Raw genomic sequence first — 72089 nt, forward strand, 5'->3', positions numbered from 1 at the left:
GGATGTTATCCGTTGAAGCTTTAGAGACATCCGTTGAAGCTTTGTTTCTCATCCGTTGAAGGTCTTTAAGTTATCCGTTGACACCATTTCATTTATACAAAATTACAAGGTATGAAATACTTACAATTGGCCTTCCTATCTGCATATCCTCTAGTTAGTCAACATGACTTATAATTTCCCTCAACATTTAAGAATTTATATCTCAAATTCAGAGACTGAAATGTGCTACAACACTAGACTTATTTCTAAGTAAAGCTACACCATCAACGGATAGCCAAAATGGTCTTATCCGTTGAGGCTACAAACACTAGATTTCTACTTAAGTGTTTTGTTAAATATATCATCAAACTAATGCACATATATTCCTAACAATCTCCCCCTATTTATGTCTATAAGAATTGTAGACATAAATTCAAGGTTAACTTGATGATAACAAAACACTTAACAAATATATGAACTGAAACTAAGTAGAAATTCAAAAGTGCTGCAAAAGTGTATGTACTAGAAGGTAATTGAAGATTTACAGTATTTCCAAGGATGCTCCTCTAGCCTGAGCAAATCATCTTTTTCTTCTTTGATCCCTGGTTTTCTTTCCTAGCCCTTTGTCATTTTCCTCAATTTGGAGTTGGAGTTGTCTGAAGAATTCAGCTTCATCTTCATCACTGATATCCAACTTAGATTGCATTTCTTTGAGAGTTTCATTGCTGGCAATCTTGAGTTGGTCTTCAAGTCTGAAAAATCTTCTGACTCCTTTATCATCTCTGAATTCTATCAACCAATGAGGTGATTTGTGAATTGTAGTTCCCCTTTCTTGAATGAGTAAGGTTCTGGGCAAGGCATTGGGCTCCCTCCAAGTTTTCCTTATGTTGGCAATCTTGTTGAGAATTTCAGTCTTGACAGTCCTGGTAAAGCCAGAATCCTTTTGTATGGCTGAAAAGACTCTGATCAAGGTAGAGTAGCCTTCATTCAGAATCCTGTAGAGAGGCCATGTTCTTTCCCCAGCTCCTTTGTATCTGAACACCAATCTCTCTGGTAGCTGTCTGTAAGCAGCAATTCCCCTTACATCCTCCAGCTCATCCAGATAGAGTTCAATGTCTGAAATTTCTTTATGTCACAGATGTGAACATAATTATCTTTAGAAATGGGTGGCTTAGGGTTAGGTTTATGTTTTTGAGTGAATTTCTTAGAGTTTAGGGGAGGTGTAGATTTGGATTTTCTTTTCTGTTTCTTTGGTAGTGGAAGAGTGGTTAAAAAGGTAGGCAAATTGATGGTGTCCCAATCAATAGGTTCCTCTTTTGGGATGATTGGTTCACCATGGATGTTTATAGTGGGATCAGCAACAAAGGGTTTAGGTATGGAAGGTAGAGATTTAGTTTCTTCAGTGTTGCCTTCACTCCTTCTATGTGCCTTGGCCTTTCTTCTGTTTCCCTTCTGCCATTCCTCTTTTTTCCTCCATACTTTCACCAAATATACTCCCAAAAACCTCATCTAAGTTTGCAATCTTGTCTTCACCCCTGACTTCAATTCCTTTCTCATTTTCAACTAGACTTGACTTTAGCTTTTGTTCAAGCTTTGCTTGTGCTCTTTTGTCAGCCTTGAGTTTTTTAGCTTCTTTCTTTAACCTTTTGGTTTCTTCCCTCTTGGCTATTGAGAATTTAGGATGTCCTTGCATCACACATATGCTCTTTCCCTCTCTAAAGATAATAGCCATGTTTCTCCTTACTGCCTCATCCATGGTCTCCTTGTGTTTTATGATGCTAGTACCCAAAACTTTGTCTTCATCAGGCTTTGGAAGAGGAAAGTCCACTTCTTTCATCTAAGCAAAGTCTAGAGGGTTCTTTGTGGAGTCCTTGCTGGATCTAGTGTTGGGCTTGAGAACCATAGGTTTTAGATTCTTGAAAGAAGTCTCTCCAACCTTATTTCTCCTTTCTGGCTTGTGCTCCATATTGATTGGTTCAACCTTTGTGCTATATTTCACAGATATTGATTTATCTTGTGTAGAGCCAAACAACTGTTGCATCCTTTCATCAATTCTCCTCCTTTGCTCTTTCACTTGAATTTCAGCTGCTGCTAGCTGGATTAAATCAATTCCATCAGGCTTTCCTTTGATTTGAATGATTGGAGAAGTAGTGATGGCAGGAACTAGCACTTTAGATATTTGGATATTTGTAGATGGCTCTCCTTCCCCTTCCCTTTTACTCTCCCCCTTTTTGTTATCATCAAGGAGATGGGTCAAGCCCTGTGCTTTTGCCAGCTGCATAAGTAGATTTGTTTGAGATTGTTGGTTGTGAAGAATGGTGACCACAGAATCTTCAATAACTTGAACTCTGTCTTCCAATTTGGCCAGCCTCTTTTCAGTATGTGATTCCTTTTTCAATCTCAACAAAATGTCCTGCATTGTACCATAGGGCATGACTGAATCCAATTTTTCAGAATTGTAGGATTTCAAGTCAGCAATATCCTTTCTGAGTTCATCCACACTCAGATTCTGTCTTACTTGCTGCAACTTCATGAGATGCAGTGAGTCCAAGTGAGCTGTAAGGATAGCCTTTGTACCAGCATGAGAAGTTTTTTGAATGGCCTGTTTGATAGTACTGATTTGTTTGACTAAGGAGACATTGAATTGCCCTGTTGTAGACTCCTTTGTGAAGGCCCATTCAGGTAGATTTGGAATAGAACTAGGGCATTCATCTCCCCCTAAGTTCATGCTTCCATCAGAAGAAACAAAGTCATCATCATCAGAATTTACTCCAAATTCTTCAAATGACTCACCAGCTGTTGAAGGCATCTTGTTAATAGCAGCTTTGTCCCTTTGAAGAGATGCTGTTGTATGTACTAGATGTAGTGTCTTTTCTGCCTCCACATTGCCCTGTGCAGCCAATAATTGATAGGCTGAAACAGGATGAGTAAAAGTGTCAGCATCCAAGGAAATGTTATCAATAACAGCTTTGTAATATTGCTGAAATTGTCTTTCCTTTTCAGCATCATTCACAATCATTGACTCACTAGCAATGGCTGGATCCATCCTTATTTCTGCTGTACCTGCCTTTCTCTCATTTTCTCTATGTTCTTGCATCAGAGGCTCCCCCTGGCTCACACAACTCACTCCCTCACCTTCACCTACTAAGGTGGTACTCCTCTCACTTACTTTTGCCATGCTGGAAAAAATAGCATGCATGTTTGAGCTCTCAATCTCTCCTTTTGCCTGGGAGCAACCCAGCCTCTCACTCAAATTGTCACTCCCTTCCCTCAGTCCTAGAAGTGATTGTACAGTAATCAAGTCTTCTACACTTGGAATTGTTTCAGTTGTGTGTGTAGAGACTATCAACGGATGAGGAATAGCCGTTGAAGGTGAAACTGATGGTATCAACGGATAACTGCTGTTAAGCTTATCCGTTGAAGAACAACCACTTATCAACGGATGAGTGATATCCGTTGAAGAAGGAAAAGAAGTAGAAATTGAAAGTGATATAACTGTTGAATCTGTGTAGATTGATATGAGTTTTGGTGACACAGATCCTTCAATTACATCTGAAAGAATTTGCGGGTGATCCAATAAATCATCTAAAAGATGATGATCACCTATATTTGAGTGGGGCTCCTCCCTGAGTTGTAAAGAGGGAGAATCAGGAATTGATGGGAATAACATATCCACATCTAGAGATGGTGAAGAAGTGTGTGGTGATTGATGTGTGTTAATTGTGAGAGAATGGGGCTGTGACTCCACATTTGTTGGAGCCACATCAAACTGAGTTTGAGAAGGCATAGATACAGATGGATGTATCTGTGCAGTGTGTGCACCCTGTGTAGAAGATTGGGTTCTTGCTTTCTTTCTTCTAATAAAGGCTTTTGTTGGTGAGTGTTTGGCTTTAGTGTCCCTCCCTCGTTTGTTCTGTGTTCCTGGTTGGGAACTATTTTCAATAGTTACATCCTTTTGGGAGGATGCAACTAGGGATATGCTAGTAACCCTTTCAACCACCACAGCTTTTTGAGAAACTGTGGCTTGGCTAGCTTGGGAAGCACTTATCTCTCCTTCCTTATCCTGGGGGTTTTTTTGATGTTCACCCCTCCCCTCACCACTCACACCCTGTTCACTCCCTTCAAGGTTAATGGTAGATGTTACAACTGTTGTCTTTTGAGAAACAACAGAGGTAGTTTTCTTTGTCTTTGATTTTGAAAGTTTAGTTTTGGTGACCTTGGTAGGAATCTGTTGGGGCATTGTCACAGATTCCATGGCCACACTAGAAGATAGAGAAATAGAGGGGTTGGAAGAAGTAGGAGTTGTAGAAGCAATTACCTCACTTACCTGAGGTGCATTCATGATTGGTAAATATACCAATGGCACACTGCTGTTGAGATCCATTCTCAATAAATCTGCAAGAACTCTTTTCTCTTGTGCCCAGCACTTGAGTTTATTATTCTCATTGGTTATGACCAAACCTTCAGCAACATGGTTAGCCAATAACATAAAGAATCTAGCATAATAGATGTTATTAGATCTATTAGCTTTGTTACCTAATCTAGTACCCAATTCTAGCATAACATAGTTGCTAAAATTAAAATACCTATCAGAAATAAGCATATAGAGCATATTAACAAGAGATGAAGTTATGGCATCAAAATTGCTAATTTTCCCAGAGAAAACCTTGATAAAGGCATCCCCAAGAAAACTCCATTCTTTCCTAAGGCCTTTTCTTTTAATACTCCCTAAACTAGCAGAATTAAGAGAATAACCTATGGAATCTAACATGCTGGATACATCATTATCAGTGTGTGGTGTCATGGCATTGTTCTCAGGTAATTTAAAACATGCTAGTAAATCATCACAGTTAACACAGTGATTTTTACCTTTGAGAGTGAAGGAGATAGTCATATCTATTGAGTTGAACTCAGCAGTTGTCCAAATCTCCTCAACTACTTCACAATAAATCGTTGGGGCTTCCAGCATTGCATAGCTAAGTTTACAGTTTTTGATGAAGTCCATCATTTTGTGATACCAAAGCTATGAAATTGTTCTTCTCATAGATGAATCCGGATTGAGACATAATCTTTACTACTGGTGCCATTGTTGTGAGTAGAATTTGCAGAGAATAACTTGAAGGTTTTGCAGAGAGAAAATGGTAAAAGCTTTGAAATTTCAAGAAAGCGTAAAGAAAAAAAATGATAAATCAGAAGGGCTTATATACTTTCTCAAATTAAAAAAAACATAAATAAGAGATTAAACAATAAATATATGTAAGTGAATTTCAGCCGTTTAAGAATAAACTGTAAATATTCTAAAAACTACCTTTAAAACAAATACATACAGCTGTATGTATGAGTATCAACGGTTAAGACAATAGAATCAACGGCTGTGAAACACCTGAATCGACTGATGTGATATTTCAACGGATAAGGTAAACTGTCATCCGTTGAAGAGCACTTCAGTTTTATCCGTTGACGGATAAAAATTCCAGAAATATATATGACTTTCAACGGATAATGAACATCCGTTGACAGAACAATTTTGACTTTCAATGGATAGGGAATATCCATTGATGGAATAATCTGTGTTAAAAATCAAATTTGTTCTTGCAGCTAATACATTTCAGGCTTCAATTCAAATTGCAATAAGGACATGAATTTTAAGAGTAATTAAGCATACCTAGCTCACTTACCAATCTTGTGAATGTTGATTCATCAAGTGGCTTGGTAAATATGTCTGCAATTTGTTGTTCACTTGGAACAAAATGAAGTTCCACTGTACCTTTCATCACATGTTCCCTAATGAAGTGGTACTTGATATCAATGTGCTTGGTTCTTGAGTGCTGCACTGGATTTTCAGTAATGGCAATGGCACTTGTGTTGTCACAAAATATTGGAATTTTGTCAACAGTCATACCATAGTCAAATAACTGGTTCCTCATCCATAGTATTTGTGCACAGCAACTACCAGCTGCAATGTACTCAGCTTCAGCTGTTGATGTGGAAACAGAATTCTGCTTCTTGCTGAACCATGATACAAGCTTGTTCCCTAGAAATTGACAGGTGCCTGTTGTGCTTTTCCTATCTATTTTGCAACCTGCATAATCTGCATCTGAGTAGCCAATTAGATCAAAACCAGACTCTCTAGGGTACCAAATTCCTAGATTTGGAGTCCCCTTGAGATATCTGAAAATTCTTTTAATGGCCACTAAGTGAGATTCTTTAGGGTCAGCTTGAAATCTAGCACAGAGACATGTAGAAAACATTATATCAGGTCTACTAGCAGTTAAATATAAAAGTGAGCCAACCATGCCTCTATAACTTGTAATATCCACAGACTTTTCAGCCTTGTTTAATTCAAGCTTAGTGGCAGTGGCCATGGGAGTTTTTGCAGGTGAACAATCCATTAAGTCAAACTTCTTTAAAAGATCATAAATATATTTAGTTTGACTAATGAAAATTCCACTACTAACTTGTTTTACTTGTAACCCAAGAAAGTAAGTTAGCTCTCCCATCATGCTCATTTCATATTTACTTTGCATTAATTTAGCAAACTTTTTACAAAGCTTATCATCTGTAGATCCAAATATAATATCATCTACATAAATTTGTACAAGTATCTTAGAGCCATTAACATTTCTAAAGAAGAGAGTTTTGTCAACAGTACCTCTTGTGAAATGATTATCTAGAAGGAACTTTGACAAAGTCTCATACCAGGCTCTAGGTGCTTGCTTTAGTCCATAGAGTGCTTTCAACAGATAATACACATGGTCTGGAAAATTTTGATCTTCAAAACCTGGAGGTTGGCTTACATAAACTTCTTCCTCCAATTCCCCATTTAGAAATGCACTCTTGACATCCATCTGATAGACTTTGAAATTGGCATTAGCTGCATAGGCTAGAAAGATTCTGATGGCTTCAAGTCTTGCAACTGGAGCAAATGTTTCATCAAAATCTATTCCCTCTTGTTGAGAATAGCCTTTAGCAACCAATCTGGCTTTATTCCTTATGACAATGCCATTTTCATCCATCTTGTTTCTGAATACCCATTTTGTGTCAATGGAACTCTTGTTCTTTGGCTTGGGTACCAGCTTCCAAACTTTGTTTCTCTCAAATTGGTTCAGCTCTTCCTGCATAGCTAATATCCAATCTGGATCCATTAAGGCTTCTTCCACTTTCTTAGGTTCCTCCTGAGATAGAAAACTACTATACAGACATTCATTTTGAGTAGCTTTTCTTGTTTGCACTTTAGATGATGCATCACCAATGATCAGTTCAAAGGGATGATTCTTGGTCCATTTCCTTTGAGGTGGAAGATGTGCTCTAGATGAGGTGGCCTCAGTATTGTAGTGATGTGAGACAGAGTGTTGATCAGTTGAAACTCCCCCTGAGTTGTTGGTCCTTTGCAGGAAACTTGGAGTTCTATCAACTGATGATGTAAATCGATTATCCGTTGATGAACTATGATCAACGGATGCTTCATTATGTACTTTAACGGATGATGCACTATGTCTTTCAACGGATACTGCATTGCCTCTTTCAACGGATGCAGAATTCTGTGCATTATCCAAGGGCATATCTTGAATCCCTTTTGAAGTGTCATCTCCATCAATCTCCTCTTCACTATCATCACAATATATCTCAATGTTGTCAAATTTGAGTCTTTCATGGTGTCCCTCATCTGTTAATCCATCAATCTTTTTATCATCAAACACAACATGCACAGATTCCATAACAATGTTGGTTCTTAGATTGTAGACCCTATAAGATTTTCCAGCTGAGTAACCAACAAATATCCCTTCATCAGCCTTTGCATCAAACTTCCCTTTATGGTCAGATTGATTTCTCAGTATAAAGCATTTACATCCAAAGACATGAAGAAAGTTTAGAGTTGGTTTTCTTCTCTTGAACAACTGATAAGGAGTCATGCCTTTAGCTTGATTGATCAAAGAAATATTCTGAGTGTAGCAGGCACAATTAACAGCTTCAGCCCAGAAATATGTTGGTAACTTTGATTCTTCAAGCATTGTTCTAGCAGCCTCAATTAAAGATCTGTTCTTTCTTTCAACTACCCCATTTTGCTGAGGTGTTCTTGGAGCTGAGAACTCATGCATGATTCCATTTTCTTCACAGAACAGCCTCATTGTCAAATTCTTGAACTCAGTTCCATTGTCACTCCTGATATTCCTAACCTTCAAGTCAGGATGATTATTGACTTGCCTGATGTGATTGATAATGATTTCATTTGCTTCATCCTTTGATCCAAGAAAATAGACCCATGAAAACTTTGAGAAATCATCTACAATCACCAAGCAATATCTTTTTCTTGCAATTGACAATACATTGACTGGTCCAAACAAATCCATATGTAGCAGCTGTAATGGTTCATCAATTGTTGTTTCAAGCTTCTTTTTGAATGATGCTTTCCCTTATTTGCCTTTCTGACAAGCATCACACAAACCATCCCTTGAGAATTCAACAAGAGGAATTCCTCTAACTAAGTCCTTTTTGACTAGATCATTCATTGTCTTGAAATTCAAATGAGATAGCTTCTTGTGCCATAGCCAACTTTCAGCTGAACTTGCTTTGCTGAAGAGAAAAGTAATAGATTCTGCATCTGTAGAGTTGAAGTCAGCTAAGTACACATTTCCTTTTCTAACTCCAGTTAGAACCACTTTGTTGTCTTTCTTACTGGTGATAACACATGCTTCTGAATTGAAGGAAATTGTATTCCCTCTATCACATAGTTGACTGATGCTCAGTAAGTTGTGCTTGAGACCATCAACTAATGCAACTTCATCAATTATGACATTCCTTGTTGAAATCAAGCCATATCCCATAGTAAATCCTTTGCTGTCATCTCCAAAGGTTATGCTAGGGCCAGCTCTCTCCTTAAACTCTGTGAGCAGGGAGAAATCTCCTGTCATGTGTCTTGAACAACCACTGTCCAAGTACCATAGATTTCTTCTTTTTCCCTGCACACCATAAAATCAATCAAGTTGATTTTGGTACCCAAGTTTCCTTGGGTCCATTCTTGTTAGCCTTTCTCCTAGACTTCATTCCTCCTGCATCTTTAGACTTAGGTAACTTTGAGTCAACCTTGATCTTAGATGTAGTTGGTTGAGGTGTAGGGTTAGTCACAGAATCATTTAGCACATTTGGAATTTGATAAGGCATGGATTGTGCAAGCATGTTATTCCATATTGGCATATTGTATGGCATTTGAGGCATACTAAATGCAGCAAGATAAGGATTGTTAAAATATGGCATGTTTGCAAAATGTGCATAAGGATTCTGTTGAGACATAACAGGCATAGCATGCAGAGGTGATGCAGATATATTAGGCATGGAAGAGGGCACATGTATGGGAGTTTTCTTAATAGATTTGCAATTAGCAGATAGATGATTAACACTACTACAATGCACACAGCTTTTTCTAGGAGCATACTTATCAGGTGTGTAATTGTTATGTTTGTTAACCCCTACCTTCCCATTTCTATTAGATTTCCTTTTAGTTTCCTTTTTATCCTCAACCACTTTGAGCCTATTCTTTAACTGTTCTAAGGTCATGTGTCCTATATTCACCTTAATGAAATCTTTGGATGTACTTGCTTCTTCTTTGACAAAGTTCTTGGAAGTTGAACCAAACTTTTTATTGAGTTTCTTTAGATTTTCACTTTTAGAAACATCTGCCTGTTTTAATTGAGGAACCTTCAACGGATGCTCCTTTTCTTCCTTCAACGGATAATTTTCATCATCCGTTGATTCCACATCCGTTGACAGCCCATCAATTAATTCCATTTTCTTTTTGTTTTTATCCCAGGCAGTCTCACAAAATGATTCAATTCCTTGGACCTTGACAATTTGAGCACTAACATCCCTAGATGTCTTCCAGGCTTTAATCACCTCTTGCTCTCTCTCTAATTGATTAGAAAGTATTTCTACTTTCTTAACAGATTCAGCTAGTTCATTTTCAACAGATATACAATGTAGCTTAGTTTTCTCTAGGTCAATCAACTTATCTTCTAACACAGCATTTCTATTACTTAAAAACAAATTGTTCTCTTTAATCCTACTATTTTCTTTAGCAAGAGATTTAAGAGACACACGCAAATGATACAGTTCAGTAGACATGTCATTAAAAGCATCATTGCACTCTTCTTTAGTAAGCTGTGTTAAATCAGTAGTGATTACCTGGTTGCTTGATGAACTAACTTCATTTTCCTCAGAATCAACCATGAGAGCCAAGTTGACATATTCCACATCTTCATCCTCTTCTTCTCCATCAGCTGCCCAGTCTTTTTCTTGAGTAATGAAAGCCCTCTCCTTTTGCTTGAGCAGATCAAAATATTTCTTTTTGTAATCTACTTGGTCAAATTTCTTCTTTTCAGAAGTTGGCTTTCTGCACTCACTTGCAAAGTGTCCACTTATACCACAATTGAAACACTTGAACTTGGATTTGTCCACCATGTTCTTATGAGGTTTAGTGGCTCTAGTGTTTTTCCTAAATTTCATCTTTGCAAATCTTCTGGACAGAAATGCAAGATGCTCATCAATACCATCAGAGTCATCTTGGCTGGAGTTGTCTTCATTCTCAACAACTTGCTCCTTATCCTTGCTTGATTCTGATTTGCTTGTGCCATCTTTGGAGTTTAATGTTGATCTCACAGTTTCTTGTCTGCATTCTTTCTCATTTTCAGCTACCAAGGCAACTGAACCTCCTTTCTTTCTTCCCTTCTCCAATACATCATCCTGTTCCAGCTCTAGTTCATAAGTCTTCAAGATTCCATATAATCTTTCAAGAGTGAAGTCCTTATAATCTTGAGAGTTTCTCAAGGAGACAGTCATGGGTTTCCATTCCTTTGGCAAGGATCTTAAAAATTTAAGATTTGAATCCTTCACCTGGTACACTCTACCATACAGCTTCAGTCCATTCAACAGCTTTTGGAATCTATTGAATGTGTCATTTAAAGATTCATTTTCTTCAAAATGAAAATACTCATACTGTTGAATGAGAAGCTGCATTTTGTTTTCTTTTACTTGTTCTGTACCTTCACACAGTAGCTGAACTGTGTCCCAAACCTCTTTGGCAGTTGTGCAATTTATCACATTATCAAACATATCCTTGTCAAGACCATTAAACAAAATGTTCATAGCCTTCTTATCCTTGTGGACTTCTTCTGTGTCTTCCATTGTCCATTCTGCTCTAGGTTTTGGAATGGATTGACCAACAGCAATTGTGGCCGTAGCAACTGTGGCTACTTTGTGGGGAATGTGAGGACCATTCTCAATGCAGTTTACATAACCTTCATCTTGGTAGAGTAGATGAAGGTGCATTTTCACCTTCCAATGGTGATAACTGTCTTTGTGAAGAACTGAGATTTTTACTCCAATATCCTTCTTACTCATCTTTGTTAGTTTCCAAGATCTTTAAACTCTTTGTGTGTCAAGAGCTTGCTCTGATACCAATTGTTATTCCTAATGAACTAACAATGAGATTTACAGAAGGGGGGTTGAATGTAAATCTCAAAACTTTTTCAAGTTTTGAGCAGTTTCAAAGGCTATGTGTTTAAGATAAACAAGTGTATGAATTGCTTTAAGCTAATACTGACAGATATATATTCAAACACTAATGTAAAGAACACAACAGACCTTAAAAACTTTTCTGGTGGATTGTTGTTCCACCAGAGATGGTATTTCAGAAAATCTGTGATTCAAGAAGTTGATCACAGCTGCGTCCTAGTACAAACTAGATAATTTTTCTCTCAAGATTTTTCTAAACAGCTCTGGAAAAATTCTCTTCTAATTACTAGCTGCTACTTGGTTTATATAACACCAAGTGTACAAGTGAAGACAAAGATAAAAAGTACAATAATAAAATAAGTTCTCCACTTGTTTCTTCTCCATTTTACTCCAGTGCATTGTTGACTATTGCCTCTTTATACTAGAGTCAAACGGCTGCTTTTTCTGATGTTCCTGAAATAGGCTACCACATCTCAGTTGTCTCTGTCAACCCATGTGCCTCTATTTGTAGGTACAACTACCACTTGTCAACTGCTATTTAACAGAACATCCGTTGAAGCCTTCATCCGTTGATGGCTTTATCCGTTGATGTGTTAGCAGTTGAAGCTCTATCCGTTGATGCACTCATCCGTTGAAGGATGTTATCCGTTGAAGCTTTAGAGACATCCGTTGAAGCTTTGTTTCTCATCCATTGAAGGTCTTTAAGTTATCCGTTGACACCATTTCATTTATACAAAATTACAAGGCATGAAATACTTACAATTGGCCTTCCTATCTGCATATCCTCTAGTTAGTCAACATGACTTATAATTTCCCTCAACATTTAAGAATTTATATCTCAAATTCAGAGACTGAAATGTGCTACAACACTAGACTTATTTCTAAGTAAAGCTACACCATCAACGGATAGCCAAAATGGTCTTATCCGTTGAGGCTACAAACACTAGATTTCTACTTAAGTGTTTTGTTAAATATATCATCAAACTAATGCACATATATTCCTAACATGATGGTTCCAACAGGTTATTGTTTACTTTTAGTTCATTCTTTTCATCATTGTTGATCTTGTAATTTGGGTTATTTGATTGATTGAATTTTATAGTTAACGATTATTGGGATATTACAATTGTAGTAATTGTTTTATCTGCTAGAGATTTGGTTTTAGTTTTGAATATGCAATCGGAATTGAAATTGGTTTTAGATCTGCTTTCAGATTTGATTTTGAACGGGAATTGGTTATTTTGAGTTTGTATTTAATTTCAGGTTTGGTTTCTTGATTGAATTTGGATACAGTTTAAATTTGGTGTTGAATTTGGATTCGACTTTGTTTTTGATTTGATTTGAGTTTAGTTTCAACAATATCTCGACATGTATGTTTCATCATCAACAGGTCTTTTATCAACTGGTACTTCAAGTTTATTTTCTTCTCTGTAGATTCTAGATTAGGGTGCATCTCATCACATGTCTTCTTATTGGTCATCTTTTATTTCGTTTTCTGATGATTCATCTTTATCCATCATGACTGTTGATGGCACTCTTATGCCGTTACGAGGTGTTGGTTCTTTAGTTATCCCAACGGTGTCTCTCCTTGATATTTATTATATTTCGGATCTCAAGTTAAATCTTCTTTCGGTTAGTCAATTATGTGAATCTAGTTATTTGGTTTCTTTTTCTTCTACTACTTGTTGTGTTATGGATCTGAGATCTTAATAGATAATTGGGAAATGTTGTACGCAGAGAGGACATTATATTTTGGATGAACTCAATACATCTGCTGTGGGAACTCTTATGTTGATTTATCCTCTTTTCGTTTGAGTGATTTATCTTCTAACTTCTACATATGGCATGCTCGTTTAGGTCATGTTTCTCAATATCGTTTATAATTTTAATTTCAACTGGAGGTTTGGGATAACTAAAAGTTCATGATATTTATAACTGTAGCGGTTACAAATTAGCGAAATTTGATACTTTACCTTTTCGTAAAAGTGCTATGTATTCTCTTGCTCCGTTTGATATTATGCATTTGGATGTGTGGGGACCTGCTCCTATGCCCACAAAAGGAGGGTCTAGATATTATATTTCGTTTATTGATGATTTCACTAGTTGTATGTGGATTTATCTTATGAAGCGTATGTCTGATTTTTTTTGATATTTTTAAAGATTTTAGAGCTCATATAAAAACTCAACATAAAGTTATCATTAAATGGTTTCGTTGTGATTTGGGAGGTTAATATAAATCTAACGCTTTTGTCGCTTGCTTTTGATGGGACTATACGTCAAAGCTCTTATACTGACACTCCTCAACAGAACAGTGTTGCTGAAAGAAAAACATCGTCATCTTATTGAAACAACTCGCTCATTTTTGTTGTCCTGATGTTCCAAGTGTATTTTGGGGTGAAGCACTTCTTACTGCTGTTTATGTGATTAACCGAATTCTAACTGCTCAAAATTCTAGTTTGTCACCTTTTGAAAAATTATATGATGAAGTGCCTGATTATGCTTCGTTGCGTGCCTTTGGTTCTACCTGCTTTTTTTTAAATCTCAGGTTGAGTGTAGTAAATTATCTGCTAAGTCTGCTTTATGTGTATTTTTGGGCTACGATATTACCCAGAAATGATATCGTTATTTTAACCCAGTCAGTGGAAAATTGTATGTTTCTCGACATATTTCCTTTTTCGTGCATATTCCGTTCCTGCTAGTTCGTATCATATGACACGGGAAAAACTTATTCTAATTAAACCTTTTGACACGTACATTGAGGATGCTTCAACCACAAATTCTAATACTTCAGTTTCGGAGGCATCTATATCTCAAACTCCCACATCTCCACCGACTTCTACATCTACATCTCAAACTCCGACATCTCCACCTGCTTCTAAAACCAATCAATCATCACCAGAGATTTTAGATTCTCCTCCCACTCAATCGTTTACCGAAAGTTCGACTCCTCCGCCAGTTCGACAGTCTACCCGCATACGTAAGTCCACCCAACTGCCTTATTTTGTTTATTCATCTTATTCCCCATCCGTTGCTTCATTCGTTACTTTTATTCACCAATTATCTGAGCCTGCATCATATAGAGAGGCTGTTCATGATCCTCTATAGCAGAATGTTATGGTCGAGGAACAAACTGCTTTACATCAAATTCATACATGGGATTTAATCACATTGTCACTAGAAAAATATGCAATTGGTTGTTATTGGGTAGATAAAATTAAGATAAAATCTGATGGATTTGTTGAGCATTATAAGGCTCGACTTGTTGTTAAAGGTTACTCTCAAGAGTATGGCTTGGACTATGAAGAGACTTTTGCGCCTGTTGCAAAGATGACGACTGTTCGTACTTTGATTGCAGTGGCTTCTGTTCGCAAATGGAAAATATTTCAGATGGATGTTAATATAGCATTCTTGTATGGTGATCTTCACGAGGAAGTTTACATGACACCTCCTCCCGGTCTTCTGCATCGACCAGGTTATGTCGACAGACTTCGTAAATCTATTTATGGTCTTCGTCAATCATCTCGTTGTTGGTTTGAGATGTTTTCTACTGTACTTTATTCATTTGGTTTTTGTCCTAATAATCATGATTTAGCTCTTTTTGTACGATTTACGAGTGCTGGTCATATCTTATTGTCTTTTTATGTTGATGATATGATTATTACTGGTGATGATTGTGATGGTATTGAGTTATTGAAACGTGTGTTGGCTCGTTATTTTGCTATGAAAGATTTGGGTTGGCTCCGTTACTTTGTGGGAATTGAAGTTGCTAGCTCATCAAATGGGTATCTTTTGTGTCAATCTACGTACATTGCTGATTTGCTTGACCGTGCACGTCTTACTGATAAAAAGACTGTGGAAACTCTTTTACATATATTAGTTTGTATTTGTTGGTGAAAATCGTGGATTGTATGATTAGTTTGTATTTCTGTATATGATTACTAGGCTTGTCAATGGATCAGAGGTCCGATCCGATTCGGTCCAACCCGAGCCTTAATAGGTGGACATTGATGGTATAAAAATGAAACTGATACGATAATAATCTGATCTGATAAGGATCCGACCCATTAAGAAGTGGATATGGATTTTCACTCATGAGATTCAATAAAGACCCGATCCGAATTACTAAACTTATTTATTTATAAATTATATATATATATATATCAATAAAATTTAACTATAATGAATCAACATTATATTCATCAATATTCTCATTTTTTAAGTTATTTTATTGTATTTTCACACAGACTATCATTTCATCATATTAAAATTTCATGTACACACCACATATCATCATATTTTAATGAGTGGATAACGTGTGTCTGAAATTATTTTCATATATAATGTTTTATTCGCAATTCACAAATTTTTCTATTTTAATTTTTGAAACTGACATATATAATTAATTTTCATATATTTCTCAAACTACATTATTTTATTTATTTATTTATTTATTTCATAATTATTTTAAGCTGAGTTGTTTTCACATATTTTTAAATTTTTTATTTTCACAGCATATCTAACTATAAAAATAGCTTTTTGTGCTTAATTTTTTTTATTATTGAACCGTGTTAAATTAATATTATTCATCTCAAAAAATTAAAATAAATTCGGAGGCCCGATCCGATAATCCGAGATCCTAATGGATTTAGATATGGATTATGTTATTACAAATCCGAAAGCGATTTGATCCGAATTCGATCCAATAAATTTAAATGGATATGAATTTAGTCAAATACGATCCAAATATGATTCATTGACTAGCCTAGTGATTACACAATAGTTTAATCTGTTTGTGAAGATTAGTCTCGTTATCTATTATCTAAACCCCCAAACTATTCCTTAATTATTTTTCAAACTAGGATACCAAAATTTAATTCAACTTTGATTATAGTTTGTTGCTTATTACATTGTCAAATGGGAGACTCTGTCGTTTAAATTGTCTCAATTGATTATTTGTTTAATTAAGTCTATTTCGATAAAAATTTTCAAATTTTTTAATTGGGTTACTTAGATTGGCCCATTGAGCTATTTTCTTCTATCAAATCTAATTGGGCTCTGAAATTAAAATTGGACCACTGAAATTTCATGCACTAATTAATTGCACCTTCTTTTTTTATAGTATCAATTGATCAAGGAAATGTCAGAGCTGAAAATTAATATATTTGATTTAGAAAAATGTGGTAAATATATATGTATGGATAATATTTTAAGGTTTATATTAACATTATATTTATTTTGTTTTATAGAATGCTATTGGATCATTGTTGTGGCAGGAATAGTAGGTTGTGCCTACTATTCTGATTATCAAGGAGAGAAACATAAGGTTTCACCTCAAGATTTACTTAATAGAGCTTGGTACTATGTCTTTAATTTGTTGAAATCCTAAAATAGGGACGACACATGATATTTTAGGTGTGGCTTTAACAAGACTTTCAGATTGATTCGTGATTGTGTAATTGGCTATTTGGAGGAGTGTTATTTTTTGTCCACAGAGAAGTGAATTTAAATAATTTATTCAAAACTTATACTTAAATATCGTTTTGATGTCTTGAAGTATTTAAAACCATATTAGTGAATAAAAAGAGTATTATAGGGGTCACTAAAATGACTGGTCAATATGTAAATCATAGAGAGTATAATAATTAAGTGTCTTTTTCATTCAAACCTCTATATATATAATAGCTAATTGTCTTTTTTCTTCAAACCTTAACATGTCTAATATCTTACATTCTTGTACGGCAATTTCAGGTAAACTCTGAATGTCGAGATTAAAGATTATATTGATAAATATGCGTTGATTATATTTTATTTGATAATTGAAAGTTTAAAATATTTAAATGTTACCGTTGCATTTACATATAATTATAATATTTATTTATTGTACATGTCCTCTTTTATCTGTACAAATAATTTTCTTAAAATTAAAATCGCATTATTATGAGCATTAAGTGAATATTTTCAGTGTGAGCTAGCTAGGCTTTTTAAGGTTGTAAGATATGTTAGAGTTGGTGTTAGGTCCAGAGTACAGATATAGAGGGGGTGAATGTATGTTTATCATTTTTAATCGATGAATACAGCGGAAAATAAATAGAAAAATCGAACACAAAATATTCGAGATTAAGTTCTTATATTAAGAATAATAACCATGAGGATTTTCTTACAACACAGTATACAAGATATCATATGCTACATATCACTCTAAAAAGATAAAGTTTTAACAATGATATTCAATATAACTTTAAAAACAAGATCTAATGAGTGCTATATGGAATGTTAGTCATTAATGGTGTGAAGAGATTTGGGCAACACTTCCCCTTGTAAAATCTTAATAAAAGCAAACTATTTTCTCACAAAAAGAATTTTGCAGAGTTTCGTTACTGTTTTTAGGAGAATGCTTCTTGTTTTTTCAAGATCTGATGGATATATAGACTGATGTGACTTGATTGGGAAGATATGGACAAGTGATACATTGTAGTCCATACAATTTAAATTGTAGTAGATGGAAGGTTGTCCTTAAGTCCTAGAAATCGACTATGCAAGTCTAGAAATCGACCATACAATCTTTAAGGGTCTATAAATCAACAATGCAATGTTGAACTTGCTAGAAATCGACAAATAACTTTGGAGATTCTAGAAATCGACCACATGGGGCCACCCAGTTGCTACTAACTGAAACCTTCTTTATTTGCATGTAAAAATCGACAATGTAAATGGAAAGAAGCTAGAAATCGGCAATGTTTTATTTAGAGCTCTTAGTAATCAACCAAGGAGAGAGAAATCAAGTCTACTCATCCCCCATGTGCATGATAGAGACACAATGCTTCTTAGTAATCTTGGAGGTTATAAATCGACAATACAGTCAAATAAGGTTAGAAATTGACCCATGTACTTGCTTTTAAGCTTACAAATCGATAATTCAAGTCTAGGAGCTTGTACTTGAAGTACTTTCAAGCCTTTAATTTATTATTGTATGCTTTAAGTTATAGTCCCTCTGTAACTTTGATTCTTCAATCTTCTGTCTTCTAATTTTCCAATCTTCGGGTTTTCATTATTAAATACTTTGACATTAATCTTGATTATGAATACCGCTTAAAAATCTTTCTAAGAATAATACTTAGTTTCCTTTCACGGATCATTGACGCCTAGTGTAATTGGTCAGGTTCACAAACGACTAGTTCTGCTCTCAGGTCTTCGTATTATGAACTATATAATCAACCGTTAAGTCTTCTATAATATCCATTCAGCTTCACTTAGAATCCTTTAAGTCTTCACATTAACCGTAATAATTATTTCGAATGAATTCAACCTTATTTCTCCGTTGCCTGAACATATTAAAGATACTGAGATATTCATCAACTGGTAATATATGTATGTATATATATATATATATATATAGTTTTTAAGGGTTGAATTCAACACTAATGTTTAATGGAAATTTAATATTATACTTAAACAATGGGTCCAGGTTCAACATTGTCAAATAAAATAACAGTGCACTTTGGCTGCTTCAATTTCTGGTCAACATAGTGACCAAGAAGGATACAAGGTTTTGATAATTGAAATCTTTAACATGACATCTTTTGATTTATTTATTCTAGTGGAGTACTAAGCGTGGATTTTATGTTTATTATTATTTGAATGATATATGAGGCTAGTGATCAAATACAAACCAATATTCAAATATAAATTATAAACTAGTGACCAATTGGTGATTGATATAGGTATAATTAGTGATTATAAAATAATCCACTTATATATTTATGACGGTGGCACCACTCATTTACTGATCAGTATTATGTAATTTAGTGATTCTCAGTAATTTAGTGATTATTTTTGTATAATTCCGTGATCGCCACTAAATTATTAATATAAAATTTATTTTTATATTTGGTGATTTTCAGTTTGTAAATTAGTGATTTACAAAGGTTTGTAGTTTGTAGTTTGTATATATATATAGGGTGTTACTCTACTAAATATCAACTTAATCTAAAAATTAGAAACTAACCCAAACCACAAATATTTAACCAAGCCCATCAACACCCTCCCCTTTTTCCTATTATTAAGATGCCCAACACCCTCCTCCCTCCTCTTTCATAACAAACTTATGCCATTTTTATAATCAGAATCGACATGATACATACAAATTATACACACAAAAACAAATCACCGACTACCTCTATACGCAAAATCACTAAGATTTTATCACAAATCGACGCTTTACATAAATTTTACCAACACTTCTTAGATTAAACTAAAAATACTATTTTATATTACACAAATTACTGACATACTAGATTCACGCATAATTATATATTTTGATTCCGTATGTTATATATTTGTTTTTGGTTTGATGTAGGGTTTGTCGGTTAACAAAAATTATGAGTGGATAATTTGGTTTTAGTAAAAACTTAAAACTTCTAAACTTAGGCTACTTATATTTTATTTTGTGTTATTTTAAAGCGTTTTAACCTTGTATATATTTTAGGCAATAAGAAGGGCTCAACAAGACGGTGCCAATGGTGGCATGGACTTGGAGGGAGACGGTGCAAACGATTGTCTCCTTGTTAGGACGGTACTAACTGGTCGATATTACGCTTAACCCGAAAACAATTATGAGAGTATAACGACTAATTCGATCGTATAATACACCGACTGAATTATCGACCGATTGTGGTAATAAACGGTCGGTGTTGTCCTTCTTTATTAAAGTGTCGTATGTTATAACGACCGATTTTTTGGTTGTAATAATCAAAAAATGACTAAAGGGCGGTCGTAATAGACGGTCAAAGTTGTTCTTCGTTATTAACGTGTCCCGCGGATACGTGGCACTGACTTGTTAGGAGGTGACCCGCGAAACGTCGGATGGGCCCCGACACTTGTCATGCCAATGTGGCAGTATTCATAGTCAAACAATGTAAAATTCGACCAAAAAAGTAAAGATAAATTACCTAAAATACTATTTTAGGTTTTTTTTTGCAATTTTACGATCTTTTTAAAAAAATTGCAAAAATACGGCTTGCAACCAAAATCAACCAAATATGCAACTTAACTGAAAAAGTACTGATTTTTTTTATTTCAATTGAGGTTGCATCTAGTTGTTGGGGGTTGCAAAACCGTATTTTTGCAAAAAATAATTATAAAATCATATTTTTGCAAATTAAAATTAAAAAAAAATCGTATTTTTGAAAAAAAACAGAAAAAAAGTAATTTTGAAAAAACCTCAAAAGTAAACACCAATCGGTGTTAATCCAGTGGTGTCGGTCGTTATTCGCTAAAAACGATCGATATTGGCCTTATAATGACTGATTTGGCTGTCGATAAAATCCCTGTTTTTTGTAGTGATCAGTGCAAATTTTAGACAAGGTAATAAACAATAATGCTAAATTTTATCCGATAATTTCTTCAATTTATTTAGTTATTATTTAGTTCAATTTAAATAAGCATATCAATCAATTCTCTCAAAAAAGAAACTCCCTCGTTTCTAATTATTTTTCCCTAACCAGTTGTACAGTTTTGACTTTTGTCAATCAAATTGATCAAAATTAGACTAAAATTTATAAATATTATATATAATTACAATAATTTAAAATTGTATCTTATTTAATTTCCAGCTTTTTAAAATAATAAACAGATAAATTTCAATTTTTGATCTAAAAATTGGCCACCGACTGATTAGTAACTGAGGGAGTATATATGATCGATTAATCAGGGCCCGGGGGAGTATAAGATATTCAGGACAAATACTCGTGATAACTTCTTATGTTTTAAGCTAGAGCTTAGGGTTTTTTACATTTTTTGTTAGTGAACCAAAAAGGCAGGGTACTTTGGTTTGGTTTGTGGGCAACTGAGCGAGAATGGCCAGCAAGGGTACTTTGGTTTGGTTTTGGTTTGGGTTTTAGAAGAGGATGATGAGGCTGATATTAAGAATCTGAACGAGAAAGATTATTTTGACGTTGATAATGCAGTTTCAGAAAACAAGGCGGATGTTAAGAAATCTGATGATGAGGAGACGACGATACCTTCTAGAGAACAATGATTGGAATGGTTTATGAGTTGCTTTAAGGATAGAGAAGAGGTAGAAAAGTTGTATGAACCACTGTACGACCCCGATGATGGAACTCATTCCTTGTCCTTTCGAGATGCTGCAAGTTTTGAACTTGACATGTATGAGTCCGGGGTTAGTACACCTTATAATTATATATTGTTATAATTTGTGTAATTGCTAGTTTTGTTTTTTGTTTGTTGTTCTTCTCGTTGTACACTGCAGATTAATAGATATGATGATATTTTAATCAAGTTTCAATTGTTATTTGATTTGTTACAATAGTTTGTAATGTTTTGGTTGATTTGGGGGGTTTTAAAGAAACTTAGAGGTGTGTTTAATTAAATTTTATTTTCTACAAATTTAACTTTCACCGTATATATATATGCAAATATTATCTGATTGATAGTTTCGCAAAAAATGTAGGGATTTGATGTTCAGGACTATTCAGAAGTGAATGATGCTGGTATGATACGTACTTATTACGACCCATCGGTAGGTATAACAGACGGTGAAGATTACATGAATGAAATGATGGATTGTGCGCAGCAAGCACTTGCCAAGTTTAACAAGGATCAGGTTTTTTTAATTACAGTTTAAAACATTTTTAATGGCAACAATCACATTATATACCATTTTAGCTTATGATTTTGAAACCATTTTTACCAGGATACAAACTTTGTTGTGGAGCATGTGATCAGGGCAAACCTCGAGCCTGTTCAAGGCATTAAGGAAGACTTTGAAACTGTAGTCGATATCCATTTCCCTCTTACAAATAGAACAGTTAAGCTGGTTCGGTTCAGGCAGCCTCCTCGGCTATTTTATCTTGAAAATGAAACTAAAGTACGTGTTTGTCTCTTTTCTTCACATTTTTTCTTTTTCCTGGAAATTTGTCTTTTAATGTTGGCATATGAGTTGATTATCCGTTACAAATTGTGCGAGGTTGGTGTTTTACTGTGTTTGATTAGATTTCATTGTCCATGCTATCTACCTTAGTTCTGCGTTTTTCAAATGTCAACCAGTTCATGAGGATAATATTGCAATTATGGCACTGAAGATCGACACTATAGTATTTTTCATTGCATCGCCTTTTTAGTTTTTTTTGGTTCTTGGAGCACAGTTTTTAATTTTCTTTGGACTATATATATGCAGGATATGACAGAGTCAGCCATGGTTTCTCCCTGCTGTGTAAGTTGTGGTTAATGACAGTTAACTCTTGAGTAGTATGCGCGACCTTGGGTGTAGGAATTCTCTAGTATCTAGCTATGTAATAATAGGCTGCTGGAGCTAATTGTGGAACCTATTTATTATTGCTTATAAACTCTGATGTACCTTATCGACTCGTGGAGCTATTAGTAGCCAGTTCTCCGGATTCTAAACGTTCATGTACTTAACTGACTTTTGGAACTATTAGTATGGTTGTTTGATGTATAACCTATATGCTTTATTCATGTTTAATGTCTGGCATCGGGCACCATGCATTCATATTAGGTTCTATTAGGAGTACTGTCTTGCATCAGTTAATCGTACTGGCCGTTTGGGCGTGAAGCTCCAATCAGTCTGCATCTTCTGAATCTAATTATAGTTGTGGCTTAAACTAAATGACGGATCAGTTTGTCATTAATTAAAATAAGTGTTCAGAAACACCAGCAGGACCAAGCAGTGAGCACTGTAATCACTCTTAGACTCTCAATTTGGAGTAGAGATGATCTTCCCAAGCCACCCTTATTTTTACACCGAAGGTGCCGCAAGGACAAAACCCCCTCCGGTGTTGTTTTGCAGATACCCAACGGCAGCTACACCCCGCTCTTAGAAGGAAGGTCCAGGCACGGCGTCGGAAGGAGCCGCCACGGGAATTAACGATGGGAATCTATAAAAATTTCTACCAAGAACTAATGCACCTTTAAAATAAAATAAGGAAGTTATATTAGACTACTCCTTCTGTTTTTTTTATTTGTCGCTTTGACTTTTGCACGTATTTCAATGTGGTTTGACCGGCTAGTTAGAAATATAATTTTAAAAATTTTCTTTTTGTGAATTAAAATATAAGTTGTCTACTTTTATCTACAAAAAGAAAATTTTATAAATGATAATTTTAACTAGTCGGTCAAAGTACATTAAAATGTGTGCAAAAGTCAAAGCGACAAATAAAAAAACAAGAGGGAGTATAAAATAGGACATATTATGTGAAATTTCAACCTATATTTCCGCAACTGTTAATTCACTAAAAACTATTATGGATGCATTAACACATGTACATTATAAGCAGAAGTTATTGGTAAGCTTTAATTCATTAGCCTTGGAAATAACAGCATGTATAAATCTATGTACTGAAATACAAAGTCTCCAATCTGCTGTCGTTAATATGACGACACATCGAACATTATATATAATTGGATATATATAATATATATATATATATATGTATACATACACATATGTGTGTATAGCTATATATATACATACATATATATTAAGCATTTTTATTCTCATTAGAGGAAAATTAATAAAGAATGGATTTGAAAAAAATATAGAATATTACAATGTAGATGTTATTCTTCATTATAACTAACCCAAATTGGAACCGTAATTTTTTATTACAATAGGGAGGTTATTACTGCATAGAGTATTATTATATGAGGTGTATATATACTATTATAATCGTAACATGTTATATTTTGTTATCCTTTTTTTGTTAGTTTGATTATTTTTGTTTACGATGTTCGGATCGTCTTAATCAAGTGATTATAATTGTTATATCTACATATAAAAAATATACACTATTCAAGTTTATAGGTTCGAATCCCGTGGCAAACAAAATTTATATTATTATATTACACTGTTTAAATTCCCAAATTTTAAACCCCGCCAACAATAAATAATTATATTATTATTTATACGCTATCCAAATTTCAGTTTCGAATACCACCAACAACAAATATTAATATTATTATTTACAAATATACTAATAAGATTAATGGTTCAAATCTTATCAATTATATACTATTTAACTTAATATTAAATGAAAAATTTATAAATTTTAATAATATAAAAATATTAATATAGAGGAATTGCAAAGGTAGGATAATTTGGGGTAGGTAGGCCCGGTGTGTTTGCCGTGACACATGCTAGAAAAATTCTTTATTAATATTTAACGGATTTTTTAATGTGTGTCAAATGCACGCAATAAATAATAACTCTCATGAATTTGGTGTATTTTGATTGATCCTCTAATTTCTAAAATGCACTAAACTCATAAAATTTAGTGTTTATTGTTGCATTAGAAAGAAGTATATTTAATTGAGAGAAAAGAAATTAGGGTTAATTGTTTTAGGGCGCAAAACAATCGAGATGGCGAGCAGCAGCAGACAGCAGAAAGGGGATAAGCAGACCAAAGAGATACTTTCTAGAGAAGAACGATTGCAGTTGTTTATGAATAATTTTGCGCATAGGGCATATCTCGAAGAGGAAGAAGATGACGATCATGTCTCGCCTGATGGATCTCGTACCATGACCTTTCGAGACATCGCCAGTCTTCAACTTGACTTGTATGAGACCGATGTTAGTACATTCTCATCCCCCCCCTCTCTCTCTCTTTTATGTTTTGAATTTTGAAGAAGAATCGTGTTACAACAATACAGGGAGAGAGAGACGGAGAGAGAGAGGGAGAGAGAGAGACGGAGAGAGGGAGAGAGAGAGAGAGACGGAGAGAGGGACGTAAGAGAGAGAGACGGAGAGAGGGACGTAAGAGAGGAGAGAGATGGGAGAGAGATCAGAAACCCTAAAATGCGATCGCGAAATATCTTTGGATTAAAGTGGACGCTATGTTTCTCTCTCTAGAATACAGAAGATGAAGATTTTATTTTTATGCAATTGTCTGAATTTTGATTCTTGAGTTATTGTTACTATAGTTATATAATTACTTAAAAGGATAAATCTATTTTTTTGTAAATACTGTAGGGATTTGATGTTCAAGACTATTCTAAAGTGACTGATGCTAGTATGATCCTTCCTTTGTACGACCCGGCAGCAAATATCACTGAATGTGGTGATCATTTACCTGACATTGTCGAGTGCGCGGAAAAAGCCATTCTTGAGTATAATGGCGCTCAGGTTTGTTTTTTCAGTCTAGTGCATATTGTTTTTTAGATATTCGTCCTTATAGCTTTTGTTTTGGAAATTTTTTAATTTGACAGGGTAAAAACTTCGGCAACGTGAATGTGATCAAGACAAATGTGGAGCCTGTTTGTCCATATAGGTACTATATCACGTTTGAGGCCCATGATGCAACTGAAGGCATTACTGAAACCTTTGAAGCTAAAGTTGATATCCATATTCCTATTACCGATAGAACTATTCGTTTTGTTCGGATCAGGCAACCTCCTCGATTCTATTGCCCTGAAAACTGAAATTGATGGTAGCGTCTCTCTCTTTTCTCTCTCTTTTCTCTTGGTGCTGTTTATTGTATCTCTGTCTTTCATGTTAGCATGCAGTCAACATTCATCTCTATATTAACCTATTTTTGTGCATTTAGCTTTTGTTTAAAGGAGATTTAGAGAATGCATCCGTGGGAGCATACAATCAGAGCATTTACCCCTTTTCAATGTTATCAATTGTAAAAAAGCAAGCTGTGGTTAGGTTCAGGATTTCCCCTATTGAAAGTTGTGAATTGTTAAAAAATCGGGCATTTAGGTTTAGGATTCTCTCAGTGAAAATACACAAAATACGAGGTTGTGATCTAGGTTCAGGTTTCATTTGTCAATATCTATGTGATTTATCTGTAAGAAATTGTCATAATTATTAGTTTTACTATATTTTCTATATATTAGTTAATATTGGCTTAGACACTAATCCGTTACCAAAACAAAAACCCTATTTTTGGGAGAGATAATGGCCCACTATTTTAAAATTCTTTTATTTTAAAGATAATGTCCCGCTATTTTTGGGAGAGATAATGGAATCCAAAAGGCTATTTGAAAGAATTAAATAATCTTAAGATAGTGTGCATTATTTCTCTTAAAAATAGGTTAGTGTTTTGGTAGTGAATTAGTGTGTAAGCCGAGATTTACCGCCTAACTGTGCAATTATGGCAATGAAGATTGACACTACAGAGTTTGTCATTGCATCGCCTTTTTAATTTACTGTTTCTTGTAGCAAAATTTTTAATTTTGTTTGGACTATCTGTATGCAGAATATGACAGAGTCAACCACTGTTTCTCCCCGCTGGGTAAGTAGTGGTTGATGACAGTTAACTCTTAAGGAGTAGTTTGTGCGACCTCGGGTGTAGGAATTCTCTATTATCTAGCTATGTAATAATAGGCTGCTGGAGCTAATTGTGGAACCTCTTTATTATTGCTTATAAACTATGATGTACTTGATCGACTCGTGGAGCTATTAGTAGCCAGTTCTCCGGATTCTAAACTTTCATGTACTTAACTGTCTTTTGGAGCTATTAGTATGGTTGTTTTATGTAGAACCAATATGTTTTATTCATGTTTAATGTCTGGCATCGGGCACCATGCATTCATATTAGGTTCTGTTAGGAGTACTGTCTTGCATCAGTTAATCGTACTGGCCGTTTGGGTGTGAAGCTCCAATCAGTATGCATCTTCTGAATCTAATTATAGTTGTGGCTTAAACTAAATGACGGGTCAGTTTGTCATTAATTAAAATGAGTGCTCAGAAACACCTGCTGGACCAAGTAGTGTAAGCACTGTAATCACTCTTAGACTCTCAATTTGGATTATAGATCATCGATTTTTTCATCATTTTTAGTCCAGTATGGTAACTTTAGTCTTAAAAGATGTCGTAAATAGCCTTGTGTACTGAAATACTCAAGTAAAACTTTCCCTTCCGAATATCAACCAAAAAACCCCTTAATCCAGAACTACATTTTACCCAGGGTGGTCTCAGTTGATGATAGTCACATAAAATGATTTTAGAGTAGAGAAAAATCGTCTCAGGCTACTACATTTTCGTGAAGTCTTGGATTTCTCTCATTTCACACAACATTATAAATGAAGCAAATGCCTCTCGATCAGCTGTTGACAGGATTAAAAAAATGTCATCAACCCTTTAGTCTACTTGCACAAATGTTCCATCCTCTGAGTATATTATGTTTCTGTTGCTTTGCTTTTACTGTTATGGTGGCCGTGGGTATGAATTATGGAAGATGATTGGTGTTGAAAGGAAGAAAGTTACTATATGCGACATTTTAGCATTTGATTTGTAGTATTACCCTAATGCAGAAGAGTTAAATCAAGGTTGGTAATCTGATTACCAGATTCTTAAGATTCTGCTTCAGTTACCTTTGAACTTCATCTGACTCGAGATTTTTATGATTCTGTTTCGACTACTCCTGAACCGCGTCTTTCTTGTTAACGAGTAGTTGATTTTAAAGAGAAGGTAGACAATTTTCATGAAGTAGTTGCAGACTCTCTCAAATGAAGATAGCATCTGAATACCTGCTTCCAGATGAAATAAAGGAAGTCATATGAATCATGTGATGAATGTGCAAGGGAAACCATGCTTCGTCATAAGTAGAGAAAGAAAATGCGTATTCATCCATACTTAGAATGTAAGAAGAATGTGTTAGATTATAAAGCAGAGGTTGTTTTATTAACAGAAATAACAGCAACTGTAAATCTATGAGCTGAAATGCAAAGTCTGTAATCTGCAGTCAGTAGTTATTGCCTTGAATCCTTCATGAAGCTGTCACCACGCGGTTTAGGATTAAGGATACATGTAATTTAAGTTCCAAAAGTGGTTACTAAATTGTTTCTGAAGCCTTATGACAGAACATTAAACAACTTGTTGGCGTTTTTCAAAATATTTGTCACGCCAAGTCTCAATTACTCTTTATTTTTTACAAAAAATTACATGGACATACCTTGCCTGCATGGTATGCTTTCAGCATGCAAAAATAAGTTTCACATACAGCAGAAAGATCCTCTGTTTGCATTCTGTGGCAGTCCACAGCACTCCAGTCTCCATAATATCGCCAAGTTTCAGATGAAGATGACTACCTCCACTATAATCGCGCAATTGTCTCGGGTAAATACGAATATGCAATTAAGAAAGCGACCTGCCCTTCTAGATGAACGAGCTTAAGCAGGTTTTCCGTTAAATACAAATATGCAATTTGGAAAGAATACGTGAACTCCTGAAGTACTTAGTGATCAGTAATTACAATGTCAAGAGAATAATAGGAAACAGTTAAGATTTTGGTGATACATCCTTTAGGTTAAGTCTTTTATTGCACATCTATGGCTATGTGTTACAAGTTTATGCTCGGAAATGGTACCTGATATATTAAGGAAAAAGGCTTTCTCGCATTTCATTCCTTCATAGAGATTCCATTGCTGGCTTAAATACTTCTGAGACCATGTCCCTATGAGCTTAAACCATCGGAACTGTACGAATTACCAGTTCAGGGTTAAATATTTGCATAGTTACTGAAGTTGGTTATTAAGCCCTAAATTGTATATGATTACTCTTATATGAAGGTAAAGCATATAACACTAAAGCACATGATGGCACTGTTTGTAAATGAATGGCAGAAACCAAGTATCTACTACTCTTCACATTACATAAATGTTCATGTCCATACCTTACCTGCATGGTATATGATGCTTCAATATGCAAAAACAAATTAATTTTATATACATTAAAAGGAAGAAGCAGCCTTATAGTCTTCATCATGATATCACCCTGAGTGAAGTAGGAGCCGAACTGATGACAATGGTGTGGAGGGGGGAGGATTAGGCAACTCTGCAACGCTGATTTTAATATAAAAAATGATTAGCTCCTCCATAATTTCCATACCTTGGTTAAATAAGAGTGCAACTGGAAATCATAAGCTTTCACAAGCACAACAATCAACTGAACAGCTTCGAGATAGTAGACATCCTAACAACATCATCAGAAAAACTTATGTTTTTGACAACAATTGGTAACAACCTCTGGCTAAACTTAGAAATAGATAAATGTGGGAACACACCGGAACTTGGAAGGCGACCGCCCTTCTATATGAAATAGCTTAAGCAGGTGTCCTTGAAATGCTTTAAAGCTAAACATTAACCGGGAACATATACTCATTTTATTTTTGTTTTAACTTCTATTAAGTATGCACTACGGTCAAACCTCGATTAAGTAATATTCGATAAATTAATAATCTGTTTAGTAAATCATGATTATGCATATTCATTATTAGTTATTGACATCTTGAGAAAATAACTATTATTTTAGTTTATTTGCGAACCCTGAAATATGATATGTTAACATACTAATACGATTAATTTAAAGTAAATTGAAGAGAAATAAAATTTATAAAGAGTAAAAGTTAATTTTTGTCGGTTGAGATTTTATTACATAAAATTTTAAAAATAGTTGTATAATTTTCTAGTGAGTCCCAAAATTTAAGACCTAAAATGGTTTCCTTATTAGTATAGATAGTTGATAACCCGTGCTAAATACGGGTCCGAGATTAAAAATATCGAATTAATATTTGTAAAAAATTATTCATAATTCTTGTGAAACACGAATTAAAATTAATATATTAATATCAATATTAAATTGTTACCTGCAAAAAATAGTTATGTGGTTAGAAGAAATCGAATCAGTTATGAAATTTTTCACTATAATTCTAGTTTTGCATTATTTTACTTGATATAAAAATCTAACATATTAGTTTTATTTTGTGAAACGAATTGTATCTCTATCTTATGAATCAAATATCTGTTTTTTAGATAATTTAATATTAATTAATGTAATTTGATAACTATCTTATAATTAGCCTTTTCAATATAGTTTATTTAATAGTACTTAATTATCGATAAAAATTAATTTACAAATTAAAAATAAATAGATGTTATTAAACTTAATTTAATATTACTTAATATAATCTAAATATAGCCCATAAATTTGTTACTATTAAAATATATTTTTAATTTAAAATAAATAATCGTTGTGATGGACAGTAATAAATATAATCGTTAAATCAATAATTTTCAGTTTAAAAGTTAATAAATGTTACTAAAGTCATTTGCTAATACTTAATTAGTTTTAAAATTATCGAGAATAAGTGTTAATAGTTTACTTTGTAGTTAGTAGTTTTTCAAAATAAAAGTAAATATATGTTATTTTACTTAATTTAACATAACTTAATAATTTTTTAATATAGTTTATAAATAAATAAAGTTTATAGAAAATATAAAGCAATTTGTGTCAGTAGTTTACTTAGTAATCTATAGTTTTTTTTAAAAAACTAAAAATAAATATAAGTTATTTTACTTAATTTAACGTAACTTAATAAATTTTTAATATAATTTACAAATCATTTAAAAAATATTTTTATTTTATAAAATAAATAGACAATTGGATGAACACTAACTACAAAGAAAATAAAATTTACAAAAAGCAAAAGTTTATTTGTGTTAAAAACAAAGTTTATTGAGAATAGAAGTCAACATGGTAGATCAATGACGTAGGCGCAATGAATCCCAATATGGTAGATCAAAGAAGCTAGTGATATGTGTCCAATTGTGTGAATCACCAAATCCATCTGCCCTTTCTTTGCTATGTGGTTTCCCTGGTAGTGGGAATTTGATACCAGCACACATGTTACGGATAACTCGACCTTTCGTCGATTTCTTCGGTGTTTATCTAGGAACCCCATATGTAACCCATAAAAATTGGACTTCCTGTTGTGCGGTAGTTGCTTAGCTTTAACTTCACCTATACAAACATGGCAAGCCATCTTTCCGTGGGTTGACCATCTGCTAACCATACCCAACCCGGGAAAGTCACTGATAGTCCATAACAAGGCTGCCCGCATCATAAAATTGGTCTTTGTAGAAGCATCATATGTCTACACACCAACCTGCCATAAACTAATCAGCTCATCAATCAAAGGCCTAAGATAGACATTCAGATTCCTCCCAAGATCATTCGGCCCAGGTACTAGTAATGTCATGAACATGTATGGATCCTTCATGGACATGGTATGTGGAAGGTTGTACACAAGTAGTACAACAGGCTAAACTGAGTATACAGTAGAAGTAGTATTACTGTATGGCGGGAATCCATCAGTTGCAAGACCAAGCCTTACATTACGAATATCCGCTGTAAAATCTGGATAATTCTTGTCAAATTCTTTCCATTCTTCTCCATCTGCAGGGTGACTAAGAACCCCTTCAGCCACAATTTTGTTGTTGTGATACTTCATATGTTGGGCTGTGTGAGTAGACATGTACAAACGCTGTAGACGAGGAGTGATCTTAAAATATCTTAAGATCTTCCTCGGAATGGTATCACTCCCGCCATTAGTTGCATCTTTGTATCGGCTTAACTCACAGTACTTATAATTTTCCAAATCTTTATCATCACCATAGAACAACATGCAATCTTTCTCACATGCATGTATTTTTTCGTATCCCATGCTTAGCTTCTTGACCATCTTTTTAACTCCATAATAATTAAAAGGAAGTTTATGCCCTTCCGGAAACACATCTCCAAGTAAGAGGAGTAGCTCATCAAAGGCCTTATCACTACATTTATTATGATTCTTCCAATGTAGTTATCTTGTTATAAACTTCAATTGCGTATACTTGGTATTGCCCGTATATATTGGTTCTCCGACATTATTCACATTGTATAAGAATTTAGATGCTTGCTCGTTTGGCTCCTCGTGCATACTATTGACACCTCCAAATTCTTCTCTTCTAAATGCATCCCTTAACATCTCATATTCATCAAATACATCTTCACGATCATTCATTTCTTCATGCCTTGAGCCACCTTCTTTTTCATGATAATGCCATATGCTATAAGTCTCAAGAAAACCGACGGCATATAAGTGAAACTCAACATCGGGAATGAGTTGAAAGAGTTGATTGTTACATGTATTACATGGACATCTAATCAAAAGTTCTGGATTATCCGGTTCCTTGCTATTTTATTTTTCAAATGCCAAGAAAACTTTGACCCCTTTGTTAAATTCTTCCGTAAAACCATAACCACCAGGAATAATTCGTTTAGTGATCCAACTAGAATCGTAAGACATCTATAAATGAAAAAATGCTAAGTCAATAACATATAATCACACATACATATACACACACATATATAAATATATATGTTGAACATGCAACTAAATATAATAATAAATTATATATTTAAATGCATATATACAGTTAAAGAGGAGATTAAAATTGAATACTTACATTGAAGATTGTTGAAATAGTTGTTGTTATGTCATCATGTATTTTGAATAATATAAAGATATGTTTTTGTTAGGAAAAAAAGAGTGAAAAGAATGAAATTCCAAAAGAGACAATAGCATTTTGCACACTGCACAGATTACTTTACGACGGAATCAATTTTTCGTCGTAAGTTTGCTTAAAATATTATACTTTTGAACGGCTAACAAATGTTTGTAGGTGGCATTTATTGCGGTTAGTTGGACAATTTACGACTGAAATTCCGTCGTAAGTTTTAATTTAATGATAATTTACGACGAAAATTCTGTCGTAAGTTATAATTAAATGACAATTTACGACGGAAAGGTCGACGTAAGTTATAATTAAATGACGTCATCGTTCACAGTAGCTTTTATTTTTCTTTTTGTAATAAAATTTAACGATAATATAATGATAAGATATTGAACTTACGAAGGAAATAAAAAATGTCGTCGTAAAGAAAACACGACGTCGTACTTCTACGCGGCTGGTTGTAGTTTTTTATTCCTTTGGTAATAGTTTTAATAATAAAATAATTAACTTACGACATAATATGTGTTAGTCCCTTAACAATTATACCAAGAATTACAGAATGGGGGTTGAATGAAATTCTTGAACCTTTTTCTTGAAATAAAAATGTTCAACTCAATTATAGATATATTTGTTTTGATTAGCACAATGCGGAATGTAAACTTAATTGAATCAAAACATAAGTAATTATAAACAAGAGTCTTTAAAAACTTTCTGGTGGATTTAAACAATTCCACCAGAGATATATATAATATATCGAGAGGACTCTGTGTGCAGAAATGCTCACAGCTGCTTACAAATGGAACTACTGAGAATACAGGAAATGCTAAAGATTCTGCTTACAAAGATTTCTCTGTTTTTTGTGTTTTTCAGCTATCTCAGTTATTTTTCTATTTGCTACTATCTTGGTTTATATAATACCAAGATTACAAAGTCAAAAAGACTGAACAAATATAAAATCTAACAGTCTTAAACTTTGCTGCTTTTCGTCCTCTATTACCCAGTTAATGGGCTTCCATAGTGTGTTTGTATACATCTCGACGGCTGTGTGTCAGCTTTCACTGTTCAACTACTGTTTGAATTCTTCATATGATCATCCGTCGACTTTCAGAACATCCGTTGATGATTTAATCAATCATCCGTCGACTGCTATATTAAACATCCGTTGATAGTCATTTGATCATCCGTCGATGGCTTTGTTCAACATCCGTCGGTAGCTATTTTGGCACTTGACTCTATATCACTTATGCAGAATTACAAGACATCAATTATGTACATTTAATCAACCTATTCTGCATATCTAGTTAAAGTGAACATGACTTATATGCTACTACAGATTCTATACAAAAGTGCATACATAACTGTGCTATAAACTTATTATTACATAAGCTACTCACTCGATGGATAATAAGTTAATCATCCGTCGGGACTATAATGAGTTATCCGTCGGGACTATAATTCTTATCCGTCGAGTGCTACATAATTTCACCAAGTAAAATCTACTTAGATGTTTTGTTTATGAAATCATCAAGTACACGACATATGCACAACAATCTCCCCCAATTTATGTCTACTGAAATTGTAGCCATACATTAAGAGATACTTGATGATAATAAAACATCATGAACATATATCTTTAAAGATAAGTAGATAAACTAAAAGTGCTTCAATTAATTAAAATGTGCAAGGTTTGGCTCACAGTCAATTCAAGATGCTCCTCTAGCCTGAGCAGATTTTTCTAGTTCCTTGAATGTCTGGATCTTCTTCCAAGCTTTATGTTATTTTCTTCAATTTGATTATGGAGCTGCCTGTGGAATTCTAGTTCATCAGATTCTGAGAGATCTAGCTTTTCTTACATTTCCAAGAGAGTCTCATTGCTAGAGATACTCAGTTGGTCTTCTAATCTGAAGAATCTTCTCACACCCTTGTCATCCATGAATTCCATCAGCCAGTAGGGCCTTAGATGCACTCTTCTCCCTGTGTATGGGATGATTAGAGTCTTTGGGAGTGCATCTTTAGCTCTAACACTCCTCAGCTCTTCAATCTTCTTCAATACTAGTCTTCTTGCAGTTACATTGAACCCAAAGTTTTTCTTGAAGGATGAATAGACTTTGATCAGCACAGCTTGGCTTTCTTGAAGAATCCTGTGAAGTGGCCACTGAATCTCCCTTCCTCCTTTGTACTTGAACACCAACCTTTCAGGTAGGTTTCTGTATGCATCAATTGCCCTTACTTCATCCAGTTCATCCAGATAAAGGTTTAGATATGAAAATTCTTTGATGTCACACAAGTACAAGTAGTCTCCCCTGTTGACCTTGGGTTGAGCTTTAACTACTGACTTGGATTTGAGAGGTGACAGCTTCACTTTCTTGACTGCCCTTGACTTTGTCCTTTTTGGCTTGCTAAGGATTGGTAAGTTGAAGTCAGGAATTGGTATGTTATCCCACTCTATTGGCTCATCCTTTGGCACAATAGGTTCACCATGTATGTTCTTGTAGGGATCCACCACCCTTATGTCTTCAAATACCATAGAGGGCTTTGATGCTTGAGTTGTAGCTGGTGTGGATTCCTTAGGAAATTGATCTTCCAATTCCTTGTCAACAACATCCAGTTTCCTTTTTGTTCTTCTAGCCAATTCTTTCTTCCTTGGGGATTTTTTCTGTTCTTCAATCCTCTTCTTTGATTCAGCAGCTTCAGATGGTTGAGAGGGAATTTGTTGAGAAGAATTCACAGCATGTAGCTTGGCCAAGATAACAATCTATTCTTTCTTTTGTTTAGACTTCTTTGCATCTAGAGCAGCTTGCCTCTTTTCCTGCTTTAATCTGGCTTTTTCTTCTTTCTTTGCTTGAGCAAACTGTGGATGTCCAGCTACCACACAAATTTCCTTTCCATTTCTGAATATCTTAGCAATTCTCCTTTTTGAAGCTGAATCAGCTGGATCTTTATAGATGACAATAGATCTTGACATAAGATTCTTTTCATCAGGCTTGGGTGTCTCATACACAGTGTCCATAGGGTTCTTCCAAGATGACTTTGGATAATTTGCCCTTGGTTTAAGAATTGTTTCAGCCTTTGTAGAATTGATGCAGGAAGATTGTCCTTTTTCCAGATAGTTCATGCTCATCTCATTCACACTGATTGGCTTGACATGAGAGTGATGGATGGCTGACTGAACTGGCTCCTTGACTAGTTCAAACTTTTTCTGTATCTCCTCATCAATCTTATTCCAGTTGATCAAACTCAACTTTCCTTTTTCAGCAACTTTCAAATTTGATGCTGCTGCTTTAATTAGATCTATACCATCTGCAACTGTTGGCTTGGAGATTGTAATTGAAGGTACAATTACTTTGCTGATTTGTACTTGAAGTTTCTCCCCCTTAGTTGGTCCTTTCTCCCCCTTACTTGATTCTCTCTCCCCCTTTTTGTTATCATCAAGTTGAGGAGTTAGGCCTTGTGCTTTAGCCAGTTGCATGAGAAGATTTGTCTGAGTCTGTTGATTTTGAAGAAGGATAGCCACTGAATTCTCAATAACTTGAACTCTGTTTTCCAGCTTGGCTAGCTTCTTTTCAGAATCTGATTCTCTCCTCAATCTTAGTAATAGATCTTGCATGGTACCATATGGCATCACTGAATCCAGCTTCTCAGAATTGTATGTCTTCAAGTCAGCTATATCTCTTTTTAGTTCATCCATACTCATATTCTGTCTTAAGTGCTGGATCTTCATTAGATGTAGAGAGTCTAGGTAAGCTTGAAGAATAGCCTTGGCACTAGCATCTAAAGTTTCCTGAAGGGCCTTTTGAATAGCCATCACTTGCTTGACCAAAGACACATCAAATTGTCCTGGTGTAGATTCCTTTGTCCATGCCCAGCCAGGTAAATTTAAAACAGAACTTGGGCCTTCATCTCCCCCTAAGTTCATGCTTCCATCCAAAGAAACAGAGTCATCATCATTAGAATTTACTCCAAATTCTTCAGATGGCTCACCAGCTTGAGAAGGCATCCTATTGACAGCAGCTTTATCTCTTTGAAGAGATTCTGAGGTGTGTACTAAATTCAAAGTCTGTTCTGTCTCCACATTGCCCTGAGCAGCCAACAATTGATAGGCTGACACAGGATGAGTAAAGGTGTCAGCATCCAAGGAAATGTTATCAATTTCAGCTTTGTAATGTTGTTGAAATTGTCTTCCCTTTTCAGCATCATCCACAATCCTTGACTCACTAGCAATGGCTGGATCCACCCTTATTTCTCCTGTACCTGCCTTTCTCTCATAATCTCTCTTTTGTTGCATCAGGGTCTCACCCTGGATCCCCATCCTTACACCCTCACCTTCACCTACTAAGGTGGGACTCCTCTCACTCACTTTTGCCAATCCTGAATAAATGGATTACTGAGATTCACTCTTTTCCTCTCCTTTTGCCTAGGAGCAACCCAGCCTCTCACTCAAAGCACTCTCCTCTCTCAGTCCTAAGAGTGACTGTATTACCACTAAATCTTCTGCACTAGAAATAATTGAAGTTTGAAGTTGTGCAGAGACACTCGACGAATAAGTGATATCCATCGGGTGAGTGGTAAAGCTATCCGACGGATAACTGTTGTTAAGCTTATCCGTCGGGATACAATCACTACTCGATGGATGTGCAATATCCATCGAGAGAGTAGAAATGAATGAGGTGGGAAGAGAAACTATTGTTGACTCTGTGTTGATTGAAGTTATTTGAGGCACATATGTCACAATAGTATCTGAAAGAATTGGCAAGTGAGCCAACAAATCATCTAAAAGATGATGCTCACTTGCAATAGATTTTGGCTTCCCCAACAGAGTTAAAGAAGGGGAATCAGGAATTGAAGTGTTTATCATATCCACTTCCAGAGAGTTTGTTGGTGAGTATGGTGTTTCAGAGGCTTCTATTATAAGAGATTTTGGCTGTGACTCCACATTTATTGGAGCCACATCAATCTGAATTTGAGAAAGTGCAGGGACTGTGTCTTTAGCACCAGTTTGCACTGTGTGTGTGCCCTGTGCATCCCCAGTTATTTTGGATTTCTTCTTTCTTGTGTAAGTTTGGGGTGAGCTTGTGTCCCTAACCCTTTTGGCCTGTGCTCTTGGCTGAGAGCTTTGTTCATTAGAAGTGAGCTTTTGTCCTTTTTAAGCACTACAGTTTGTTAAGAAACTGCAGTGTGGCTAGGCTGGGATTCACTCAACTCTTCAACCTTATCCTTGGGGTTTCTTTGATGTTCACCCCTTCCCTCACCTAACTGACCCTCCTTCACACTCCCCTCTTTGACTTTGGTAGATTTTTCAACTGGTACCTTTTGAGAGATACCAGAGGGGGTTTTCTTTGACTTGGATTTGGAAATTACAGTTATTTTGGCAGCTTTGGTAGGCAACTATTTGGTCATTGTCACAGTTGCCATAGCTACACCTAAACTCAAAGAAATTGACGAGATTGGAATAGTTGGGGGTATGGATGAACTTACCTCACTTACCTGAGGTGTCTGCATTACAGGGAAGTAGAACATTGGCACATCCCTATGATGGTTGGCTTTGTTCAAATCTGCAATGATTCTTCTCTCTTGAACCCAACAAGCTAATTTGTTGTTTGGGTTCTCAAGTACAATCTCTTGATAAAGATGGTTAGCCAATATCATAAAAAATCTAGCATAATATACATTCTTTCCCCTTTTGGCTAACTCACCTAGTTTAAAACCTAACTCATACAAGACAAGGTCACTGAAATTGTAAAATTTATCTGTGATTAGCATGCAAAGCATGTTAAGCATGGAAATGTTCACAGAATCAAAATTACTGACTTTTTCAGAGAAAACTTTAGTCACAACATCACACATGAAACTCCATTCCTTCCTAAGACCTAATCTTCTAATCTCACTTAGCTTAGTAGTAGGAAGTGCATAATGCATGGAATTAAGCATATTGATAATATCAGTGTCAGTGTATGGTGAAGTTACATTATCATCAGGAATTTTGAAATATGCTTTTATCACATCACTATTGATACAGAACTCATTACCTTTGATAGTTAGAGTGATCGTTTTGTTAGTAGAGTTATAGATTGCAGTGGTCCACATCTCTTCAACAACTTCACAGTAAATTATGGGTGATTTAAACATGGCATAACTTAACTTGCAGCTCTTCACGAAGTCCATCATCTTGTGATAGTCTTCTGATTGCTGAATACCCTTATTGACCAAAGCAGTGAAGTTGTTCTTCTCATAAATGAACCCAGTCTGAGACATGATCTTTACTATAGGTGCCATTATTAGAGAATGAAAGCTTTGAAGAGAAAGAGGATATTTGCTTGAGAGAGAATAAAATAAAAGCAGTTGAATTTGAGAATGATAAAAGAAAATAATTGGAATGAAATAAGATTTATACTTCCTCAAAAACAACGGATGAAAATAATAAAGAAAAGTAAACTACCCAATAGAAATTGCCTAAAATAGCCGTTTAAAAAATAAACTATAAAAATTCCACCCATTATCCGTCGTGTAATACTTACAAACTGTAAGTATACTCGATGGATAATGTTCAGGGAATTAACGGTTAAGATTTAGACAATTCGACGGATGAGGATAAACTGTTATCCGTCGAGTTTTAAAAGATTCCAGAAAAGTAATTGATTTTTATTTGCACATTATATATCGACGGACGACTTAACTCGATGGATAATGGTCATCCGTCGAGATGCAAATTTTGACTTAGCCAAAATTTCATCCATGACTAAAAATCAGTTAAATTTCTGGCTACATTTCAACTTGCAAAATAACTCAGATAAATTCAAGAGTATTTAAGCATACCTAACTCACTTACCAACCTAGAAAAGATGGATTCATCCAGTGGCTTGGTAAAAATATCTGCAAGTTTCTTCTCACTTGGAACAAAATGTAACTCTACAGTACCATTCATTACATGTTCCCTTATGAAATGGTACTTGATGTCTATGTGCTTTGTCCTTGAATGTTGCACTGGATTTTCAGTGATGGCAATTGCACTTGTGTTATCACAGAAAATAGGAATCCTTTCAACTAGCAAACCATAGTCTAGCAATTGATTTTTCATCCATAAAATCTGTGCACAGCAACTGCCAGCAGCAATATATTCAGCTTCAGCTGTAGAAGTAGAAACTGAATTTTGCTTTTTACTGAACCAGGACACAAGCTTGTCTCCTAAAAATTGACAGGTTCCTTTTGTGGTCTTTCTATCAATTCTGCAACCTGCATAATCTGCATCTGGATAACCAGTTAGATCAAAACCAGAATCTCTAGGATACCAAATGCCAAGTTTTGGTGTTCCCTTGAGATATCTGAAAATTCTCTTGATAGCTATCAAGTGAGACTCTCTAGGATCGGCCTGAAATCTAGCACATAAATATGTAGCAAACATTATATCTGGCCTACTAGCTGTTAAGTACAGAAGTGAGCCAACCATGCCTCTATAGCTTGAAATATCCACAGACTTTTCAGTAGTGTTTAGTTCAAGCTTAGTTGCAGTGGACATGGGAGTTTTTACAGATGTGCAATCCATTAGATCAAACTTCTTTAAAAGATCAAAAATATATTTAGTTTGACTAATGAATATTCCATCACTAACTTGCTTAACTTGTAAACCAAGAAAGTAAGTTAGTTCTCCCATCATACTCATTTCATACTTACTTTGCATCAGTTTGGCAAACTTTTTACAAAGTTTCTCATCTGTAGAGCCAAAAATAATATCATCTACATAAATTTGAACAATTATGCTAGAGCCATTAACATTTCTGAAAAATAAAGTTTTATCTACAGTACCTCTTGTGAAGTGATTTTCCAAAAGGAACTTTGATAAAGTGTCATACCAGGCTCTAGGTGCTTGCTTCAGTCCATAAAGTGCTTTCAGTAGATAATAGACATACTCTGGAAAATTTGGATCTTCAAAGCTAGGAGGTTGACTAACATACACTTCTTCCTCCAAATCTCCATTCAGAAGGCACTTTTGACATCCATTTGATAGACCTTGAAATTGGCATGGGCTGCATAGGCTAAGAAGATTCTGATGGCTTCAAGTCTTGCAACAGGAGCAAATGTTTCATCAAAATCTATTCCTTCTTGCTGGCAATAGGCTTTAGCAACCAGTCTGGCTTTGTTCCTTACTACTATGCCATTTTCATCCATCTTGTTTCTGAATACCCATTTGGTGTCTATTGGATTCTTTCCTTTAGGCTTGGGTACCAGCTTCCACACTTTATTCCTTTCAAATTGGTTTAGCTCCTCCTGCATAGCTAAAATTCAATTAGGATCTAACAAAGCTTCTTCTACCTTCTTTGGTTCTTCCTTTGACAGAAATCTGCTGTATAGACATTCTTCTTGAGTTGCTCTTCTTATTTGAACTCTAGAAGAAACATCACCAATAATCAGTTCAAAAGGGTGATCTTTTGTCCATTTCCTTGGTTGAGGTAGATTAGCTCTAGATGAAGAGACCTCAATGTTGTTTTGATGTGTGATTGAGTTTTGATTGCTAGAAACTCCCCTTGAGTTTGTGGATCTTTGATTTGAGAAAGGGATACTTTCTATGGGTGATCTGTCTTGATTTCCTGCTCCTTTTGATAACCCGACGGATGGTGAATCTTGAGTACCGACGGATGAGGCAGGTTGTCTACCGACGGATAACACAGATTGCCTTCCGACGGATGAAGCATTTTACAACTCGACGGATGTTGAGTTTTGTGCTTCATTGGTGGTAGATTTGTCTGCATTATCCTTAGACACTGTTTCTTGATCACTCTCATCATCACTTTCATCACTGACCATCTCAACATTGTCGAATTTGAGGCTCTCATGGTAATCTCCATCTTTCAGTCCTTCAATCTTTTTATCATCAAACATAACATGTATAGATTCCACAACAATGTTGGTTCTTAGATTGTAGACTCTATATGCTTTACCAACAGCATATCCAACAAAAATTCCTTCATCTGCTTTAGCATCAAACTTCCCATTTTGATCAGTTTGATTTCTCAGAATATAGCATTTACAGCCAAAGACATGAAGAAAATTTAGAGGTAGCTTCTTATTCTTGAACAGTTGATAAGGAGTCATGCATCTTGCTTGATTAATCAGAGAGATGTTCTGAGTGTAGCATGCAGTGTTTACAGCTTCAGCCCAGAAATAAGTTGGTAATTTTGATTCTTCAAGCATTATCCTTGCAGCTTCAATAAGAGATCTGTTCTTTTTTTCCACTACTCCACTCTGTTGTGGAGTCCTTACTGCTGAAAACTCATGCAAGACCCCATTTTCCTCACAAAATGCTCTCATGACATAGTTCTTGAACTCAGTTCCATTGTCACTCCTGATTCTTCTAACTTTGAAATCAGGATGATTGTTAACTTGCCTTATGTGATTGATGATGATTTCACTAGCCTCATCTTTAGACTTTAGGAAATATGTCCAAGAGAACTTTGAGAAATCATCTACAATTACTAGGCAAAATCTTTTCTTTGAAATTGACAATACATTGACTGGTCCAAACAAATCCATGTGAAGCAATTGCAGAGGCTCTTCAATTGCTGAATCAAGTTTCTTCCTGAATGATGCTTTGATCTGCTTCCCCTTTTGGAAGGCATCACACAGTCCATCCTTTGTAAACTCCACTAGAGGAATGCCTCTTACTAGTTCTTTCTTTACCAGCTCATTCATGGTCTTGAAGTTTAAATGAGATAGCTTCTTGTGCCATAGCCAACTTTCATCTTGACTTGCTTTACTGAGAAGACAAGTTACAGATTCTGCTTTAGTTGAGTTGAAGTCAGCTGGGTACACATTTCCTCTTCTCACACCAGTGAGAACCACTTTGTTGTTTTGATTGTTAGTCACAACACATGCTTCTTTGTTGAAGGTTACTGAGTTGCCTTTGTTACAAAGATGTCTGATACTCAACAGATTGTGTTTGAGACCATCCACTAAGGCAACCTCTTCAATGATGACATTGTCCTTTGAAATCAAGCCATAACCCACAGTATAACCTTTGCTGTCATCTCCAAAAGTAATACTTGGGCCAACTCTTTCCTTAAACTCTGTGAGCAGGGTAGAATCACCAGTCATGTGTCTTGAACAACCACTATCCAAGTACCAAAGATTCTTTCTGTTTCCCTGCACACATCAAAATCAAATCAAGTTGATTTTGGTACCCAAGTTTCCTTGGGTCCTGCCTTGTTAGCTTTCTTCTTCTGTTTCTTAGGTCTTAACTCATTTGACTTAGGAATTTCAAATTCTTCCTTAGTCATTTGGGTTGGGCCTTTGAAACCATTTAATGCAACAGAATTATCATGCATATTATGGCTAACAGGAAATGATATGCTTGGTGCAAACATGTTATTCCAGTAAGGCATGCTAAATGGCATTTGAGGCATATTGTATGCAACATAATATGGATTAGGTGCAAATGGCATATTAGCAAACTGTGCATTTATGTTCTGTGTAGGCATAACATTGACAGGCATGGGAGGCATGGCATTCATGTTAGGAAATTGAGGCTGAACAGACATGGGAGTAGGCATGGCAGATTTGCAATTAACAGACAAATGATTTATACTACCACACTTGACACAGATTTTTCTAGGGGCATATTTATCAGGTGTGTAGTTATTGTGTTTGTTAATCCCTACTTTACCATTCCTATTGTTTTTCTTTTTAGTATATGTTTTTACCTCTATTTTCTCAAGTCTGTCACTTAACTGTTTGACAGTCATGTGACCAACATTTGCCTTTTTCCCTTTCTTAGCTTGACTTGACTCTCCTGAAACAAAGTTCTTGGAAACAGACCCATACTTATCATTTAGCTTGATTAATTTGGCTTTGCTAATGGGTTTGCTTACAGCCGACGGATGAGGATTTTTATCATTCGACGGATAACATTTTTTGTTATCCGACGGATAGTCCTCATCATCCGTCGAGTCTACATCTGTCAGCAACCCATCTACCAAAATAGGTTCTAGTTTCTCTTTATTCTTTTTCCAGGCTTCATTACAAATAGACTCAATTCCTTGAACTTTAGTGATTTGAGCATGAACATCCCTGGATGTTTTCCATGCTTTAATCACCTCTTGTTCACGCTCGAGCTGCTTCTTCAAAATTTCTTCCTTTTTCAAGGACTCAGTTAATTCCTCCTTGGCAATCTAACACTCAATTTTTAGTTTCTCAAACTCAACAAACTGAGACTCAAGCACATTATTCCTCTCATTTAAAAACAAGTTGTTTTCTTTGATTTTAGCATTTTCTTTAGTGAGAGACTTAAGTGTAACACGCAAATGATACAATTCTGTAGACATGTCATTTATTGTATCATTACACTCAGCTTTAGATAAATGTGCAAGGTTTGTAGTGATTACCTGATTGCTTGAGGAACTTGTCTCTGTTTCATCAGACTTGGCCATTAGGGCTAGATTGACATAGCTGACATCTTCATCTTCATCCAAACCATCAGCTGCCCAGTCATTCTCTTGTGTAATAAAATCCCTTTCCTTCTGTTTGAGTAGATCAAAGTATTTTTGCTTATAATCCACAGACTCAAACCTTTTCTTACTGGAATCTGACTTTCTACACTCATTTGCAAAATGCCCTGCCAAGCCACATTTGAAATATTTGAATTTTGACTTATCCACCATGTTTCTATTTGGCTTGGCTGCTCCAAAGTTCTTCTTGAACTTGAGCTTGGCAAATCTTCTTGAAAGAAATGCTAGGTGCTCATCAATGTCCTCTATGTCATCTTGACTCAATGAATCTTCACTTTCTGCAGCTAGCCCCTTACCCTTATTCTCACAGACCTTTGAAGTTGATTCTACAGCCTCCATCTTCACTTCCTTCTCCTTTTCCAGATCAGCAACTAGTGCAATGGATCCTCCTTTCTTCTTTCCTCTCTCCATTCTTTCATCCTGCTCTATCTCAAGCTCATAGGTCTTAAGAATGCCATACAGTCTCTCCAAAGTAAACTCCTTATAATCTTGTGAGTTTCTCAATGAGACTGTCATTGGTTTCCATTCCTTTGGAAGAGATCTGAGAAATTTCAGATTGGAGTCTTTAGTCTGATAGACTCTTTCATGCAACTTAAGAACATTTAGTAGTTTTTGGAATCTACTAAAAATGTCAGTGAGTGAGTCACTTTCTTCATTGTGAAAGTGCTCATATTGCTGAATCAGGAGCTGCATTTTATTTTCTCTTACTTGCTCAGTGCCATCACAAATTATCTGTATTGTGTCCCAAACTTCCTTGGCAGTTTTGCAGTTGATTATGTTATCAAACATATCTGCATCAACACCATTGAATAGAATGTTCATGGCCTTTTTATCTTTCCTGACTTGTTCAATGTCAGGATCAGACCATTCATGCCTTGGCTTTGGAACAGATGGCTCGTTTCCTGTTGCAGCTCTCATTGGAACATGAGGGCCTCTTTCTATGCAGTCCACATAGGCCTCATCTTGAGAAAGCATATGAAGATGCATTTTTACCTTCCAATGATGGTAATTATCTTTATCAAGAAAAGGAATCTTGACTCCAACATCTTTCTTGTTCATCCTTGCTGAATTGTTTTGATCTTTAAACTCTTTGTAGATTAAGAGCTTGCTCTGATACCAATTGTTAGTCCCTTAACAATTATAGCAAGAATTACAGAAGGGGGGTTGAATGGAATTCTTGAACCTTTTTCTTGAAATAAAAATGTTCAACTCAATTATAGATATATTTGTTTTGATTAGCACAATGCGGAATGTAAACTTAATTGAATCAAAATATAAGTAATTAAAAACAAGAGTCTTTAAAAACTTTCTGGTGGATTTAAACAATTCCACCAGATATATATATAATATATCGAGAGGACTCTGTGTGCAGAAATGCTCACAGCTGCTTACAAATGGAACTACTGAGAATACAGGAAATGCTAAAGATTCTGCTTACAAATATTTCTCTATTTTTTGTGTTTTTCAGATATCTCAGTTATTTTTCTATTTGCTACTCTCTTGGTTTATATAATACCAAGATTACAAAGTCAAAAAGACTAAACAAATATAAAATCTAACAGTTTTAAGCTTTGCTGTTTTTCGTCCTCTATTACCCAGTTAATGGGCTTCCACAGTGTGTTTGTATACATCTCGACGGTTGTGTGTCAGCTTTCACTGTTCAACTGCTGTTTGAATTCTTCATATGATCATCCATCGACTTTCAGAACATCCGTTGATGATTTAATCGATCATCCGTCGACTGCTATATTAAACATCCGTTGATAGTCATTTGATCATCCGTCGATGGCTTTGTTAAACATCCGTCGGTAGCTATTTTGGCACTTGACTCTATATCATTTATGCAGAATTACAAGACATCAATTATGTACAATTAATCAACCTATTATGCATATCTAGTTAAAGTCAACATGACTTATATGCTACTACAGATTCTATACAAAGGTGCATACATAACTGTGCTACAAACTTATTATTACATAAGCTACTCACTCGATGGATAATAAGTTAATCATCCGTCGGGACTATAATGAGTTATCCGTCGGGACTATAATTCTTATCCGTCGAGTGCTACATAATTTCACCAAGTAAAATCTACTTAGATATTTTGTTTATGAAATCATCAAGTACACAACATATGCACAACAATATGGTTTCCGTCGTAAATAATTACGACGACAAGATTTTACCGTCGTAAGTTAGGCGCGCAAAAAAAACCGTCGTAAGTGGGCCGTCGTAAAAGCCCTGATTTGTTGTAGTGTATTAGGTAATTACCAAAATTTAGTATTTTGGTACTTTTACCACCAAATTATACATTATTTCGCTTATTAATAAAAAGTATATATTATGATCCTTTTGATAACAGCCTGTATTTTATGACCATTAACTAAAAGAGGAATAATTAAGCAAAATATATAAATTATTATAACCCGAAATTGAAAACAACTGAAAATCCTGATATATTTCGATGTTTTAAATGTTCAAAACGAAAATACTAAAATGTGTGAAAATAAAGCTAATAAGTTCTCCAATTTATATAAACCAACTATATAGACTATAGCTAAAAATTGAGTAAAAAATCTGAGTAAGATAATATAGAGAGCACGAAAGAGTGCCAATTTATAAAATTGATGTAATAATATATTTAACAAGTATTCAATATTTAAAATGAAGAGAGAACATGATAAGGAGCTTGTTCCAATTACTTTAAATATAAGAAGAGACAGAGAGTCCAGAAATTCGTATATAAGTAACGGCTAATAAATCAATGTAGAGATGATCAAGAACCCGTTAATAAGTAGCAACTAGATTTCTTCACATGAATCTAAAATCCATATTAATTTAATACAGTTAAGAAAAAAACTTATGTATATCCCTACTGGTAAATATTGTAATCTTATATCAAGTATAAACATGCACACTGATGCAATACATACTACTATATGAATATAGTTTTACACTAGCATGTACTAGTTAGGCTCGGGAGTTAATAAATTGTAAGTTCATAACTCGTGTTTGATTTAATAAATTTGTGTATAACAAAACTAGTTATAATAACTCATCATGCGGCTAACAGTGTAGTACATTCATATAACACAAACATAATACATATGTAGGTGTTATGCCCGAAAATTGGTATAAACATTATTTAGGTAAAGAATGAATAAAATAGTCAAAATTGAGATATAAATACCTAGAATTAAGGAACAGATAAGATGAACTTCCTTTATGGAAGTAAAGTAGGAGCGCACGCGCCCTATGTTACGAATGATTGATGGAAAAAGTGCACAAGTAGATATTGAAGGTGCGCCCTCACCGGATGGGGGAGGCGCACCTTGTTAATTGGAAGGAAAATGTTGGGAAATTCATTAAAGGATTGACCCCCTTTACCTCTGGAAAAACTTAGGGCGCGCCCTAAGTAATAAGAATGACTTGGATGGGATTTTAGCATTAATATCTGGATGGGTTCTCAAGAGGATTCGAGGGAGATGAAGATTATTATTACTAACATATTTGTTGCAGGTACTCTGTTAAAGAACTCCTTCCTGTAGTGCATCTATAGGAAGGCAGTTTCCGTGGTCAAAGACCTCCAGGGGTATGCCTGGACAAAAGGCCCCCTCCTGTAGTCAATGGGTGTCCTCATTGGGGATGTGGGGTAAATTCTGGCGTGTGCTTTGGGAGCTCTGTCTCTGTAGTCAACGGGTGTCCTCGTTCGGAGACTTCGGAGTATCCGGCACTTTGCACCCAAAAGTTTGGGATCACTTGGCCTGCAATCTGGTAAGGGCTCCTTATCTGGGGGACAAGGATACGTCCAACATCTGGGGTGAACCACGTCTATACCTGCGTCCACGGATTAGAGAAACAGCTGGTAGCGGAGGGTTATCCTTGGCCAGGGAGATTCCTTATCCGTGAAGCCTCGAAGCCGTGGACGAGCCTTGGGCCTTTGTGGTTGGGCCTCATCGGCGGACATTCCTAAAACTAGTAGAAGACAGTTTTCGGTAGGTTTCCTACTAGGCCTCGGGACAAGAGATCTAATCCTATTAGGTTTCTTGTTCCCCAAGAAATACGTTGGCTTGATTCCCTATAAATAGGGATACGTAGACAAATTGCAAGGGGTCAGAAGCGAGAGCGCAAAGGAGTCACCACTAACCCTATGCATTCTCAGCCACCAATAATCATCACCACCAAACACTGTTCATACTTTCCAACGAACACTATTCATCAAATCCAACAATTACTGTTCACGTTTCCGACGAACAACCACCGTAACAGATCTTGTTTTCGGCTACGAACCTTAGACTTTGTTGCTCCCAAATTCCTCCATCAATAGTAGGTACACTTTATTAAGCTCAAATTATTATATTAAATAATAAAACAACTTTTTCATTAATAACACCGATATAATTAGAAAAAATAAATTAACATATTACTTGCGTTTCTTTCTTCTCGGCTTTGTTTATTTTTCATGGTTTCCACTTGATTTCAGGAGTATACTACTTTAATGCCTTTAATTGTTTTAGTTTTTTGCATGCACGTGCCAGCCTTCCCTTGATTTTTGGTTTGGTAAATTATATATTGTAACTTGTTATATACGGTGCCAAAATATCAGATAAAAGTGATAAAAACTGTTTGACAAATAAATTTATTCTCTACTCCTAAATTACAGAATTCTGGGTATCTTAAATACAAGAAAGGATGTCCATATATATAGGAAAAATATGATGGATTTCGGCCTTTGATTCTGATTCTAAAATTATTTACTTATTTTTTTCTTCTCCAACAAGTACTCAATTTTTTATCTTATTTCTTTGACTTCAAGGATGGTCCACCTCCTTCCTTGTTTATCTTATTTATTTTCCTACAAAATGAAGTAAAATAATTTATTTATTAATAAAGTTACGAAAATGAACATAAAATAGGTATTAAAAAAATATGTTATTAATGGACCTATCAAATGCCCTCATACCTATCTTTTACTCGTTCTCGGGGGGGGGGAAGCATTTCCAAGAGGCTACCCACCTTTCTAAGTCACCAATTCAAATGGCCTGGTAAGCTTCATGTTTGCCTAGACACGAACACAAGAATACTCAAAGATTTGTTCACTCTTATATTCTCTTACTAGTTGAGCGCGATATCCTAGGGGCCATGTCTACATGATTTTATTAAGGTAGGTGAATGCAAGATGAAGGAATTAGTTATTTGCGGGAAAATAAACACTTATGAATGTACTACAGTACGTGAATTACTCTAAATTGTACGTACCTCTTTCCTCCCGCAATCACCACAATTTTATTAGATTTAATGCAATAAATACAAAAAAATCTTAATGATGTGATCCTGTGTGAGAGAATGGATGATGCAACAAATTTGTTGTTAATAATTTACTAACTTTTTTTTGGGGTTTTCCAATATTTAATTTTTAATTTTTTTTTTCAATAATGAAAGTGAGAAAAAGAAAAAATAGAGAAAGGTGATACAGAATACCGAAAAGCGCTTTCAAAAATTTTAAAAGACACGATAAAGCCTTCTAGCGATCTTCTTGTCCAAACTTTCCTCCGTTTCACTATTCCTTAAAAAACAAAGAGAAAACAAGAAACTAATCAGAACAATTAAATATCAAGAAGAGAAAATTACCAATAGTCCCCGACAACAAAAACCTTATGTGTAAAACTACTACAAGTGCATAGTGGTTATTTGTATAAAATATAAGTCGATCCACAGAGACTATGAAAATTTCAAAACTCTAACAATTCAAATCAGGCGAACTAGACAAAAATATTTGTGATAAGATTTGTTTAACCTAATTAGCAAATAACAAATAATATGTAAAATATAGGAATCTGAATCCGTTAATCTATATAATTAATATCAACTCACCCTAAATCAATTATCCTTCCTTCACAAATAACATAAATCAATTAACGAGACAAGCTAACAATAACCCATCAAAATTTCATGGAGCAAGCATAGGCTAAAAAGATAAATTCGATAACAATAATATATCAAAATTACTTTGTTAATTGAACAATTAAGTGCCAAAAAATTATGAGAATCATCAAGTAATATGAACAAGGAGATATCAATAATAGTTAAATTAACTTCATCTTCATCCTAGGTAAGAAAATTAGCTGCATGATCCTTAAATAAACAAGACACAAAATAAGCACCTAAAAAATATAAAACAAGTTAAAATATATAATTTACTAAACTAAAAACCAAGGGAAGGCTGGCGTGTGCGTGCAAAAAACTAAAACAATTAAAAACTAAAGGCAGTAAAGTAGTACACTTCTGTTATCAAGTGGCAACCACGAAAAATAAACAAAGCCGAGAAGAAAGAAACGTCGTAAAATAAAATACGGTGCTGAATCAAATAAAAATGACAAAAAAATGTTTGATAATAAATCTATTCCGTACTCCTAAATTACAGAATTTTAGGTATCTCAAATACAAGAGAGGAGCCCCGTATATAGGGAAAGTATGATGGGTTTGGGCCTTTAATTACAGTTAGGTAATGAATACAACACAGAGGGGGGGGGTGAATGTGTTTTGGATTATTTTTAAGCTTTTTGAACTATTATGGATGTGGTGAACTAAGTAGTCTAATTTGTAGTGATAAAGTGTTTTAACAGAAATAATAAAACATGCACATGAACACACTATCTTCAAAACTCACTTAATTTTATATTAAAATCAAGTATGTCTTGCTATAAATTTCTGGGTTCTTTGTTGATAAAGAACTCAGCTTTTTTCTTGAGAGAGTTACAAGATTTTCTAGATCTATATGTTACTTCTGAAACAAAGCATCCGGTATTTACTTTATTGAACAGTAAACACAGGTTTTACACAGCATGCAATAGCATGTACTAAACCCTACTTTACGTTAACTAAAACTTTCTATTTATGGCTTAGTGTATCTTTGCAAATCGTGCATGTCTGTGACTTTGCTTTGTCAGTTAATCTTGGCCTTTGATCTTGTACTCTTTAAGCTGCTTTTTGTAGACTTTTAAAATTAGTGATTGATTTGTTTGTTGATTGATAATCTTGGATCTTTAACTGGTCTGTATTTTGTACTTGAGTTTTATATCGATATTTCCAGTTTATATGTGTTCATTTGTTTGTTTGTTGATTTGTTTGTCTGCATTTTTCTAGATTTTGTGTTCTTATGTTATATGTTTTTAAAAAGATTTTTGTTTATATGCAGAGACGGAGACAGGGGGTCCAGGGGTACCCTGGCCCCCTCTAGAATTCCCAATATAAATTAGTAGTATACAATCTTGCATTGTTAGTTCACCAGCTTAGATGGTTGGTTTCCTTGATTTCTTCCCTACAAATCAGGATTCAACCCATGTCCAGCCCTTCTTTTTTTGTTTTCTTTTCTTTATTCCATACCTTTCTTCTTCTTTTTTCCCTTGTTTTTCATACTTTTTTTCTTTTCTTTTTTTTTCAAACTATTGGCATGGTCCTATGTATGTCAAAAATATAAACGCCTTTTTAACATTATTCTACTAATCATGAGTTAAATTTATATTTATTTTAATTTTTTACAATTAAAAATTAAAATTAATTTTTATTTTTAAAATTGTAATGTAAATTCGGCCCCCTATAAAAATCGATTCTGCCTCCGTTACTGTTTATATGTGTATGCTATGTTGCACGAGGACGCCTACTATCATATGCTTTTAATGAGTTATATACACACTCTTTTTATATATACAAATATAACACTTCTCTAAGTGGAAGTGGAGGTTGAAAGATTATTAAAACCTATTAAAGCAAGTTATCCACAGAAAGGATTGACAATCGTGAGTGACGGTTGAAGGGTTCTAACAAGAAAGCCTCTAATCAATTTTATGGCTACATGTGGAAAAGGTCCTCTGCTAATCTCTGATGATGTTAATATTTGAGAATGTTGCATCTATCCTATTTATATAAAAATTTTGATATTTTATTAATATATTACTTGTCGGCCCCGTACCCTGTAATTTTAAAATTGTCATTTCATGTACCTGCACCCATAGCCGTATATGTTCCTGGACCCGTTTCCGTGCAATATAGTGTGTATGTATGAACAGATTTATGATGTAATATTTGTATGTTCAAATTTTTTTAGATCTTATGTTATTTTGTTTTTGTTTTTAATCGCTTTATGCTTGTTTATGCCGTGTTTTTGAAATGTATAATAATAAATAGTACTATAGGTAAACCTGTTATTTGGAAGTTTTATCATCATAACTAATTGGAATAATATAACTCATTATTAATATGTGGATATTATGATGTTAACTGCCATTAAAATATTAAATTTGGTGATTTTAACTTATCAGTTTTTATAATGGATTTGTTATTTCTGGTTTACTTATGGGATTTTAATTTAAATGGCCCACTAAAATATAATAGATGAGTTAATCTCAAAAGATATGTGCCCTATAACTATGTTCTGCCCATTCGAAATAATTAGGTCGTACATCTTCATATGAGACTGATCTTTATTCATCTTGGTTTGTTGTATTTCAGCACAATATTTTCAAGTCAATGCCAAGACTGTAAATTAACCCCTTTGATCAAGACAAAAAATAGCCATATACTCAGTGTTTGATTTAATTTAGGGTTTATATCATGTGATGTAATACTGTTATATTTTTTGTTGGGAATTGGCTATGTCAAGAATCAGGATATGTCTGACGACCAGGATATGATCAACCGTCAGGATATGATTATCTGTTGAAAGCTTCATTATCATCCGTTGACACTCTATTCAGTCATCCGTTGATACTTACATATGAATATCCGTTGACACTCTAACATACATCCGTTGATCAGATTATCCGTTGAATATGACTTGAGTGACAAGTCAGAGCTGCGAGATAAATCAGAATGTGCTGATTGATAGGATCGTAGTTGATTTAGATATATATAGAAAGTAGAAGAGTTATACTATAATATATCTTGTAATTGATAGAGATTGATTGTAGCTGTGTAGTATATAAACACAGAATAGATTATCACTTAGTGATGCACGCACAACTCGAGTATTCTACAACCTAGCAGCTCTTAAATAATTACTTTACTGGGCAACAAATGATATCAAAGCAGTCAAATTAACTGTTAATTTGAAAAGGTCAAGATGTCTGGAAGTAAGTATGAAAGCATGAAAATTCTCATCCTGAAGAAAGCTGATTACTCTACATGGAGAGTAAAGATGTTGATATTCCTGGAAGCTATTGATGATGCATATGGTGATATCATCAAAACAGGACCTCCATACCCTATGGAAACTGTGGCTATGACCCCAGATGTTCCTGAGCACTATATCAGGAAAGAAAAATCAAAGTGTTCAGATCCTGAGAAGGCATCGATGCTTAAGGATACGAAAGTCAGGAATTTTCTGCATAATAGTTTGGACAATATGATGTCCAACAAGGTGATTGCCTGCAAGACTGTAAAAGACATATGGGATGCTTTGGAGATACAGTGTCAAGGTGCAATGGCAATAAAAAAGAATAGAAGAGTTGTTCTTGTGCAAGAATATGAGCAATCTGATGCCAAGGCTGATGAGTCAATTACTGACATCTATGATAGATTTCTGACACTGCTGAATGATCTATCATTGGTTGGAAAAGAGTATGATAGAGAAGACTCAAACACCAAGTTTCTGAGAGCTCTTTCAGAAGATTGGGATGCTCAAACCTCAATAATCAGACATCAATATGATCTTAATTTACTGACACTGGATGAAATTTATGGGATGCTGAAAACCCATGACTTGGAGATCCAACAAAGTCGGAAGATGAAGGTTGTGGCTCTAAATGTTGAGACTCATAAAGGCAAGGAAAAGATGAGTGAGAGGTCAAGAAGAAGGAACATAGTGGAAGAGTCAAATACTGATGATTTATCAGATCCTGACACAGATACTGACAAGGATTCTGAGATTAAATTTGATGATCCTCAAGTTGTTGAGATGGCTGCAATGCTAGTGAAAGGCTTTAGAAATATGAGGTTTACAAAAGCACAAAGGAAAGGTGGTTTTAATAGAAAGTATTCTGGAGATGGCAAAGGCAAGTTCAGAAAGAATGAAGGACAATACACCAAGGGAAGGAAGTTTGACAAAACCAAGGTGACTTGTTACAACTGCAATGAAAGGGGACATCTGACTACTGAGTGCCCCAAGTCAACTGGAAAAGCTTTGGTCACAACAAACTCCAACAAAGAATGGATGGAATCATTAGGAACTAACACTGTTGATGAATGTTATGCACTCATGACAACTCATGGAGAGGATGCTTCAGGAACTGATAAGGTGCCTTCAGTTGTATTCCCTATTGATCCAAATAATCTGTCTAAATTGAAAACTTTCTTATACTCTCTACATGTCACTTTTAAAAGTAAGACTATTGAATATGACAGTTTAATTGCTGAAAATAAAAAGCTTAGGGAAAGAAATGATTTCTTAGAATCCGAGTTAATATGCATGAATGAAAATGAAAAAGCATATTAAAGGGCCTAACATAATGAAACTCAGATAAACATCAAATATGTCAGACTTGAGGAAGTTCTTGAGAAGGAAAGAGAGGTATTTAAAAAATGGATGACTTCAGGTAGAAAAGTTCATAGTTTCATTAGTGATAAGAATTGGAAAGAATGTCTAGGTTATACTAAATTTACTAATTGGAATATCAATAGGGCTATTAATAACACTACTCCTGTTAAGTTTGTGAGAACTGATGAAAATGGAGTGAAGTCTGTTTATGAAGTTGGTTCTACCTTTAAGAATCGTGATAAGAAGATAGTTGAACCTAGAGTTTCTAATAAAAAAGAAAAGAAGAGCCTAAAATTAAAGAGAAGAAAAGCAAGAATATATGACTTCTTTCTAAAAATTAGTTAGACAAGAAAATTTGCGAGGTAACTACTAGGACTCACAAATCTAGGTCTAAGAGAGGTAGAAATGGTAAACAAGGAATAAATAAGGCAAGCAACTGTAATTACATTCCTGATGCTCCTAGAAAAGCTTGTTTTAACTGTGGTAATACTAATCTTATTGCTATTGATTGCAGGAAGCCTAAAAAGAAATTGTCTTAAATTCCTGAGTATAAGATTAGTGGTAGATCAGTACTTTACAAACCACAGAACCCTTGTTTTCATTGTGGTAGCATTTGGAATTCTATTTACACTTATAAAGATTATCATAGTCTGTATCACAACAATTATGATCCTTTATCTAAGTTCAATAAAATTATTGTTTTAAATAGAATTACTAAACTGAATGTGCATACATCTTATAGAGTTAAAATTAAAACTATCAAGACAAATCCTGATGGAGCAATTCCTGATGGATCAATTCCTGACAGGAAATATTCTGCTGTAAAAATACATAAGATGTCCAAAAGGATCCAACAAGTATGGGTTCTTAAAAATGCTAACTGATTTCCCTACTTCTGATTTCAGGGAAACAAGAAGAATGTGCTTGTACTGGATAATGGTTTTTCTGCAAATATGACTGGAACTAAATCCATGTTGTCGGAAGATGAGGAGAAGGCTGGCCCAATGGTTTCCTATGGTGATGGAAATGTAGGAAAAATACTAGGATATGGCAATATAATCATTGGAAATGTCATCATCTCAAATGTAGCTCTGGTAGATGGACTGAAGCACAATCTGTTGAGCATCAGTCAAATTACTGACAAAGGTTTCTATGTTGTGTTCTATGATACTCACTGTGAAGTAGTTCATAGGATCAGAACGAATATTGTTTTCAAAGCTTACATACATGGTATAATATCCCGTAATTTTTAGAATGAGATTAATAATAAAATAATAGAATAAAAAATGATTAAAATTTGATTAAGATTAGGATTTAAAATTTGAATTAGACTAATGGGCCTAAAATTTGGATCATATTCTAATATGGATAACTTGTAGGTTAAGATATAGGGTTTTATATCGTTATAAATATGCCATATTCGTGTTCCTCGTCTTTTGTATTAAAATTCGTAGGGCTCTTTTACTCATAAATCAGCAATCTTGTAAAATTCATAAAAAATGTATCGTAAGTCAGAATTTGATGATTCTGGACTTTTTGGAAAGGTATTTTCGTTCTCTTCAAATTTCGTGTTTCGTGTTTTTTAAGAAACCGTCGTTTAGAGGGTCAAAAAGGCTAAATAAGTATCTGATCAGAATTGGAATCGTGGAGAAGATCGAAATTATAGATGTTTCGTTTTGATGGGTTGCTAAGGATTGATTATGTATTCTAGTATCAATTATCTGTTTGCGTGATTGAGGCAAATAACTTTCCGCTGCTCTGTATTATTTGTTTTCCTACATTTTTTGTAAGTAACTATTTGTTGCTCCGTTTTTGTTGTGTAACATATCTTATATTGTTTGGTTCATATGCTCGAATATTTATTTTGATAATCGTAAGTATGATATTGATATGTGATTGATAAGAAACAAATTCAAAGAAATCCCCAGTCTTAGTCATATATAAGAATAAGATTCCGATCACTGGATAGTGTGATACTTAGAACTTAGAAATAGTTTGTGCATTTTTCGGAATACATCGATACCTTTTCAAGCTTCGGTTTCACTTGATGAGGGACGTGAACTATCTCCCCATCGAATAAGAATTAGAACCCGGTCACTTGGAAAGTGTGGCATAAAGTATAAGATGCCGATCACTGGCAAAGTGTGGCATAAGGTGTGATTTAGGACTGTGGGACTAAGGATAAGAATTTGTTATTAAGATTTATTGATTGATTAAGAATTTTGATTATGTGGATTATAAAATGTGTCATGTGCTTCATATTGATTATGGTTATTGATTATATCGTGTGCATTTTGTTCACCTTGTTATCGAATATATGTGTGATTTTGTGTGATATGTGTTATGTGTCAAACATGTTTAAACTGTGTTTCGAAAAAGACATAAATAATTATTTTGAGCCGTCAAATGGTAGTTGCTTGTTGGGCTTCGCAGCTCATTCTTTTAATATTTCAGGTTTTGCCTAAGAGTTCGAGTTGGATATCATTGGAGTTCGAGGACTTATGATTGGACTAGATTGACTTTTGGACTTCCGCTTTTAGCTGCGCTTTCGTAATAGTACCTTTATAATAGAATTTTGGATTGATAATTATATTTTTTTTAGTTTCGATTTAGAATTAATAGTCCGGAAGTGCGGGCTGTTACACATGGAAACATCTATGAAGCCAAACTTTAAGCAAATTGATGGTCCTGAAACTTGTTTGGTAAACAAGGCATCAGTAGATAAAGTTGGAAAAGAAGACACCCGTGAAGAGGTTGTAACTGCAGACAAAAAGCTTAATTTAGGAAAAGAGGAAAATCATGATGATCTAGAGTTCAGTTATGACAATGCACAGGTTGAGGGGGAGCAATATCAACCAATTCAATCAGGAACTAGCACTGAGACAGGAGGAGTTTCACATGGAACTAATGGTGGATTTTAAATACTGATGATTTGTCAATTTTTGATAAATTGATTAATGATGATGAGATTTTTGATTTTGCTACTAAGTTCATCAATGTAAATACTAAGGGGGGGGAATCATGATTGAAATTACTTGGATTTTCAAAGTGGATTGCAAATATCATCTCAGATCATGATGGACAAGACTTGATTTTTTCTAAAAATGATGGTAACATTACTTCTTTCATGATTTTAATTAATGCAATTTTGTTTTATTCTCTAGAGAGTAATCATGATAAATTTGTCATTAGTGTCCTTTTAAACTTGGGAATAGTAGTAAATAAAGAGACTTTACTTTTACTTGCATAGATACGCGAAATATTATGCACGTTGTCCTCATTATTACACGATTATCAATAGAGTCTCTTCAGTTCCTCGCGTCTCCTCTATATAATCATGCAACTCATCTCACAAATAATTCACTCCCTGCTAAACACAACTCTTCAGTATCTCTTCAACCCTAAATCTTTTTACTCATCAAACACATGGATCAAGTTCAATTCTACAGCCGTAATAACGGAGCTTTTGTTCTTGTTCACAACCTGATTGAGGGGCGCCTTTACTTCAACCCCTTTGGACTTTGTGTCCAGGTAGACTGTCAGGTCTACCATCCTACTGACATACCTAGGTCAGTATTTGATGCCCTAATTTGAGCTAATCAGTTAGAGCTCCAGTTTTTCACACTGGAGACTCAACTGGAAGAGGATTGGAGAGATGAAGAGGCGGAGCAATGACACCGTGTAGCCCTGGAGCAGCAAGAGAACATTATTTCTCTTGCAGTCTTCATGTCGAGGATATACCATCGTCGGGCGATGAATAGAATCAAGGAAGAGAAGAAGAAGCTATGAAGGATCCTCTAGCGTTTAATTGTTAGGGTTCTTTATGTTGTTTTCTTTCTTTTCTTTTATGTGTAATGATTCAAATATATTAGTGAAAATTACATTGTTTTCATTATGAATGTTCCTATTCTTTTCTACAATGCATGTGTGAATAATGAATATTTTAATAATGCATGTGTGAAACTAATTTCCACTCGAGCTATTTTTGACAAATGAAGAACAGTTATAGCACAAGATCTCAAGAAGCAACCAGATGATACAGTGACACTCGATGAAAGGTCCACACTTAATCTCATATTACGATTCTTTCATTGAAATTGTGAAATCTAATTAGTACTTGAAATTTTGTTTTTAAAAAAATTGTTGATGAATTTTCATATCTAAGTTAATAAAATCAGAAGGATTCTAAATAATCAAGGGAATTGTGGGTGTTTTTGTCTAACAAAATGCCCCACAAGTACAATTTTCAAAATCCTGATAGTATGGAACAGGACACATCCAATCATATTCTTGACCCAAGTGTATTTCTTAGAACTTCCAAATCTAAACACCATAACACCTCTGAATCTTCTCAAAATAAATCAGTTGCAAAATCAAAACCAATAGCTAGGACTGATGTGTCTCAGAGATAATCAGGTTCAAAGATTGATTCACTCTCACCTAAAATACTGGAGAAACAAGGTGGAGAAAGGAAGAAAAATGTATCACCAACAAGCATCAAGGAGAGTGTAGGTGGAAAGAAAATGAAGACTACAACTTGTGTTAAGCTAGTAAATGAGCCATCAGATACTGATACTGATAGTGATGGCCCAATTGTTTTTAAATTGCATGTTAGACCAGTGGAGATTACTGGTGCTAGACAGAGGAAGCAAGAGCTGAAATTGTAGAAGCTAGTCATGTGCAAAAGAAAAGAAGACTAGTTAAAGTAGCTGACAAACATCAGGCTAAGCAACAAAAAGCTGGTTTGGAAGTATTAGCTCAAGTTGCTCTTGGTCAGGAAACTACAAATCCTGACAAGTTTTCATCAGTTTATGATCTCGCACAGTCAAATTGTGATAAAACTAAAGAAAGGCTGAATAAACACGGTATATGTCAGAAAGCAGTCCAAGCAGCAATATTCACAGAAGGGGCACAGTACACAAGAACCATCTTCTCAATGTGAAGATGCAACTGTTCATGCCCCCGCTACACAAGAACCACCTGCTCAAAGTGTGGGTGCAAGCACTGAAATTCAGCAGACTATTCCTGACACTGCTCAAGGGAGTCATATTGTTGTGAATGCTGATCTTCAGAAGATAGTACAAGAAAAGGAAGCTCATCAGAAGTACATTGCTAAATTGGATGTTGTTATCAATGATCCCATCTTTGAGGGAACCGCATAAGAACCTTTAGTTCAAAGGATTGAAGAAGCTTTTACACCTCAAGTCCCACAAGAACCAGTAGTTCAAAGTACTATTGCAGACTGTTGGGAATATGTATTGAACTTGAAGATTAGATTAACAAAATACCTTAGTAGATTAAACTTAGTGAATTTTGTAGCACTCGACGGATGATCAAATATAGTCTCGACGGATGATTCGATATAGTCCCGAAGGATGATGATTTGACATCCATCGAGTGAGTAGCTTATGTACCAAATAAGATTGTAGCACATTTATGCAAACATATTATGTAGATTATGTAGTATTTTATAAGTCATGTTGACTACTAGTGGATATGCAGAATAGGTGGATGTATTGTAAATATTAAATGTCTTGTAATTATGTATAAATGAAATGGAGTCAAGTGACAAATAGCTACCCGACAGATGATCAACATAGCTACCCGACGGATGATCAATAAAGCTACCCGATGGATGATCCACAAAGCTACCCGACGGATGCTTGACAAAGCTACCCGACAGATGCTTAACAAAGCTACCCGGCGGATGATCATATTCAAACATCAGTTGATAGTGACAACATAGTCACATGCGTCGGGTGTTCGCAAAAGGAATGTGGCAGCCTGTTTAGCAGGAATTCGAGAACAAGAAGCATTACCATTTCCCTACAATTAAAAAGATATTCAAAGATGCTGGAAAAGAGTAGTGAAGCAGCATGAAGTTAGACTAGATATGTTCTGTTTTATTATCTTGTCTTATTACCATGTAAACTTGGTGATATATAAACCAAGTATAGCTAGTAGAACAAATAACTAAGCAAACACATTTAGAAGAGAAATAGAAAAAGCTGTAACTGTTAAGAATTTTTCTGTAGTTTGTTTGTTCACTTGTAAAGCAGCTGTGAGCCAATTTGAGCCTCACAGAGTTCTCAAATCGATATATATACATATCTCTGGTGGATACTTTCAAATCCACCAGAAAGTTTTAAAGACTTGTGTTTTTATTACTTTGTGTTTGATTTACTTAACTCCTTATTCCGCACTTTGCAAATCAAAACACTTATATATATATATATTGAGTTAGAACATTATTTTTAAATCTTAAAAAGTTCCCAGAATTACATTCAACCCCCCTTCTGTAATTCTTATTGTATTGTTAGGGACTAATAATTGGTATCAGAGCAAGCTCTTGAAGTACAAAGAGTGTAAAGATCAAAACAAATAGCAAGATGAACAAGAAGGATGTTGGAGTCAAAATTCCTTTTTTAGACAAAGACAATTATCACCACTGGAAGGTGAAAATGCATCTTCATCTTCTTTCTCAAGATGAGGCCTATGTGGATTGCATAGAGAAAGGTCCTCATGTACCAATGAGAACTGCAACTGGAAATGAGCCATTTGTTCCCAAACCAAGGCATGAATGGTCAGACCCTGATATTGAACAAGTCAGTAAAGACAAGAAGGCTATGAATATTTTATTCAATGGAGTTGGTGATATGTTTGATAACATCATTAACTGTAAAACAGCCAAGGAAGTTTGGGACACAATTCAAATAATCTGTGATGGTACTGAACAAGTAAGAGAAAATAAGATGTAGTTACTGATTCAGCAATATGAGCATTTCCACTGTGAAGAAAGTGAGTCTCTCACTGATATCTTTAGTAGATTTTAAAAGCTACTAAATGCTCTGAAGCTGCATGGAAGAGTATATCAAACTGAAGCTGCATGGAAGAGTATATCAAACTGAAGACTCTAACCTCAAGTTCCTTAAATCTCTTCCAAAGGAATGGAAACCAATGACAGTCTCTTTGAGAAATTCACAAGAATACAAGGAGTTTACCCTAGAGAGACTGTATGACATTCTGAAGACTTATGAGCTTGAAATAGAGCGAGATTAGAGAATGGAGAAAGGAAGGAAGAAAGGAGGGTCCATTGCACTAGTTGCTGAGTTGGAGAAAGAGAAAGAAGTGAAGATAGAAGTTGTTAAGTCTACATCAAAGGTCTGTGAAAGCAAGGGCAAAGGGTTGATAGCTGAAAATAAAGATCAATTGAGTCAAGATGACATGGATGATATTGATGAACACTTAACATTCTTATCCATAAGGTTTTCCAAGCTCAAGTTCAAAAAGAACTTTGGAGCTACTAAGCCAAATAGAAACAGGGTGGATAAATCAAAATTCAAATGTTTCAAATGTGGCTTAGCTGGTCATTTTGCAAATGAATGCAAAAATTCAGATTCCAAGAAAAAGTTTGAGCCTGTTGATTATAAACAGAAGTACTTTGAGTTGCTCAAGCAAAAGGAAAGGGCTTTCATAACCCAAGAAAATGACTGGGCAGCTACTGGACTAGATGAAGATGAAGAAACAAGCTATGTCAACCTAGCCCTGATGGCCAAGTCTGATTAGACAGAAACAAATTCTTCAAGTAATCAGTTAATCACCACTAACCTAGCACATTTAACTAAAGATGAGTGTAATGATGTATTAATGATATGTCCACAGAATTATATTACTTGCGTGTTACTCATAAGTCTCTCACCAAAGAAAATGCTAAAATTAAAGAAAACAATTTGTTTTGAAGTGAGAGGAACAATGTGCTAGAGTCTCAGTTCATTGAATTTGAGAATTTAAGAATTGAGTGTAAGATTGCTAACGAGGAATTAACTGAGTCCTTTAATAAAGAATTTTTTTTGAAGAAGCAGCTTGATCGTGAACAAGAAGTGATCAAGGCATGGAAATCATCCAGAGATGTCCATGCTCAAATCACTAAAGTTCAAGGAATTGAGTCCTTATGTGATGCAGCCTGGAAGAAAAGCAAGGAAATGATGGAATCCAATTTGATTGAAGGACAGTCTACAGATGTGGACTCGACGGATGATGAGGATCATTTGTCGGGTAATCAAAATGATTATCCATCGAGTGAAAGAGAGCCACATCTGTCGGCTATAAGCAAACCAGTGAGCAAAGCCAAGCTAGCCAAGCTGAATGAGAAATATGGATCTGTCACCAAGAATTTTGTTCCAGAAAAATCAAGTCAAGTTAGGAAGGAAAAGAAGGTCAATGTTGGTCATCTGTCCATCAAGCAATTGAATGACAGATTTTAAAAGATTGAGGTTAAAATAGATGCTAAAAAGAAGAACAATAGAAATGGAAAAGTAGGAATTAACAAGCATAACAACTACACACCTGATAAATATGCACCTAGAAAAATCTGTGTTAAGTGTGGTAGTGTTAATCATTTGTCTGTTAATTGCAAAATTGCCATGCCCACCTCCATGACTGTACCTCCTTCTTTTCCCAACATGAATGCCATGTCTGCCATGCCTATGAATGCTATGTCTGCTCAGAATATGAATGCACAATTTATTGCTATGCCATTTGCACCTAATCCTTATTATTCTGCATTTATTATTCCTCAAATGCCATTTAGCATGCCCTACTGGAATAATATGTTTGTAAATAACATGCCTTTTCCAGTTAATCAAATTATGCATAATAATTCTGCTCAAATGACTGGTTTCAAAGGCCCATCTCAAATGATCAAGGATGAATCAGATGTGATTAAGTCTAAGAAACCAAAGAAGAAAGCTAACAAGGAAGGACCCAAGGAAACTTGGGTACCAAAATCAACTTGATTTTTATGTGTGCAGGGAAATAGAAAGAATATTTGGTATCTGGATAGTGGTTGCTCAAGGCACATGACTGGAGATTCTACCCTGCTCACTGAGTTCAAGGAAAGAGCTGGCCCTAGTATTACTTTTGGAGATGACAACAAGGGTTTTAATATGGGACATGGCTTGATTTCAAAAGATAATGTCATTATTGAAGAAGTTGCTCTAGTGGATGGTCTCAAGCACAATTTGTTGAGCATCAGCCAACTTTGTGATAAGGGCAACTCAGTAACATTCAATTCAGTAGCATGTGTTATAACAAACAAAAAGAACAATAATGTGATTCTCACTGGAGTGAGAAAAGGGAATGTGTATTTAGCTGCCTTCAACTCATCAAATGCAGAATTTGTCACTTGCCTTCTCAGTAAGGCAAGTCAAGATGAAAGTTGGCTATGGCACAAGAAGCTGTCCCATCTAAACTTCAAGACCATGAATGATATTGTCAAGAAAGAATTGGTTAGAGGTATCCCTCAAGTGGAGTTTACAAAAGATGGACTGTGTGATGCTTGCCAAAAAGGAAAGCAAATCAAAGTATCATTCAGAAAGAAGCTTGATTCAACAATTGAAGAACCTTTGCAATTGCTACACATGGATTTGTTTGAACCAGTCAATGTGTTGTCCATTTCAAGGAAAAGATTTTGCCTAGTAATTATGGATGATTTCTCAAAGTTCTCTTGGACATATTTCCTAAAGCCTAAAGATGAAGCTAGTGAAATCATCATCAATCACATAAGGCAAGTCAACAGTCATCCTGATTTCAAGGTAAGAAGAATCAGGAGTGACAATGGAACTGAGTTCAAGAATTCTGTGATGAGATCATTTTGTGAAGAAATTAGGATTATGCATGAGTTTTCTGCAACAAGAACTCCACAATAAAATGAAGTAGTGGAAAGAAGAACAGATCATTTATTCAAGCTGCAAGGACAATGCTTGAAGAATCAAAGTTACCAACATATTTTTGGGCTGAAGCTGTAAATACTGCCTGCTACACTAAGAATATTTCTTTGGTTAATCAAGCAAAGTGCATGACTCCCTACCAACTGTTCAAGAACAGAAAACCAACTCTAAATTTTCTTCATGTCTTTGGCTGCAAATGTTACATCTTGAAGAATCAAACTGATCAACATGTGAAGTTTGATGTTAAAGCAGATGAAGGAATTTTTGTTGGATATGCTGTGGTAAAAGCATATAGATTCTACAATCTAAGAACCAACATTATTGTGGAATCAATACATGTTGTGTTTGATGACAAAAAGATTGAAGGACTACAAGATGGAGATTTCCATGAGAGCCTCAAATTTGATAATGTGGAGATGGTTAGTGATGACAGTGATGATGAAAGTGATCAAGAAACTACAACTAAGGATAATGCAGAAAAATCTACTACTGATGAAGCTCATAATTCAAAATCTGTTGAGTTACAGAATGCTTCATCCCTCTGGAGACAATCTGCCTTATCTGTCGGGAGACAATCAGCCTCATCCGTCGGGACACCAAGTGTGTCATCTGTCAGGTCATTAAGAGAAGCTGAAAGTCAAAGTTGATCACCCACAGAAAGTTCCCCTTGCTCAAATCAAAGATTCACAAACTCAGGGGGAGTTTCTCATAATCAAAACTCAGTCACACATCAAGACAACAATGGGGCCTCTTCATCTAGAGCAAATCTACCTCAACAGAGAAAATGGACAAGAGATCACCCCTATGAGCTAATTATTGGTGATGCATCTTCTAGAGTTCAAACAAGGAAAGCAAATCAAGAAGAATGTATGTATAGCAGATTCCTTTCTAAGGAAGAACCAAAGAAGGTAGAAGAAGCTCTGTTGGATCCTGATTGGATTTTAGCTATGCAGGAAAAGCTAAACCAATTTGAAAGGAACAATGTATGGAAGCTGGTACCGAAGCCTAGAAGAAAGAACTCAATTGACACCAAATGGGTATTCAGAAATAAGATGGATGAAAATGGCATAGTTATAAGGAACAAAGCTAGAATGGTTTTTAAAGGCTATTGTCAACAAGAGGGGATTGATTTTGATAAAACATTTGCTCCTGTTGCAAGACTAGAAGCCATCATAATCTTCCTAGCCTATGCAGCTCATACCAATTTCAAAGTCTATCAAATGGATGTCAAAAGTGCCTTTCTGAATGGGGATTTGGAGGAGGAAGTCTATGTCAGTCAGCCTCCTGGTTTTGAAGATCCAAATCTACCTGATCATGTATATTATCTTTTGAAAGCACTTTATGGATTGAAGCAAGCACCTAGAGCCTGGTATGACACTTTGTCAAAGTTTCTTTTAGAGAATTACTTCACTAGAGGTATTGTAGACAAAACTTTATTCTTTAGATATGTTAATGGCTCTAGCATACTTGTTCAAATTTATGTAGATGATATTATATTTGGCTCTACAGATGAAAAAGTTTGCAAAAAGTTTGCCACATTGATGCAAAGTAAGTATGAAATGAGCATGATGGGAGAACTAACTTACTTTCTTGGTTTTCAAGTTAAGCAAGTTAGTGATGGAATATTCATTAATCAAACTAAATACATTTATGATCTTTTAAAGAAGTTTGAACTAATGGATTGCACATCTGCAAAAACTCCCATGACCACTGCAACTAAACTTGAATTAAACACTACTGAAAAGTCTGTGGATATTTCAAGTTATAGAGGCATGGTTGGCTTAATTCTATACTTAACAGCTAGTAGGCCAGATATAATGTTTTCTACATGTCTCTGTGCTAGATTTCAAGCTGATCCTAGAGAATCTCACTTAATTGCTATTAAGAGAATTTTCAGATATTTCAAAGGTACACCAAAACTTGGCATTTGGTACCCTAGAGATTTTGGTTTTGATCTAACTGGTTATTCAGATGCAGATTATGCAGGTTGTAGAATTGATAGAAAAAGTATAACAGGAACCTGTCAATTTCTAGGAAACAAGCTAGTGTCCTGGTTCAGTAAAAAGCAAAATTTAGTTTCTACTTCTACAGCAGAAGCTGAATATATTGATGCTGGCAGTTGCTGTGCACAGATTTTATGGATGAAAAACCAATTTCTAGACTATGGTCTGCAAGTGGAAAAAATTCCTATTTTCTGTGATAACACAAATGCAATTGCCATTACTGAAAATCCAGTACAACATTCAAGGACAAAGCACATAGATATCAAGTACCATTTCATTAGGGAGCATGTAATGAATGGTACTGTCGAACTTCATTTTGTTCCAAGTGAAAAGCAGCTTGCAGATATATTTACCAAAGCACTGGATGAATCCACCTTTTCAAGGTTGGTAAGTGAGTTAGGTATGCTTAATTATTCTTGAATTATTTCAGATATTTTTGCAAGTTGCAATGCATCCAGAAATTTAATTGATTTTTCTGCTTTGGATGAAATTTTGGCTAAGTCAAAATTTACATCCCGATGGATGATCAGTATCCATCGAGTCTGATCATCCGTCGGTATAGAATATCTAAAATTCAATTACCTTTCTGGAATATTTTAAAAACCTGAAGGATAAATAGATTTATCCTCATCCGTCGAGTTGTCCAAATCCTAGCCGTTAATTTTCTAGACATCATCCATCGAGTTACTTACAGTATGTAAATATATTTTGACGGATGATTGATAGAATTTTTACGGTTTATTTTAATTTAAATGGCTATTTTGGGCTATTTTGATTGGTTCTTTATTACTTTTGTCAGTTTATTTTTCAAGAGAGTATAAAAGCAAAATTCATTTTCATTTCTTTTCTTTTATCTCTCTCAGTTCATCTGCTCTAACTTCTTTCTTCCTCAAAAGCAATCATTCTCTCTCTCTGCAAATTTCAATCTCTAACAATGGCACCAGTCGTCAAAATCATGTCTCAAACTGGATTCATCAATGAGAAGAACAACTTCACAGCTCTAGTGAACAAGGAAATTCAACAGTCTGGAAATTATCACAAAATGATGGATTTTGTGAAAGGCTGTAATCTCAACTATGCTATGCTGGAATCTCCCACTATCTACTGTGAGGTTGTAGAGGAGATATGGACAACTGCAGTCTACAACTCAACTGACAAAACCATCACTTTCACTCTTAAAGGTAAGCAGTTTTGTGTTAATAGTGATATTGTCAAAGCATGCTTTAGGATTCCTGATAATACTGTTACTACTCCACACACAGACACTGACATAGTTAACATGCTAAATTCCATGGGCTATGCACTCACTACCTCTAAATTAAGTGAAATTAGAAGGTTGGGTCTTATGAAAGAATGGAATTATCTATGTGATGTGGTAACTAAAGTGTTTTTTGGTAAATATTTATATGCTTAACATGCTCTATATGCTAGTTACTGATAAATATTTCAATTTCAGTGATTCTGTTAACATCTATATGCTTAACATGCTCTATATGCTAGTTACTGATAAATATTTCAATTTCAGTGATTTGGTGTTATTTAAGTTAGGGTATAAGTTAGGGGATCTTAATAAGAGGGGTAAGAGTGTGTATTATGCAAGATTTTTCATGATGCTTGCTAACCATCTCATTGAGGATATTGTGATTGAGAACCCAACCAACAAGCTGAATTGTTGGGTTCAAGAAAGAAGAATTATTGTAGCGCTTAATAGAGCAGACCACCACAAAGAGGTGCCCCTCTTCTATTTTCCAATAATGGAGGGACCTCAGGTAAGTGAGGTAATTTCTACTGTCTCCACTCTTCCAACCTCACACATTTCTTTGCCTTCTAGTGTAGCAATGGCATCTATGTCTTTGATCCAACAGATGCCTACCCAAGCTACCAAATCAAAAGTTTCAAAAACAAAAATAAATAAATCCCCCTCTGGTGTCTCTCAAAAGATAGCAGTTGCAAAATCTACTAAACAAAAAGAGGGGAGTGTGAAGGTGGGTAAGAAAGATGAGGAACAGGGTGAAAATCAAAGAATCCCTAAGAACAAGGATGGTGAGCAGAGTGTACCTAAACCTAGCCACACCACAGTTTCCCAACAAACTATGGTTGTTAATAAGGATATAAGCTCAATTCTAGTTTCATCCTCCCAAAAGGATGTAATAATTGAAACAAGCTCCCAGCCAAGAGCACAAAACAAAAGAGGCAGGGACACAAGTTCACCACAAACTTACACTAGAAAGAAGAAATCTAAAACCCTTGGGGATGCACAGGGCACACACACAGTGCAAACTGAAGCTAAAGGCCCAGTCACTGCACCATCTCAAATTCATATTGATGTGGCTCCAACAAATATGGAGTCACAGCCAAAATCTGTACAAGATAAAATACCTCAAACACCGAATTCTCCCACACACTCACTAGATGTAGATATGATTCATACATCTCAACCAAATTCTCCATCTTTAACTATGTTGGAGAAGCCAAAAATCCATGCAAGTGAGCATCATCTTCTAGATGATTTGTTGGCTCACTTGCCATTTCTTTCTGAGACTATTAAGACATCTGTGCCAAAGTTTTCATCAATCTGTACAGAGTCTATAATAGTCTCCACTCCAAACTCATTCATTTCTACTCACTCGATGGATATTGTTCATCTGTCGAGTAGTGATTGTATCCCGACGGATGTGCCTAACAGCATTCATCCGTTGGATAGTCAAATTACTACCCCGATGGATATTTCTCATCCGTCGGGAGTCTCTACAACTTCAAGGCTCAACAATAGTCACAAGTGCAGATGACTTAGTAATTGTACAATCACTTTTATGATTGAGGGAAGGTAGTGATCTGAGTGAGAGTCTGGGTTGCTCCGAGGAAAAAGGAGAGAAAAAGAGTGAATTTATGCAGTCCATTTCTTTAGGACTGGCAAAAGTGAGTGAGAGGAGTCCTACCTTAGATGGTGAAGGTGAGGGTGTGAGGGTGGGAAGCCAAGGGGAGCCCTTGATACAAGAAAAGAGAGATAATGAGAGAAATGCAGGTACATGAGTAATAAGGGTGGAGGTCATTGCAAGTGAGTTAATGAATGTCCAGGATGTAGACAGGGAGGGACTATCTCAGCAAAGTCAAGTTGTCATAGATTCCACCTCCTTGGATGCTGAGACATTTACTCATCCTGTTCTACCATATCAACTTCTAGCTGGACAGGGAAATGACAATGCAGAAAGGATGCTGAATTTGGTGCACACCACACAGTCTATGCAAAGAGAAAAAAATGCAATCACAACCATGCCCTCTAATACTGGTGACATTGATTATGAGACTGGTGGTTCAGAAGAATTCTTTAGAGATGAGGGTGATGATAGTGAAGGAGAGCCATTGGACATAGGGGAGAAGTATGCCCTAGTTCCAGATCAGGCATGCCATCATGGGCATTCTCCAAGAAATGTGATGAACATCATTTCAAGACCACCCTCATCCAACTCATCAGTCATACATAGTCTGCTCTTCAATCATCAACAAATTCTAGCACCAAGAAGCTTCTGCAAGCACATCTTGCTTCTCTCCAATTACAATAAATCCAAGGCTATCAACATAGTCAAGATGTCACTTCCATCAAAAATGAGTTTGATCAACTCAAGAAGGACATTTCTGACATATTTGAGGCTAGACTTCCAGAAACAACAATGATGGACATTAAAAGACAGCTAAAGAAAAACTTTGATCTTGCTACCAAGATGGATTCTCTGGATAAAAGGATGATTTCTAAGGAAGCTTCTCTAACAGCAATTCATCTATATCAAGCACAGCAAATAGACTTGCTTCAGAAGCTAGTGCCTGCACAGACCTCTTCCTCAACTCAACTTGCTGATAATAAAAAGGGGCTGAAAGAAAGCTCAAATGTCCCAATCATTCAAGAGAGTTCAAGGAGTGATGGGGAGCAAAAAGTGCTCAATATTTAAGTAAGTAAAGCAATTGTGCCAGCAATTGCTTTCACAAAGCCACCTGCTAAAGATAGCATTGATCTGATCAATGAAGCAACAGCCAATTTGAAAGCAGCTGAGAAGAAGCAATTGAGTCCAATAAACTGGAAGAAAATTGATGAAAATATTCAAAAGAAATTTGATCCAATGCAGAATCCAGAAAAAATAGTCATTCATCACTCCCAAGTCAAGAAAATTTGTGTGAATAAAATGAGCATGAATTATCTGGAAAGAGGCCAAACATCCTGCATCATATCTCCAAAGGCAAATCTGATCATGAAGCCAAAAGTGAACTACTCAAAGTTTTCAGACAAGAATCCTTTGGATACAGTGTATGAGACACCTAGGCCAGATGAGAAGAAGCTGTTGTCAAGGTCAATAGCATTTTACAAAGATCCAGCAGATTCAGTACTGAAAAGGAGAATTGCCATGGTTTTCAGAAATGGTAAAGAAATCTGTGTGGTGGATGGACACCCTCAGTTTGTAGAAGCAAAAAGAAAATAGAAAGAAAGGTTAAGGCAAGAAAAGAAGCAAGCTGCTATCTTGGCTAAGCTTCAAGCTGTGAAGACCACAAAAGAGATTCCTGAATAACCATCTGAAATTACTGAATCTAAAGATCAGAAAATGCAAAATGCACCTCAATAGAAAAGAAAATTCAGATACAAGCTTCAAGATAAAAGAAAATTGGATTTCAGTGATGAGGAATTGGAAGACTACATTCCTAAACAATCTACTACTACATCTCAGACATCAATGCCCTCGGTGGCACATGAGGAATTCAAGATAGATCCATTCAAGAACTTTCATGGTGAACCTATCATTCCAAAGGATGAGCCAATAGACTGGGATAGTCTACCAATTCCCGCTTTAAACATTCCTCTATTCAAGAAGCCAAAGAAAACAAAGGTTAGAGCAATTAAGAAAGTGAAGCCTTCAACTCTCAGATCCAAGTCCCTAACCAAAGCTCAAACCAAAGTCAACAAGGGAGATATCATGTACATCTGTGATATCAAGGAATTATCTGACCTAAACCTCTACCTGGATGAACTGGAAGAAGTTAGAGGGATTGATGCTTATAGAAATCTACCTGAAAAGCTAGTATTCAGGTATAAGGGATGAAAAGATATCACATGGCCACTTCACAAGATTCTTCAAGAAAGCCAATCTATACTGATAAAGGTCTATTCATCCTTCAAGAAGAACTTTGGATTCAATGTGACTGCTAAAAGACTAGTTCTAAAGAAGATTGAAGAACTGAGGAGTATTAGAGCTAAAGATGCACTCCCAAAAACTTTAACTATTCCTTACGTAGGGAGTAGAGTGCATCTAAGGCCCTGGCTGATGGAATTCATAGATAATAAAGGAGTAAGAAGATTCTTCAGATTAGAGGACCAGTTGAGCATCTCTAGCAATGAGACTCTACTGGAAATGCAAGAAATGCTAGATCTCTTAGAAGCTGATGAACTTGAATTCCACAGACAGCTCCAAAATCAGATAGAAGAAAACAACAGGAAGCTTGGGAAGAAATTCAGACCATCAAGGAAATAGATTTATCTGCT

The 72089-nt window shown here is 35.2% G+C and overlaps 2 protein-coding genes across 2 annotated transcripts; both read left to right on the forward strand.

Annotated features, from left to right (window-relative positions):
• Window positions 1-24844: 24844 nt before the first annotated feature.
• On the forward strand, window positions 24845-27022 carry LOC141678731 (uncharacterized). Its single transcript, XM_074485102.1, has 4 exons — window positions 24845-25090; window positions 25490-25642; window positions 25726-25946; window positions 26721-27022. The coding sequence occupies exons 1-3, from the start codon at window positions 24881-24883 to the stop codon at window positions 25936-25938; spliced, it is 576 nt and encodes a 191-aa protein (XP_074341203.1). The 5' UTR covers window positions 24845-24880; the 3' UTR covers window positions 25939-25946; window positions 26721-27022.
• Window positions 27023-53493: 26471 nt separating this feature from the next.
• On the forward strand, window positions 53494-54789 carry LOC141680883 (uncharacterized). The gene is made up of 2 exons (XM_074486979.1): window positions 53494-53773; window positions 53915-54789. The coding sequence occupies exons 1-2, from the start codon at window positions 53494-53496 to the stop codon at window positions 54787-54789; spliced, it is 1155 nt and encodes a 384-aa protein (XP_074343080.1).
• Window positions 54790-72089: the final 17300 nt, after the last annotated feature.

Source organism: Apium graveolens, chromosome 8, assembly GCF_009905375.1.
Source record: "Apium graveolens cultivar Ventura chromosome 8, ASM990537v1, whole genome shotgun sequence".
NCBI lineage: Eukaryota > Viridiplantae > Streptophyta > Magnoliopsida > Apiales > Apiaceae > Apium > Apium graveolens.

Bases quoted from the DNA above. Each gene is read 5' to 3' on its own strand.
- LOC141678731 (XM_074485102.1), top strand. From the start codon at position 24,881: ATGGCGAGCAGCAGCAGACAGCAGAAAGGGGATAAGCAGACCAAAGAG. The intron at 25,091-25,489 runs GTTAGTACATTC...TAAATACTGTAG, and splicing joins TTGACTTGTATGAGACCGAT to GGATTTGATGTTCAAGACTA. The intron at 25,643-25,725 runs GTTTGTTTTTTC...TTAATTTGACAG, and splicing joins TTGAGTATAATGGCGCTCAG to GGTAAAAACTTCGGCAACGT.
- LOC141680883 (XM_074486979.1), top strand. From the start codon at position 53,494: ATGTTGATATTCCTGGAAGCTATTGATGATGCATATGGTGATATCATC. The intron at 53,774-53,914 runs GTGCAATGGCAA...TGGTTGGAAAAG, and splicing joins TTTGGAGATACAGTGTCAAG to AGTATGATAGAGAAGACTCA.